This window comes from Hyaena hyaena, unplaced genomic scaffold (assembly GCF_003009895.1).
Source record: "Hyaena hyaena isolate Hyena2069 unplaced genomic scaffold, ASM300989v1 scaffold_83, whole genome shotgun sequence".
NCBI lineage: Eukaryota > Metazoa > Chordata > Mammalia > Carnivora > Hyaenidae > Hyaena > Hyaena hyaena.
In genome coordinates, this window is record NW_024080715.1 from 1,067,496 (window position 1) to 1,139,584 (window position 72,089).

General features: G+C 41.5%; 2 protein-coding genes and 1 pseudogene across 7 annotated transcripts in view; 2 read left to right on the forward strand and 1 right to left on the reverse strand.

Annotated features, from left to right (window-relative positions):
- Positions 1-9,266: 9,266 nt before the first annotated feature.
- ZNF131 (zinc finger protein 131) lies at positions 9,267-38,377 on the forward strand. 6 transcript variants are annotated; one of them, XM_039234176.1, is made up of 8 exons: positions 9,267-9,476; positions 9,955-10,093; positions 11,163-11,264; positions 17,656-17,800; positions 29,813-30,173; positions 30,276-30,498; positions 36,876-37,006; positions 37,669-38,377. In XM_039234176.1, the coding sequence occupies exons 2-8, from the start codon at positions 9,970-9,972 to the stop codon at positions 38,350-38,352; spliced, it is 1,770 nt and encodes a 589-aa protein (XP_039090107.1). In that variant the 5' UTR covers positions 9,267-9,476; positions 9,955-9,969; the 3' UTR covers positions 38,353-38,377. The 6 variants fall into 6 exon arrangements, with proteins under 6 accessions (XP_039090107.1, XP_039090103.1, XP_039090106.1 ...); XM_039234172.1 differs by having other exon boundaries at positions 29,813-30,498; XM_039234175.1 differs by having other exon boundaries at positions 9,267-9,436; positions 29,813-30,498.
- Positions 38,378-48,555: 10,178 nt separating this feature from the next.
- NIM1K (NIM1 serine/threonine protein kinase) overlaps positions 48,556-72,089 on the forward strand; it is a 63,636-nt gene continuing 40,102 nt past the window's right edge. The window contains exon 1 of the mRNA XM_039234182.1: positions 48,556-48,609. The gene's annotated coding sequence lies outside the window, so the exon portion shown is untranslated. The remainder of the gene's footprint in view (positions 48,610-72,089) is intronic.
- On the reverse strand, positions 53,709-61,368 carry LOC120233070 (annotated as a pseudogene).

The following is a 72,089-nucleotide window of genomic DNA, read 5'->3' on the forward strand; positions in this document are numbered from 1 at the left end:
TAAATGTCTGCTATGTCCTAGGCTTGAGAGTTGGTGCCAGAGGAGGCGGGAGGCCCCTCTGCAGTGAGGCTTCATCTACCTGAAAGGCCTCAACCACAGAGCTGCAGTGACAAGAATGAAATATGGTAATTCTATGACTTTACATCTTTGTGCCTGCTTGACACTATGAATTAATTTTTTTTTCTGAAAATCCTTTCATTTTACCTTTTGAAAAGTATAACTATATTGTATTATATTTTAGTTTGTGAAAGTAGAAATCTGTTAAATATTTTAAGCAGGTCACAGTTTTTAGAAAGTTGTTTTGAGATTTCTTTTTAAATATGCCTGGAACCTCCAAAGATGAAAATGGCCATGCCCTGTTGACTTCTGAGAGACCGCAGGTCAGCTGTATTATTAATCCTCAAGAAATTCCAATCCCGGAGAGAGGCATACTAATGGGCCATTTCAGTATTGTGTGAACCCTATACACAAACAAGGTTCTTTCTTAAGCCCTATGCACAACTCTTTCAAGAAACACCAATAGCAACGACGACAATGAATGGGTCAGAAACAGATCTTAAGTTGTAGTGCTGAGGGCTGGTCGCCACCTTCTACTAATCCTATTGATGCTACTGTGATATTATTATGTCCAAGATCCATTTCAAATATTTTCTGTTTTGTTCTGTGATAGGCAGCTTCTAACTTGCTCCCAATGATTATACCTCCCAGAATGTACCTTCTTTTGGCTATGGGCTGCACCTAGTGACTTGCTTCTAACAAAAAAGACACAGCAACAGTTGTGGAATGCCAATTTTTTTTTAATGTTTTTATTTTTTTCTGAGAGAGGGAGAGAGACAGCATGAGCTGTCAGAGAGGAGGGTCAGAGAGAGAGGGAGAGACAGAATCCAAAACAGTTTCCAGGTTCTGAGCTGGCAGTCAGCACAGAGCCCAATACGGGACTTGAACCCATGAACCACGAGATCATGACCTGAGCCAAAGTCGGACGCTTAACCGACTGAGCCACCCAGGCGCCCCAGTGGAATGCCACTTCTGAGATTAGGTTACCAAAAAGACTTTGGGTTCTGTCTTGCTCACTTTCCCTTGTTCTCTTTGATGGAAACTAGCTGTCAGTCCCTGTGGTGAGCCCCACATGGAGGGAGGCCTTGCAAAGAAAACTGAAGTCTTCAGTCTAATAGCCCAGGAGAAACTGAATTCTGTCAACAGCCACTTGTTGTTCCAAGTGACCTTGGAAGCAGATCCTCGCTCAGCCAACACTTGAGGCCACAGCAGCTGATATCTGACTGGAACCTTGTAAGAGACCCTGAAAACCCAGCTAAGTAACAGTCACACTCTTGACTCACAGAAATTGTGAAATAACAATGTTTTAAGCCACTACATTTGGGGGCAACTTGTTACACAGCCTTAAATAACTAAAACATCTTCCAGTCTCAAACTTCTCCTCCCCAGTGTGTGCACACACACTCACACACACATACACATACACACCCCTCCTAATCTTGGCTTTTAGTAGATAACCTGGCCACCACCTATTTCATGGAGAAAGTAAATGTTTTCAGTTACATAGGAATCTCAACCTCTTGAAAGCAAATCTACACTCCTAAGAGCAATCTATTAGTCTTTTCAGTGGTAAGACATGTCCTTCCTTCTAAGGCTGATTCATTCGCATATCGTCTCAACTTCATTTTCTCTAGTTGCTTCTTCTTTTACACAGTCGGCCCCTTTTCCTCCTGTATTTTCATCATCTTCCTCTACTGGATCCTTTCCCATCAGCATTTGATTTGCTTAAGTCTCTCCCATCCCCAAACACAAAACTGGCTTGACCCATAACCCTCTATAGGTACCCCTTTCTTTCTTCCCTCATTTTTTAATGAGAATTCTATCATTATCATCTCATTTTATTTTCCTAACTATTCCTTAACGTACTTGGATATAGACTTCTCACCACCACTGCCACCTTCCAGAGAATTTAACTAAAAACTGTTCTTGCTAAAGATCTTCTACCAAAGACATCCATGATGCCAAGTCTCATGGACCAACCCTTGCTAATTTTTATTTAGTTAGCTTGACCCCTTGGCAGCATCTGGCACTGCTGATCACAACCTCTCTTTTGAAACACTGACTTGTTTTTCCTCCTTTCTCTAGCTGCCATATTGTCGTCTGAGGTTCTTCCTTTGTACTCAACCCATAAGCATTGATACTTATCAAGGATAAAGTTCTACACCCTCTTCCATTCTGATCCTGTGCACCAAAAGTCCAAACTCAACTGCTCTAGGAAGAAGCAAGTAAAAATGAATGATGTGAGCTAGATTTAAGACATTAGAAAGTGATGAAGACTGTGAACTAGAATAACTTGAATCCCAAATAGAGAGAGCAGTCTCCATTTATCCTAACCCAATTGTTGTATAGGAAAGTAGTCCTATAGACTGGAATTTTCAAAAGCCTGTTTCTATGTGCAGTTTCTTCATCTTGGAAAACACCATGTGAATAATGATGATAATATTAAAACAACAGTCAAGAATACTCTTTCCAGCAAGGCTATTATTCAGAATAGGAGAGATAAGAGTTTTTCAGACAAACAAAAACTAAAGTTCATGACAGCTAAACTATCCCATAAGAAATATTAAAGTGGACTCTGTGGGTGAAGACTAAAGACCATACTTTGCAATATGAAAAGAGAGTATGAAAAGAAGGAAACACAAAAGCAGTAAAAATAAGCATTTCTGTAAAAACTCAAAGGATTGACAAAATAAAAGGATATAAAATATGAATACAAATTCATAAAATGGTGGGGAAAGAGGAGTAAAGAATGTGTTCAAACTTAAGTGACCATCAACTTAATATAGACTGCTATATGCAAAAGAGGTTATATACAAACCTAATGGTAACCACAATAAAAAATCAGATATGAAAAGAATAAAGAGAAAGGAATCAAAGTATATCACTGAAGAAAAAGAGCACACCAAAAGAATCAGAGAAAAATGACAAACAACCACAAAACAAGTAACAAAATAGCAATAAATACATATCTATCAACAATTACTTTGAATGTAAATAGACTGAATGTTCCAATCAAAAGACATAGGGTGACAGAGTGGATAAAAAAAATAAGACCCATCTATACACTGCCTACAAGACTCATTTCACACCTAAAGGCCCTTGCAGATTGAAAGCGAGGGGATGGAGAAATATTTATAATGCAAATGGATGTCAAAAGAAAGCCAGAGTAGCAATACTTACATCAGACAAAATAGATTTTAAAACAAAAATTGTAAAAAGAGACAAAGAAGGACTATATAATACTAAAGGTGACAATCCAATAAGAAGATATAACAATGGTAAAAATTTATTCACCCAATATGGGAGCACCCAACATAGAACAATTAATAACAAACATAAAGAGCCTAATTGATAGTAATACAATAATAGTAGGGGACTTTAACACCCCACTTACATCGATGCATAGATCATCCAAACAGAAAACCAACAAAGAAACTGGGGCTTTGAATGGCACACTGGACCAGATGGATTTAACAGATATATTCAGAACATTTGATCCTAAAATAGCACAATACACATTCTTTTCAAGTGCACGTGGAACATTCTCCAGAACAAATCACATATTAGGCCACAAAACAAGCCTCAACAGATTCAAAAAGATCAAAGCCATACCTGCATTTTTTTCTGACCACAATGCTATGAAACTAGAAATCAACCACAAGAAAAGGTCTGGAAAGGCCACAAATACATGGAGGTTAAGTAACATGTTACTAAATAATGAATGGGGTGACCAAGAAATCAAAAAATACATGTAAATAAATGAAAATGAAACAACAATGGTCTAAAACCTTTGAGATGCAGCAAAAGTTGTTCTGAGAGGGAAGTTCATAGCAATACAGGCCTACCTGAAGAAGCAAGAAAAATCTCAAATAAACACCTTAACTTTACACCTAAAGGAGCTAGAAAAAGAAAAACAAAGAAACCCAAAACCAGCAGAAGGAAGGAAATAATAAAGATTAGAACAGAAATAAGTGATACAGAAACTAAAAAAACAAACCAGAAGCTATTTCTTTCAAAAGATCAGCAAAACTGATAAACCTCTAGCCAGATTCAGAGAGAGAGAGAGAGAGAGAGAGAGAGAGAGAGAGAAAGGACTCAAACAAAATCACAAATGCAAGAGGAGAAGTAACAACCAACACCATATAAATACAAACAATTGCAAGAGAATAGTATGAATACCTATATGCCAACAAACTGGACAAGCTAGAAGAAATGAATAAATTCCTAGAAACATATAACCTATTGAAACTGAAATAGGAACAAACAGAAAATTTGAACAGACTGATTACCAGTAAGAATATTGAATCAGTAATCAAAAAACTCCCAACAAACAAAAGTCCAGGACCAGTTGGCTTCACAGGCAAATTCTACCAAACATTTAAAGAAGAGTTAATACCTATTCTCGAACTATTCCAAAAAGTCAAAGGAAAACTTCTAAATTCATTCTATGAGGTCAGTATCATCCTGACACCCAAACCAGATAAAGATATCACAAGAAAAAATAACTACAGGACAATATCTCTGATGAACATAGATGCAAAAATCCTCAACAAAATACTAGCAAACTGAATCCAACAATACATTTACAAAAAAAAAAAAAGTCATTCACCATGATCAAGTGGGATTTATTTCCAGATTGCAAGAGTAGTTTAATATTCCCAAATCAATCAACATAATACATCATCGCAGTAAGAAAAAGGATAAAAACCACAAGATCATTTCAATAGACACAGAAAAAGATTTGACAAAGTACAGCATCCATTTGTGATACATGCCTTCAATAAAGTAAGTTTAGAGGGAACATACCTCAACACAATAAAGGCCATCTGTGGAAACCCCACAACAAATATCATATTCAGTGGGGGCAAACTGAGAGCTCTGCCCCTAAGGTTAGGAAGGAACAAGACAGGGGCGCCTGGGTGGCTTAGTCGGTTAAGCGTCCGACTTTCGCTTGGGTCATGATCTCGCCGTTCGTGGGTTCGAGCCCCGCGTCGGGCTCTGTGCTGACTGCCAGCTCAGAGCCTGGAGCCTGTTTCAGTCTGTGACTCCCTCTCTCTCTGACCCTCCCCTGCTCACGCCGTCTCTCTCTCTCTCCTAGAAATAAATAAAACATTAAAAAAATAAAAAAAAAAAGGAAGGAACAAGACAAGGATGTCCGCTGTCACCACTTGTATTCAACATAGTGCTGGAAATCCTAGCCACAGCAATCAGACAAGAAAAAGAAATAAAAGACATTCAAATTGGTAAGGAAGAAGGAAAACTGCCTCTATTTGCAGATGACATGATACTCTATATACAGAAAATCTAAAAGACTCCACCAAAAAACTACTAGAACCGATAAGTGACTTCAGTAAACTTTCAGGATACTAAATCAGTGGGCAGAAATCTGTTGAATTTCTATACACTAATAATGAAGCAGCAGAAAGAGAGATTAAGAAAACAGTCCCATTTACAATTGCACCAAAAATAATAAGATCCCTAGAAATAAACTTACTGAAGGGGTGAAAGACTTATACTCTGAAAGTATAAAATATTGATAAAAGATACTGAAGATGAGACAAAGAAATGGAAAGACATTCCACGCTCATGGATTGGAGCAAAAAGTATTGTTAAAATGTCTATACTACCTGAGGCACCTGGGTGGCTCAGTCAGTTGAGTGTCCAGCTCTTGGTTTCAGCTCAGGTCATGATCTCATGCTTTGTGAGTTTAAGCCCCACATCAGGCTCTGTGCTGGCAGGGTGGAGACTGCTTGGAATTCTCTCTCTGCCCTTCCCAGCTGACACACACACACACACACACACACACACACTCTCTCTCTCTCTCTCTCTCTCTCTCTCTCTAAATAAATAAATAAATACAAACTTTTAAAAAATGTTTATACTACCCAAAGCAGTCTACAGATTAAATGCAATCTCTATCAAAATACCAACAGCATTTTTCACAGAAATATAACAAACAATCCTAAAATTTACATGGAACTACAAAACACCCCGATAGACAAAGTCATTTTGAAAAAGAAAAGTTGAAGCTTTCACATATCTGCACTTCAAGTTATATTACAAAACTGTAGTAATCCAAACAGTATAGTACTGGCACAAAAACAGACATACAGACCAATGGAACAGAATAGAAAACCCAATTATATGGTCACTTAATCTTTAACAAAGCAGGATAAGCAGGACAGAATATCCAATGGGAAAAATACAATCTCTTCAACAAATGGTGTTGGGAAAACTGGTCAGATACATGCAAAAGAATAACACTGGACCACTTTCCCACATCATAAACAAAAAGTAAACTCAAAATGGATTAAAGGCCTAAATGGGAGTCCTGAAGCCATAAAAATCCTGGAAGAGAGTACAGGCAGTATGGTCTCTGACATTGGCCATAGCAACATTTTTCTAGATATGTCTCTTGAAACAAGGGAAATAAAAGTAAAAATAAACTATTGGAACTACATCAAAACAAAAACTTCTACACAGTGAAGGAAACAATCAACAAAACTGAAAGGCAACTTACTGAATGGAAGAAGATAGTTGCAAATTGCATATCCCATAAAGGATTAGTACCTAAAATACATAAAGAACTTACACAAAACAGCACCAAAAACATCCAAGTAATCCAATTTAAACATGGGAAGAAGACATGAACAGACATTTCTCCGAAGACATATAGATTGTCAACAGACACATAAAAATATGCTCAACATTACCCATCATCCGGGAAATACAAAGTGAAACCACAGTGAGGTATCACCTCACACCTGTCAGGATAGCTAAACTCAAAAAGACAAGAAACAGCAAATGTTGGTGAGGATGTGGAGAAAAAGGAACCCTCTTGCACTATTGGTAGGAATGCAAACAGGTAACAGCCACTGTGGAAAATGGCATGAAGATTCCTCAAGAAGTTAAAAATAGAACTACCCCACAATCCAGTAATTGCACTAGTGAGTATTTACCCACAGAATACAAAAACACTAACTGAAAGGGATACATGCGGGACACCTGCGTGGCTCAGTCAGTTGGGCATCTGACTTCGGCTTGGGTCAAAATCTTATGGTTCTTGAGTTCAAGCCCCACATTGGGCTCTCTGCTGTCAGTGCAGAGTCTACCTCCCATCCTCTGTCCTCCCCCACTTGCATACTTGCTCTCCCAAAAATAAACATGAAACAAAAGGGGATACATGCACCTCTATGTTTATAGCAGCATTATTTACAATAGCCAAATTATAAAAGTGGCCCATGCATCCATTGATAGATAAATGGACAAGGAAGTCATGTATGTGTGTGTACATGGAATATTATTTAGCCCTAAGGAGAATGAAATCTCAACATTTGCAATGACATGGATAGAGCTAGAGTATAATGCTAAGTGAAATAAGTGAGAGAAAGAAGAATACCAGATGATTTCACTCATATAGAATTTAAGAAACAAATGAGCAAAGGAAGAGACAAACCAAAACACAGACTCTTAACTATGATTATAGAGAACAAACTGATGGTTACCAGGGGTAGGTGGGTGGAGGATCGAGTGAAATAGGTGATGGGTATTAAGGAGTCTGAAAAGCGCTGGGTGATGTATGAAATTATTGAATTACTATATTGTACACCTGAAACTAATAATACTGTATGTTAACTACATTGGAATTAAAGAATAAATAAATAAATAAACTTTGCATTTGAATAGATGAAAAAACTCATCTGTTTCCATGGCTTCAATATCCGCTTTAAGCTAAAGATTTCCAAATCCCTAAGGCTACCTCTCTCTCCCCTAAATTCTATACAGGTCCATATATATGATGAATCATTTAGCACCCATGATGTGTTTCCAGCCGATGTGGATTCTATTTCTAGATTCCATCCAATTCTCTAATCCCCATTTACCACCATGATTCAATCTCCTTTACTAACAGCTTCCCCCTGGCCTCTACTTGCATCTTCGCTCATTAGTCTATTCTCTATATTGGGGCTAGAACTATCTCTTTAAAAAGTAAATCTTCATGTGTTACTTTCCTGCTCAACCTTCAAGGTTTCCCTTTGCGATTATAAGAAAATCTATCATCTTTGACACTGTTTACCAGGCCCTTGTGGGTAGGCCCCGTGGGTCTGCCTGACCCACATTCTTTTAGTTCTCAGAATGCTAGAATCTCGGTGCCTCTGAATGTGCTGAGTACCCTTGGATAAGAATATTCAGACTTCATATTGCTTCTTCCAGGTCACTAGTTTTCCTTGACGACCCACACTCCCTGCCCCAGATTACTTTGTTCTTCACATCTCCTAGCACTCGGAAGTCTGCACCCAGACAATTGACTGTACAAAGTATCTATCTACTCTATCAGACTAAGATTAGAAAGAAACTACATACACCTTGTTCATCACTTAATTTCTCAGTCCCTACCACAGCGCTGGCTCTCAATAAATGTCTGTTGAAACAATGATTACACTCATCCTTGCATATAGCCAGGTATTTTGAGTCTTTCCCTAATCCCCACTCTTATTTTCTTCCGAGAGATTAAAGTAAATCTCTGTTACCCACCAAAAGCATTTTTTTTTTTTCTGGATGAATGAATGAATGACCCAGCGAAGAGAAGCTGATTGTAGGTCACTGGCTTCTTTAAGCGCAGGGGTTCGGAGTGGAGAGCTGTAGTAACAGCATCATGTGTAAATAATCCGAGCAGATCCAGGTCCCAAGCCTAGCAAGCACGTGCCGCCAGCGGAGCGCGGAGAGGGCGGGCACCCGGGAGGAAGGTCCCAGGCGGCCGGAACGTGCTCGCGCCCGTGGCCGCCGCCCGCGCCGCGGCCGCCCGGGTCTCGGAGCGAGCGCACGTGTGCCGGCCAGACCCAGCAGAGGCAGTGCCCGGGCAATCGTGAGGAAATGGAGGGCGAGGCGCTGTTTAGGGGTAGGGATCAGTGTGGGTCGAGTTTCGCCCGGAGAGGGGAAATCGGGGAAGAAGATCTGAGGGCCGGAGAGGAGAGAAGGAAGATCAAGAGCTAGATAAGGCGGGCCGACCTAGCGCTTGGGAGGAGAGGGGGCGGGGCGGGAGGAGCCGCGGAATAAAAGCGCACCGGGGACGAGTTGCGAGTTTACTCCGACGTCCGGGTCGGAAGCGCTCACACCTGGAGTCCTGCGAGGATGGGTGGAAGGGCAGGGTTTAGGATTTAGGATTTAGGATCCCCGCCCCGGGTACGGCCTGGCCCAGAACTGGCTCAACCCCAGCACAGCCGGACTTCCTCCTCCCAGCGTTCGCGGCCTCACTCTCGCCGAGCGCCAAATCCGCCACCAGCGGGGCGGGTGGAGGCGTGGCCTCTTCCCTCCGGGGTCGGCGCTTGGTCGGCGTCCGCGTCAGCTTAAGCCCAGCGCGGTGACGCAGTACGTCGACGTAAGTGACGCGCAGGCCCGGGCCGCTCCTCCTTCACTGAGTGAGTGCCGGCCCGGTCCGGGCGGGGGAGAAGAGGGAGGGCGGGGGAGGGAGAGGCGACCCGGGGAGTCGTTGTGGGCCGCGGGCCGGACCGGGTCCCGGGGCGGCAGGAGCCAGGGCCGGGCAGAGGGCTTGGCGGGCCGTTAGGACGCCGCCACGGCTGTCGGGTCCCTTCCCCTGCCGGACTTGCGCGCCCCGGCGCCCGGAGCCTCCGGCGCTCTGCCCACCCGCTTCAGCTCGCGTCTCCCGACTCCAATTAGGTCAGGCTCGGAGTCCCGCGGCCGTGGCTCCGGCCCCCAACGCGCGGCGGCCACCCGGCTCGCCTTTCTTTCTTTCCTCGCCTTCCTCTCCTCTTGCCTCCCCCTCCCCCCCCTTCTTTTCACGTAGCTGGGGTTTTGTTTTTTGTTGTTTTATGCTTTAGGGGTTTTGTGCCTCGGCCCGAGCTCATGGGTGTACGTTATCATGCTCCTCTTTTGTAGAGCAATCCGACGGCCATGGAGGCCGAAGAGACGATGGAATGCCTTCAGGAGTTCCCGGAACATCATAAAATGATCCTGGACCGATTGAATGAACAGCGAGAACAGGATCGGTTTACTGACATCACCCTGATTGTCGACGGTGGGTAGGGTGGTGGGCAGAGCAGTGAATTTGTGGCTACCGTTCTTATCTCCCCTTCCCCCACCCGCCTTTTATACCCACCCTCTGTGGACTGTGCCTATGGAGTGTGCGCTGGGACGCGGGGGGACTTGTCGCTGTCCACTCACAGACCGTATTGCAAAAGGCTAGTTGGCTGGTCATGCTTTCAACATAATCATCACATCTTAACTTCTTGCAGCCTTTTGAAGTTTTCCTGTTGCACACATTAGTGCAAGATGATGGCGTGGAGGTAGAGAGGATGTCTCTAAATGTTTGGCTAATAGCTTTCTGTTCGTATACTGCTTGGAGGAGCCTTTCACAACAATCATTTGAGAAGTGATGATTCTTCCTGCGTTCCCAGATGATCTTGGAGGGAGAATGTGAGAGATTCCTTTGCAGCATTGGTACCCTCTTTGGGAAGCCTCCAAATCAAATGGGGTCTTTACCAGTATTCCGTGCTTGGTAAAATGATCTGGATTTGTTAAGATTCCAGTTGTCATTATAATGGAGGCAAATATAGCTTGGGTCTCTTTTTTTTTTTAGTGAAAAGAGACTTCCCAAGGCAAGCGATTCTTTATTATAGACCTGCTTCTAAATATTAGGCATATTAACATTTTTCCATAGCAAATACATCCAGCATTATGTTTGTTCTGTGGCTTTTTCTTCTCTTTCCAAACGATATATAACTTTCTGGGTTGTTTATATTTTGCAGTTTCAACTAAATCCAATATACCTTTCACTCTTTAATAAGAAGCTTCTTACCTCTTTTAGTTTTGTAAACTAGCTTTTATAAAGTTGACTTCATAAGGTCTTTGAGATAAAGATTTGGGTTGTCTAATTGAAACTGGAATTTGTTAAGATAGCTACTTAGAATATTCTGACTTTAGTTCAGTAATTTGTATAGTCTTAGTGATTGTATTAGAAGAAAGATCTACTTTATATAATTTCCTACTTTGTTTTATGATTTTACTTTTGATTTTTGAATACATGTGATACTTTTTTTTCTTCTTTTCCTTTTCTTTTCTTTTCTTTTTTTTTTTTTTAAATCTAGGACACCATTTTAAGGCCCACAAAGCTGTTTTGGCTGCTTGCAGTAAGTTCTTCTACAAATTCTTTCAGGAGTTTACTCAGGAACCTTTGGTGGAGATAGAAGGTAAATGCTTGTTTTTTTAAAATTTTATTTATTTATTTTGAGAGAGAGTGTGCCCATGCGTGCGTACCCATGCATGTGTGCACATGCAAGCAGGGGAGGGAGAGGCAGAGAAAGGGGAGGGTGAGAATCCCAGTCAGGCTCCTTGCTGCAACACAAGCCCAACACAGGGGACAGGGGACAAGGGACGTGGTGCTTGGGGGTAGATCTCGCAAACCCATGAGGTTATGACCTGAAGACGCTTAACCAACTTGAGCTACCCAGGCACCCTGGTAAATGCTTGTTTTAGATACAATATTTAGCAAGCGTTATAATTGATGAAGTGTACTGTAGGAAATAGGCATCAGTGGTTCCTCTTAGGTGACTGGATAAATTGTTCTTTTGACACTTGAGAATTCTTACTTTCAGTAAAGTGCTTGGTAAAATGATCTGCCAGGGAAAACACTTACATTAGATGGTAGATGTTGATCTCTTAAAGGAGTCTTTTCCACTTCTAAAACCAGTGGTCACTCTTTTGAAAACATGTATTAGAAGTGATTCCCATCTATGTTTCAGACTGGTAGGGATGCTGCAGGGGATGCAGGGATGCAGTGGAGGCTTCTTAACCAGCAGAGGTGCATATGCTATGCACAAAATGAAGTGTGCTGCCATAATAAGGAAAAGGCTAGGAAAGATGAACTGAAGTAGTATTCAGAAGTTCTACTGGATATAGGGTCTGGGATAGAAGGACTCATTCAATAGATACTGCCTTGGAGTAGAAAGTGATTTTTGTACTTGCTGGTAATAGTTTCCCAAGTGGTAGCTATAGTGCTCTTTAGTTTATGTGCATTTTCTGAGGTTTACAGCAATCCACTGAAGTCAGCGGTATTATTTCCAATTTACACATCAGGGAACAGGCCCTAAATGGTTACTTGCTCAATGTTGCCCAGCTAGTAAGGGATTCACTTTGTGTATTACCATGCTTTCATCTTTTGCTACTACATTACTTACCACTCCCCACCATCCAAAACTGTAGAAAATACTTGTCTACGTAAATACAGAATTTCAGCTCTTTTGGTGTTCTTGAGTTTTGGTTTTGTGTCTTCACTGTGTGTATATATATTCTTTGTTACGAATGAGTTGCCTGGAAACACTCTTCCCTTGGGAAAATTTGGTGCCCTGGGGAGTAAAAGAAAATGTGAAAAGTTAAGCATTTTCCTCTTGGTGGGGTGAGGGTGGGGGTTTACATTCCAGTTTAGCTTTCTGGCTGATGTATCCATAGATAATCTTTTCATTATCTGTGATGGACAGCCACAGGCATAATAGAAATCCACGAAGCTTACTAGAGTGAGAATCTAGCTGCCTACACAGTGTTAATTTCTATTACAGGGCAAGATTTTATTCATTTATTTACCTCAGCTACTGTGTGACGCCAGGCAGGTTACTTTACTTGAGTTGCATATTTGTCTCCTCATCTGAAAATTCTTCAATTCTTTATAGGCTTGTAATGATTGGTTGAAGTAACATGTGCAGAGTGCTGAGCATAGTTTTGGTGCATTGTCAAAGCTTAATAAATTGGGGCTATTTGTCAGATTGAATGCTTGTTAAGGGTTTATGTACTGTGCCTGATCCAGGAAATGAAGAATTGATGAATAAGACAGACTGTAAAGAATTTGCAAATTTAATCACACAGCAGCAACAGATACAGAAAGGAGAGCAAAAAGTGTTGCAGAGACTTATTGTGGAATGGTGTCTCTGCGGAGTCTACCTTGAAGAGATAAGACAGATTTCAAAGAAGAGTCGACTTCTGCTTTTTAAGCAGATTAAGTGGCCCCTGTCTAGACTATACATTGCTTTTGGAGCAAGAAGTATACCTGGGGAAGTAGGGTCTTCTTTTCTGGAGACCAATCACCTTGAGATTGTCTCTTGTACTTTTTAGTACCTCTGACCTGCTACCTTCATTATAGTATAGCACATACAAGCCTTCAGTACTTAATATGACAGATGAGAAAATCTAAGAACGATACCTGTTTTTGTTATTTGCCAGGTTCAGGATTAAAGAATCAGTTTGGCTCTGTGTTTTTGTTTTTCTTTTGGTGTTTTCTTTTAATTAAAAAATTGTTTTAATGTTTTTTTACTCATTTTTGAAAGTGCACACACACAGGTGCATGTGAGCAGGAGAGGGGCAGAGAGAAAAGGAGAGAATCCCAAGCAGGCTCCGTACTTGTCAGTGAGGAGCCTGAAGCAGGGGTGAAACTTACGGGCTGCAAGATCACAAGCTGAAATCAAGATTTGGACACTTAACTGACTGAGCCACCAAGGCACCCCTTGGCTCAGTGTTTTCTTAAGCCCTTAACTTCGAGATCACTGTACAATCTGTCTAGGTCACCTGGCTATAAAGAAAGCCCTAGGCATGTAATTAGAAAACCTGCCTTGTTCTGGCTCTCCTGTTTTGGCAGTTGTATAACCTTGGACATGGTGTCTTCCTTTTCTTTTTCTAATATGTGAGATATGTCAAGTATGATTTTACCATGTCATGGACATTTTGATGTTATGACATTCTGTGCTGTTAAAATCCTCTGGAGAATGATGCTTTTGTTGTTGTTTTGATTTTTTTTTTTTTTTTTTTTTTTTTTTTAGCAGGCAGTCAACCTGGTATAGGCCCAGTCTGGGCTTATTTGGGCTGTGGATGCAATTCCAATTTGTTTTTCAAAACCCTTGCTGTGCTGCTCGGGCGCCAGGTGTGCCGACCTGGGTCCACATCATCATGCAGTGCTCAGGCCCTTGCCGAACTGCCTCATGTCAGCTCCACGCGGCGCTCGGGGGCTAGTGCTAGGCTGCACTCACTCCCAGGGACCTTTTTCTAGCTCCCTCTTCTGACTTCTGAACTTTAGCTCCCAGGTGCAACTTTTCCTGATCCTCTGGCTAGAAAACTAGGATTTTTAGCTTCCCTGTGTGGACATAAACTTCCCACAGTGGGATCCATTTCCTAGACTAAGTGGCGAGAGAGAAAAAATAACCAGTCTCTCCATGCTCTTGGAGATCATTCCTAGATTTCTTTCAGAAAGAAGAGCCTAAGAATCAGTGCCTTCTTGGTGGCCACCAGCCACAGCTGTGCAGCATAAGAACTGAGACTTGCCTTGAGGCAGGGGAGAGGAATAAAAACCAAGTATTTCCTCTCCCCCTCCCCCCACACACATACTCTCCATTCCCTTTCTTGGTTCTCTAGCCAGACTTTTCTTCTGTACCTGCTACATAGTTACAGGATTTAGGCTGTCTTCAAGTGTAAGCCGGGATATGTGAGAGGAAAACTAAAAACCAGGAAACTCACTGCTGCTCTTTTGAGTTTTGATTTCTGTCCCCAGCCTGCTTACTTCTGTTCATCTTTTCTGAGTCCTTATCTATTTGCTTTATGTATTCTGCCCAGGATTTTTAATTGAAATCAGTGGACAAGATAGGGTGGAGTGTGCTTTCTCCATCTTAGCTACAATTTTAACCTTCATCTGTAAAATATGAATAATGACCTCACTCTGTAGATCTAGAATGCTGTCCTGCCCTGCTTTGCTTCTTTCTAAGTGGAGGAAAAAGAAGATTTAGATTAAGGTGTTCATATTGACGGGTTCCTTAGATACTCAGAAAAATTATATTCTGCTGCACACTTCTGTTATGAAACGAGCAAGGGATTGATGAAAAGGTAGACAGATTTGGAAGTTACCAAACTAGTCCTGATAAAGAATAAAGTGTTTTCGCAACTCTGCATCATCTGTCACCACATCACCTACCTGGGCAGGTGTTAACAGTTTGGTCCATGTTAGCTATAGGTCAGTAGTTTATTCCTAGGACTAGTGCTGGACTGGTGACTTAAGCACCTAAGGTGCTTGAAGAAAAAAAAAAAGTATCCCAGTTTTGAGTCTAGGGATCAGAGACCCATGCTTTTGTTAAGTCTGCAATGATTCTAATTAACCGAACTTGGGAACTAAGTCTGTAATTCCTTATTCAAATCCTTGAAGGCCAGATGATTCCTGAAATTATAAATTTTCTAAAGATAATGCAGTCTGTGTATTACATTATAATCCCAGTGGGGTCTAGGGTGACATCCTGTAACCAAATAATAGTTCAGAGTAGCACGTAATATTTACTCTAAGTGGGATGAGGACTATACATAGCCTAATGTCTATTCAGAACAAATATTGCTGTCAAATTAACGGGAAAACTTCTGGTCTTATGAGATTTGGGGGACTTTGGAATTGTGAATAAGAGATTGTGGGCCTGTAATGAGTTAAGCTGTAGGTATTCAAACTCTTCCAAGCAGGAGTGTTTCCTGCCATCATCTTATTTAAAAATCTTTATGTTGGACTTAGGAGTTGAGGCATCTGGGTTTGATTCTAGTTTCATCTCTTCAGTAACTTGCCAAAGTCACAGTTACTGACTTTTCTGTGCCTCAGTTTTCCTATCTGTGAAATGGAGATTATTATAGTAAGTTCTCCATAGGATTGATATGAGGATAGAGTTAATACTTATGATGTGTTTAGAGTCATGCCTGGTATTTGTAGTATTATATGTCATTCCATTTCAAGAAAAATACACATTAAAAAAATTTTTTAGTGTGTATTTTTCAAAGAGAGAGAGCATGAATAGGGGAGGGATTGAGAGAGGGGTGACACAGAATCCAAAGCAGGCTCCAGGCTCTGACTGTCAGCACAGAGCCCAACACAGGACTGAACCCCCGAACCACAAGATCATGACATGAGCCAAAGTCGGATGTTTAACTGACAAAGCCACCCAGGCACCCCTACATATTGTTTTTTCCAAACGAGTGGGTTGGTTTTTTTTTTGTTTTTTTTTTAAGTTTGTTTATTTTGAGAGAGAGCAGGGAAGGGGCAGAGAGAGGGACAGACAAAATCCTAGGCAGACTCTAAGCTGTCAGTGTAGAGCCCAGTGTGGCACTCAAACCCGCAAACTGAGATCATGACCTGAGCTGAGATCAAGAGTCAGACACTTTAATGACTGAGCCACCCAAGCGCCCCAACAAAGGACTTTTATTAATAAACTTTTAAACATTTGATCAAAACTCCTTAAATTTAGTTATCTGTACCTCAGGCTACTTTCATATAATAACTTTCATATGGCAAAAAGACAACCAGGAAAACAAAGATTTAGGGGAGAACCAAATAAAGGTAACTTTCAAAGAATCTAGTTATTTTTACTTTGCTTATTCAGGTGTATAAAATGCATAGGAAGAACATAAAAGTATTTTTGAATTTGCAGTTATGCAAATTATGTGCATTTGGGACCTGGGCATTTCTTAGTTTAAAAATTCTATGTTAAAAGTAGTTTTTTCTTGGAGTCCCTGGCTGGCCCATTTGGTGGAGCATGTAGCTCTTGATCTTGGGGTTATATTTGAGCCCCACTTTGAGTGTAGAGATTACTTAACATCCTTGAAAATAAAAGTGGTTTTCTATTTGTTTCTTTCAATACATTTTTGTAGCCTTGCATCAGCAGACTGAAACAATAATATATAGCACTAAAGAGCAGAAAGAAATAGAGTATCCTTTTGGGCCAAAATTTAAACATAAAACTTATAAAGAAAAGTTGGAATCATTGAAATTTAATTTTGAAAGTAACTTTAGCCCTTACTCATTCCTACTTTGTGTGTCTGCATTTTAGGGATCATTGTTTAGGTACTGTGAGGTGAGTGTAGAGACAAAAATCATTTCCCTCATGTAACTTAGAGTCCGGGGATGCCCATGGGTTTTAATTATCAGAACAGGTTCAGCCTGGGGGAAGTACTAGAAAGTTTCATTAAGGGTGCGGCATTAGAATTGGGCCTTCAAGGACAGTAGGACTTAGATAGATATAAAGTGATTAAGCATTCATTAAGGAGGGTTAAGTGTTAAGGCAAGGAAGCTTTTAGAAGTGAAGCCTTTGTTTAAGGTTCAGTATATAGTATGGGATTGATGCAGTTTAAAATTTGGAAGGGAAAATAGTGGAAATAGAAAAATAATGTGAAGTACCTTGAAATAAAGGCAAAGTGGTATGCAGCTTTATTTGCTGAGCTGTGGAAAGCCTTTGAAGATTTGGAGCTGAGTTGATACAGTGATCTCTGGCAAGGAACATAGCATGTCTGACATGTAATAGTTAGCCAATTTATATATTCAAGTGATAGATTTTACTGTTCATAAGAATGTTAGGAAATCTTTGGGAAAGATCTTAAAGCAGTTTGGTAGTTAGTGCTAGAACTTGGCTACAGGATTACTGTACTGTTAATGAGAATTCCACCAGAAAGTAATTTTCCAAAATTCAGATACTAATCAGGTTTTAACATTGAGCTTTTTTTTCCTTTACTAAATGTTAGAAGATTTGAATCAGTGGGCAAACATGCTAATGCACATCTTTTTTTTTTCTTTTTTTACAGGTGTTAGTAAAATGGCCTTCCGTCATTTAATTGAGTTCACATATACAGCAAAATTAATGATACAAGGAGAAGAAGAAGCCAATGATGTATGGAAAGCAGCAGAGTTTCTACAAATGCTAGAAGCTATCAAAGCCCTTGAAGTCAGGTAATTACTTATTTTCATAGTGATGCACAGATGGTTCTCTTCAGTCATGTACGCCCTGTTAGTCAAGAATTTATTGTACGTGTCATGCCATAAAGGACTGACATTTTGAAATTAAGAATATTTAAGGATCTATAAAATTCTGGATAGTGATCTTTCTCTCACACTTGATTTCTTGTCCTTTTGTAAAAACTTCTAAGTTTAATTAAAGTAACATCTTTTGTATCTAATAAAGTCAAGAGGACTCAGCAGCTTTTAAAGAGTTGTTTTGTTAGGTTTGAGTTGTTAACTGCACCAAGCTTTATTTAAAAAGAATTTGACTTAGAAAAATTAACACAGTCCTGTTTAAGAATAAGTGAGGAAATGGATGAAGATAAATAGGCCACATGGGGCAACAATCAGTGAAGTTAGAAATTTGGTAGTCATTATGAATGCCGTTCAGGTCTATATACTTGCTAGGTGCGCTAAATCTAGCTCTGAATTCTGAAGTACCTAATGCATAGAGAAAGGAAAGAAAAATCTTAAGTTACATTATTCATGGTTACGAGAACAAATCAGTTGTTTCGGAGCCATTCCTGGTATTAAGACACATAATTTCTCATAGAAAGTGTTAAGAAAACATTAAATGACATAACAAAGACTTCAACATCTTGCATAATGAACAGTGGCAGTATAACATAGTGACTGAGAACAGGGTGCCTGGGTGGCTCAGACAGTTATCTGAGCATCTGACTCTTTTTTTTTTTTTTTTTACAAATAGTTTATTGTCAAATAACTCTTTTAGTTGAGAGCGCTGCTATGAACATTGGGGTACATGTGCTCCTATGCCTCAGCATTTCTGTATCCCTTGGGTAAATTCCTAGCAGTGCTATTGCTGGGTCATAAGGGAATTCTATTGTTAGTTTCCTGAGGAACCTCCACACTGTTTTCCAGAGGGGCTGTACCAGTTTCCATTCCCACCAACAGTGTAGGAGGGTGCCAGTTTCTCCACATCCTCGCCAGCATCTAGAGTCCTCTGATTTGCTCATTTTAGCCACTCTGACTGGCATGAGGTGGTATCTCAGTGTGGTTTTGATTTGTATTTCCCTGATGAGGAGGGATGCTGAGCATCGTTTCATGTGTCTGTTGGCCATCTGGATGTCCTCTTTGGAGAAGTGTCTGTTCATATCTTCTGCCCATTTCTTCACTGGGTTGTTTGTTTTTCGGGTGTGGAGTTTGGTGAGTTCCTTATAGATTTTGGATATTAACCCTTTATCTGATATGTCATTTGCAACTATCTTTTCCCATTCCGTCGGTTGCCTATTAGTTTTGTGGGTTGTTTCCTTTGCTGTGCAGGCATCCGACTCTTGATACTGGGTCAGGTAATGATCTCACATTTGTGAGATCAAACTCCTCTTGGGACTCCATGCTGAGCGTGGAACCTGCTTGGGATTCTCTCTCTCCCTCTCTCTGCCCCATCCCTGCTCACACCCATATATACACACACTCTGTTTTTAAAATTAAAAAAATATATATATATACGTATATATATATGAAAAATTTAGTGACTAAGAGCTCTGGAGTCAAGCTGCCTAGGTAATAGCCTAGTTCTCTACCACATAATGAAGTTACCCAACCTGTCAACACCTCAGTTTCTTCATCTGTCAAAAGGGGGTAATAATCTTACTTTCAACACAGGATTATTTATGGGCGTTAAATGAATTAATGCATGTAAAGTGCTCAGCGTGGTGACTGGTATATAGTACTCTATTTGTGACCTGGTATTATTATTAATATCTCCTGGCTGTGTTTCTTATGATGTTATCGGCATAACACTAAAGTGCAGTTTGGTAAAATCCATTTGCACGTGGGGCAAAATAATTTAGTCCAACTCACTGATAAGGTTTAATCAAAAGATACAAATTAGAAAAATTTTAAGAAATAATTGAACTATAATCATCCCTAAGTACCATTTCTCCTAATGAGCTTTTAATTAGTTTGATGACAGTTCAAGACCAAACCAAGAGCTTGGTATGTATGTATTCTCTAATGCCTAGTGCCTGGCACATAGTGTGTGTGTAGTTCCCATTTGTGAATGGATGGATGGGTGCATGCCAATTAAAACCAGATCAACACTCCTGCAGAGAGAGCTGAGACCTGGGTAGCAGAATAGAGGTATGTTGAGGATATGTACCTGATGTCGTACCTTTTCAGAATGGAAGTAGACTAAAGGGAATATAATATGGATAGGGCAACATCAGATGTGTGGTTAAATCCTGGATGAGAACCTTCTGAAAAAAATGTTCTCTATGTGTAGTTCTCCTTGCTGCTCATAGTAGTAAGTTAGTATCCAGCTGTGGGGAAAGTCCTTGGCAGCAGAACAGTGGAACATACTCTGACAGTAGCCTAGGTTGGATTCAGGAGAATTAGGAATTGGGTTTATTGTGTATAGTCACTGTGAGAGGAAGGTAAGAACAACTGGGCACAGTTCTTTTCACAGGCTTATTTAGAAACTTTGGGAAGATTTATTATTGTAAGAGTGGGATCCTTATAGTAATTATAACCATCAGTGAATGCTATGTTTCATTGTCAACATAGTAACGTATTGAATTGTTTCTTGAACCAGTTAGGCATGCAGTATCCTCTGAAGAGTTCTTTACAAACAAAAAGACAGCAGCATTACATATTGGCTGTTACAATAATTCAATTAAGGAATAAAAATTAATTTAGTTGTGGTTAAATGGACTGGGTAAGGTAATTCTATACTGAGGAGATTATCATATAATTGTTTTGCAGATACAGGTGAATTAAGTGATCTTTTCACATTCACATTATGCAAGTATTTTTGGCATATGGTGTCAACTTTTTGAATGACACTGAGGAAAATGACACTAGAGCCTTATTTTGCTTTGCTGGAATTGCATTATTGTGCATTTAAAGCTGTGTATGAGTGGGTTCCTGATTCTTGTTAGGGAGCAGCAGTTGCCTTATAGATTTTTCCTCTCCAGCCTGTTGAAGTATGATTTATGTGTAAAACAATTCACCCAATTAGTATAGAGTTTGAATTTTGGTGTTTGTATACAGTGGTGTAATCACCACCATAATCAAGACACAGGAACGTTTCCATCATTCTAAGTTTCTCATGACTCTCTAGTCAGCCCTAATCCCTGGCCTCAGTTATCCACTGATTTGATTTTTATCACTGTAGTTTTATCTGGAATGTCATATAAATGGATTCCTACAGTGTAGGATTGACTACACTGATTGTAGTTCTGATTGACTTTTTTCACTTAGCATTATGTGTTAGAGATTTGTCCATGTTGTCATGGGTATTACTATCTTGTTCCTTTTTATTGCTGCGTAGTGTTCTGTTGTATGGCTGTACCACCTGTTGATGGACATTTAGATTTCCACCTCTTACAGATAAAGTGGCTGTGCTTTCATTTCTCAGTAAATACCTAAGAATGGAATAGCTGGGTTGTATAATAGATGTGTTTAATCTTTTTTTAAGAAACCGCTAAACTGCTTTCCAAATTGCTGTGCTGCCATTTTTTATTCCAGCTTGAAGGATATGAGAGCTTCAGTTGCTCCACAGCCTTGCTAATACTTGATATGATCAGGCCTTTTATTTTAGCTGTGCTGGTATAGGTGTGCAATCATTTTAATTGGCATTTCCCTTACAACTAATGATGAACATTATTTCGTGTGCTTTTTTGACATGTACTTATCTTCTTTGGCAAGGTGTCTGTTCACATCTTTTGCCCATTTTTAAGTTGGCTTTATCATTAAGAACTGTGAAGGGTCTGAGATTGTATTCTATTTGCAAGCTAATAAATTGGCCTGCCACTGTTTTTTGGATGCTGGCAGAAGACGGGTGACTCCTGAGTCAGAGAAAAAAGGACTTCATTTCTCTTGCAACATAAGGAGCAGCATGAACTCCATGTTCATATAAATTTTTCTTGTCCCCCTCAGCCCCCACGCAAGTCCCATGGGGGTGATACGGTGGCCTAGGCGTGAGCTGTACTCACAGTGGTATGCATCACATTTGAGGAACACTGAGCTGTCGGAAACCCAAATCTTTTATAATGAGCTATAGATGAACCTGTTCCCCACCTGGGGGAAGACAAGCTCTCTCCTCGAAGGCTATTTGCTATACAGACAGTGTTGAAAAGAGCCAGAGCAAAAGGCTATCAGTGTCTGTCTACAGAACATGCAGAAACATGGAGAGCTATCTTCCAACAATATCCTTGTTTCTGTATTAATTTAGCTTCTGGTAAACTTTTCCATGAGTACACTACTCTGTGACTCCTCTGATTAATCTGACCAATAGGGACTGGGTCCTAATCCATTCAGTTTTTTTCACACCGGATTTAATGAAGGCAACTACCAACAGAACTTGAAGCAGCAGGAATTGGCCACCCTGCACCGCTGGGCTTAACCATCCACCCGTTCTCTAAGGCCTTAGACTCGGCCACTGAGCAAATCCCTAGAAAGCCAGGTAGCTTTTTTCTTTAGTGTCTGTGTTGACCTTTCCACTTAGCCCTAAGCATTGATCCAAGTATACCAAGATCTTTTTAGCACTTGGCACAGTCTCCTTATTGGCCCACAGGGAGGAGGTCGAGGGCAGGTCTACCCATAATAACCCTGGCCAGTGATTTGAGGCTGACATGAATGCCTTCCAGGGCCCAAGTGGTGTCCTTGATTACATAGGCTTAAATCAGGCACAAATTTTGGGCAACCTTTTTATTTAGATGATTCGCATTGTGCGGAAAACTATGCATGGAGCACACATAAATGACAAGTCAATTATTCCTCCAGGAAGCTCCCCCAAGACAACCAAAAGTTGCCTCGTTTGGGGGAGATCTCTGTAGTCACCTGAGAACCAAACTCCTCTACTAGTGGTGTTTGCTTAAACACGGGATGATCTCTTCTACCCGCTTCTGAAGTGCAAGTCAGCGTACTTAAGAGAGGGGAAAAAAGTTAGTAACTGGCTCGAACGTGAGAAGTATGGTCCCAAGGGATTATAGTTGGGTTGGAAAGAAACTGTTGTTTACAATTGTTTGTACCCTAGAGTAGGACCTTCATCAGTCAGGAGCACAGGCCTCAAATGTGGCTTTTCCCTTTCCCTGACTGAATCTCGTCCTTGTTTTTTGGAGGGATTGTCTGAAGGCAGTCAGCATCTGAATTAATTACCTGAGTGGTAATTAATTATCCACTTCATGAACTGAGCCTCAGCTTTGGGAGTGATAGTGGGGCAAGTATTTATTTTTGCATGGGACATGCAGGAACGTGGCATCCCCTGCTGTTCCCAGAAGACTTCTTGGTAAAGTTAGGGGAAATGATCATCAAATCATGGTCAGAGTCATCTGGCAGGGGAGGGCACATCTAGCAGTCAGTTTAAACTTTGCTTGCAACAGTTGGGGAGAGCTGCAGCAGAGCATGTTCCTACCCGAGGAATGCTGTGGGGGCAGTTCTGAAGGACAAAGACCATTAATCCCTTCTTCCCCCATACCTCTTGAGTCTGAGATTTTCTCTCCTCGAAAATCCACCAGGATTGTTCCTCTCCCTTCACCTCCACAGAATCGTTGTGTTCCGTTCTGATAACTATAGCTTCACTCTTTTCCAGTCATCCCCTCCTCTTACCCAGACTTTTCATCCAGAAAGGTCAAGGACACAAGGCATCTTCATAAAACTTGCAGACACATTGTATCTCTCACTTTGGCTCACAAAGGCACTCTTAAGTGTACTTGGCAAGCAGTATATTTAGCTAAGTGGTCATTATTTTTAGGATCTAAGATGATGTCCGTTCAAAAAGAGAATCCAGATGGCTGAACTAGAATTAAGTTTGAATCTCCTAAGCCCACTTTTGACTGGGCTGTCACCTGGAAGAAATACCAGCCAGGCTGTGCCAGGGTTGCCGTTGCGGTGGGAAAGAAAAGGATTTTGTCTAAGAATGGTCAGGGTGGAATTCAAATTTCCAGTTAGGCTCCTGTAACTTCCAACCCATTTTGTCTTGATCATCCCCAGAAAGCAGCTGAGAAGAGATAATCCCTTTCTGGGGACTGTTGAGTCTAATATCCAAAGCGCCTTACTCAGATTTTTGGACAAAGGAAAGGAGGGAAGTAGAGTTAGAAATCTTACTGAGTCAGTGTTCAAGCAGGCTTTGCAATGCTCTATTATTACTTGTGTCTGTGGATAGTGGGGAGCTTAAAGGGTTCCTCAGTACCTTGACTGTCAGCCAGTTATTGAGTAGCTTTTGGCACAGAGTTATTAGACTGCAAATGATCTAGAAAGCTAAACACAACACAGATTAGTCTCAAGGGCCACAGTGATGTGGCCAGAACCAACAGATCAGTCTGGAACAGCAGCACTGTGACCTTAAAAAAGTATCAGCAGTGGTGAGACAGTATGGATGGCCCTGAAATGGGGTCAGAGGTCCACTGGCCTCCTTCATTATGAGACAAACAGGCCAGCTTTTGGTGGGTGTCACAAGTCTGGCATCCAGTGGCAACTTCTACATCAGAAACAAAGGGTCCTTTACTTTATGCTCAGTCTGTGCTGGTGTATATGTCACCATGTTCAGATTAACATTGGATCCTAGGGGTCGGTGATGGAAGTCTAGGCAGTGCAGCCTTGATCAGCCTCTTCCTTCTGGTTGGTATCATTAGAAAACAGGCCCTTACCACATGTGTCTGAATTAGTGCTCCAGATAGTTTTGATCAACAGCTGCTATTCATTTCCATAGTTGTGGTCCTGAAGATAGGGGTCCTTAATCTGCCAAGATTTCTAGCTCTTCCAAACAGCTAGGCCACTGGCAGTGGCCCAGCAGTCAATACAGTATAACATGGTTCATTGTGGAGAGTGTTGTCTAGAGCTGTGAAGAAAGCTTTTGAGTTCTTCCTTCTGAGCACAGCAACCACATCCACTTTTGGTTTTGTGTAGTCCATGCTAAAGCTGAGCATTCATAGCAGCCCAGGGAGTACTATCAGTCTTGAGTTTAGCCAAACTGTTAGTGAATCAAAGACCCCTTCGATCTAGTGGCTTTCCTTGGGCATCCTAGTGAGGGAGCTACCTTTTTTTTTTTCCTCCATATAGAGCCAAGAGGTCAGTTGCTTTCTTGAGTATCTCCTTTCTGTTTGAGAAATGAGACTTAGTGGGCTCATTTTACCTTGCTAGTCGTAAAGTCCTAGTTGACGAGCTCCCAAATGGCAGTATCATGCTAGAGAGCCTCAAAGCCTCACTGAATCAGGCATCAGTTTCAACAAGAGCCCAACAGCAAGCTAATCCTTTCTTTTAAAAGGGAATGTGCCTTGCAGATGTGTCAGGGAATTGACAAGTACAAAACCACAAGGTATACCTTGTGGGTGGAGTCTGCCTCCCTCTGTCAGAAGCTCTACTCTGCATCCCTCTCAGATACTTGTAGTTCAGAGGGGTTGTTAAGAGTTGTAGGACCTTTGAAGCAGAGAGTGTGCCACAGCTTGATGGACAGCTTCCAGGGCAGCCTTTTGATAAGAACCCCACTTAAAAGATGCTCATTTTCAGATTAGCTAATATAAAGTAGAAAGTAGGATGCCCAAATGAGGTACATGCTGTCTCCGGTAACCCGAAAACCTACAGTAAGATGCTGATCCTCATTTTTGGTAGGGAGAGGGATGAGGTGAAGAAACCTAGTTTTTCTTTTACTGCTGGAGGAGTTGGGTATTGTGAATCCACCCACTTAGTCCCAAGAAACTTCACTTGGTGAGCAGACCCCTGAATTTTGTTGGAGGTTTATCAGCAGCACCTACTGGTGGAGGTGTGCTAACACTGAAATTGGGGTCTTTTGAGACAGACCTCTAGTTTGTAAGTCAACAGGACATCCATACAGTGTAAACTTTAGGCATCACAAAATAGAGACACTTGTGCTAAACTCTGACCAGCTGTCGGTGGCATCTGTCACGGGAGTTTCTTCCAGTAGCTCTTCACTACCTGTGGCTCTTTCCATTTGGGACAGTCCATCTCTGGTACTTAAAGAATAGAGCAACATAAATCGCAGACCAATTCCGGCTGTACATTCAGATGTCAAGGTAACACCAGTATGTAGGGTCAGCTCCACCTACAGGGTTAAGACAGCCTCCCATTCCTGCTGTGAACCTTGCCTAAACCCCTAAACCTTGACTGTAAGCGCCTCCTTTCCCTGTGGTAGGATGCTTACCTGGATACCTGACTAACAGAGCCATGAAAGTTTGAGTCTCCCACTCCTGAGTTTCCCTCAACATACTTGGATGGGTATATGGGGTCTTCACTATACCTTCGGGAACAGGGAGACCTTGACTCCACCTCTAATTACCTTCCTGTAAGCAGGTGAAGTCAGGGCATCAGGGGAGGGGAGGTAGAAGAGAAAGAGAAATGGAGGGAGAAAATAACTCCATGCCAGTGAGCAAGGCACATTTACTTTTGGTTTCAGGCAGCATAGAAGCTGTGTGCAGCTTGACTAAACAAATAAGTGTTAGCCCATTCAAAGCTCTCTATCAGGCAGCAAGGTCATCATTACTGACATCATCTATTTCAGTTTTGGCGACCCCTTGATTCAACAGCCTTGTCCACATTGCTTTTCAGTTGGGGTGGATTTTTAAATTGTGCACGTTTGGGAAGCCTGGCTGGCTCAGTCGGTTGAGCGTTGGACTCTTGACTTCAGCTCAGGTCATGGGATCAAGCCTCATGTCAAGCTTTGTACCAAGCATGGAGCCTGCTTAGGATTCCCTTCTTTTCTCTCTCCCCCACTTGTACTCTCTCTCTCTTTAAAAAAAAAAAAAAAAAAAAAAAAAAAAGTATACCTTAATCCTAGACATTTGCTGCCCTGTTGTTACAAAAACATCTCTTATGTTTTTACCTAGTTTAACACACAAAGGTTAACAACCTGACCACAGGAGTTTATGTTGTTTTGGATTCTTATTCCCTAGTGACTCATCTTCATCAGCATTGTAAAATCCAGTTGGCAGAAGACTTACTAGACAGTGGCTCATCCCAGGAGTTTGTCTTGAAGAGCTCCCAAAGAGCACTGTGGCACCTTTATGGCAGCCAGGACACATTGCAGGAAAAAACCTGAGACCTTTTGCTGTCCTCTCCAAATGGATCTGAGGTGGAGATGACACTGCAGTAGCGTGAGCCCTGACCAGGTGTTGCCGTTCTTCCTTGGCAAGCTTCGTGTCCCCCTCACCTCTCATGTGGACTAGCCAAAGTTCTAATGACTCAACTTGTTTTTGTTAGTAGCAGTGGCAGATTTCCCTCTTGTCACCCTTGGTTTAGATAACTTGTCTGTAAGGGGGTGAGACCTTCTGTCTCCACCCCTGCTCCCACTTGGGAATCTTCGTTGTTCTGATGGATTGGACTTAAGACTGACCACTAGGTTGGCAGAGAGGTTCTCTTCCAATCCTGGGAGAGTTTGCAACAACCAGGGATCCATTCTAGCAGCTGTCCTTGAACTTACTGCCCAGTACTCATCCTGCAACCACCCTCCTAGTTTTTCCTTACTCATGGATGTTTTAGTTTTCTGAGGCTGACATAACAAAGTACCACCAACAGGGTACAACAGAAATTTAGTGTCTCATGGTTCTGGAGGCTGGAAATCCTAAACAACGGAATTGGCAGGGCCATGCTTCTCCTTCTCCTTTTTTAAAAAAAAAAAATTTTTTTTTAATGTTTTGTTTATTTCTGAGAGAGAGACAGCATGAGCAGGGGAGGGTCAGAGAGAGAGAGAGGAAGACACAGAATTTGAAGCAGGCTCCAGGCTCTGAACTAGCTGTCAGCACAGAGCCCGATGCGGGGCTCGAACCCACGAACCATGAGATCATGACCTGCACCGAAGTCGGACGCTTTACCGACTGAGCCACCCAGGCGCCCCAGGGCCATGCTCCTTCAAAAGCCTCTAGGGGAGGATACTTCTTTGCCTCTTCTAGCTTCTGCAAGCCCCAGGTGTTCTTGGCTTGTGGCAGTATGACTCCAGTCTTTGCCTACATCTTGATTCACGTTGCTATCTTCTCTTTGTATGGCTTTCTTTTGCGTGTGTCCATTGTACCTCTCCTTACAAGGACAGAGTTGTATTAGAGGAGGCCCACTCTAATGACCTCACCCTTGATTAAATCAACAAAGACTGATTCCCAAATAAGGTTCCATTTACAGGTATGAGGGGTCAGGACGTTTTGAGGGACACAGTTGAACTCAAAGCAGTAGGCAACTAAACAGAAGATCGTGCATTGCCCAGTTGATCATACAGTTTGGTCAGCATGTTTACTGCCAGCCCCAGTGGACTTCCTCAAATCCCATTAATTGCTCTGTGAGTCCTTATCCTTTGTCTTTTTCAGCATCCTCTTCTTTTTGCCAAAACCTGGTAAGAACTGTGGCAGATCTGAGATTTTACCGTATTTGCAAGCCAACAGTTTATCCTGCACAGTTTCATGGATACTGATAGAGGATATGAGACTGTTAGGTTAGAAAGATTTTCATTTTTGCGCAGCAAGCAGCATGAGTTTTGTATTTGTGCCGGTTTTTCCTTCTCCCCCACAGGGGTGACATAGAGTGGCCCAGGTGAAAGCTGTGCCTATGGTTGGTTTACAGCCAAAGAAACCCCAGCTTGGGAAGCCCAATCTTAGATAATGGGCTGCAAGCAGATCTGACTGACCATCGCCGAAGAGGGATATTATTATATGGACAGTAAGCAAAGCTGCCCTCCGCTCTAGAGGGAGCCACACACTCTGTCTTTCCATATTGCTGGCTCTACTGCAGACATCTTGAAGAGAGTCCAGAACAAAAGTTGTCAGTTCAGAAGATATGCAGAAACATGAGACTCATGGATAATTGTCACCTACTAGTTTTCACTGTGTTTATTGGATTGTGAGATTTCTTTTTAAACTGACTATACAAGACGTTTGGCAGATATATGTGTGCACATGTTTTGTTCTGGTCTGTGGTTTGCCATTTTATTTGGTTTGTGGCTTGCCTTTTTGTTGTTAACTATTTCAAAGGACAAAAGTTTTTAATTTTGATGAAATCTCTTTAGTTAATTTTTGCTATTAAAGTTTCTGCTTCTGTGTGCTATTTAAGAAATCTTTTAGTATGGGGCGCCTGGGTGGCTTAGTCGGTTAAGCGTCCGACTTTCGCTTAGGTCATGATCTCGCGGTTCGTGGGTTCGAGCCCCGCGTTGGGCTCTGTGCTGACTGCCGGCTCAGAGCCTGGAGCCTGTTTCTGAGTCTGTGTCTCCCTCTCTCTCTGACCCTCCCCTGCTCACGCTGTCTCTCTCTCTCCTAGAAATAAATAAAAATATTTAAAAAAAAAAAAAATCTTTTAGTAGCCCAGTGTTATAAACTTTCTCCTATTTTTTCTAGAAGTTTACTTGTTTTAGTTCTTCCATTAAAGTTTGTGATCCATTGGGGTGCCTGGGTGGCTCAGTCAGTTGAGCGTCCGACTTCGGCTCAGGTCATGATCTCACAGTTCGTGGGTTCGAGCCCCGTGTCGGGTTCTGTGCTGACAGCTAGCTCAGAGCCTGGAGCCTGCTTCAGATTCTGTATCTCCCTCTCTGACCCTTCCCTGCTCACGCTCTCTCTCTCTCTCTCTTTCTCAGAAATAAATTAAAAAAAATTTTTTTTTCAAAAGTCTGTGATCCATTTTAATTTTTGTGTGTATGATTTGAAAGTGATGGTTGAGATTTGTTTTTTCCAATTAAAGACTAGTTGTCCCAGCACCAATGTTTAAAGATTCTTTCCACCATAAAATTATCTTGGAACCTTTTATCAAAAATCAGTTAACTGAATGAATGTGAGTCTACTGATGGACTTTAGTCTGTCCCATGAATCTTCATGTCTGTCCTTTCACCATTATCGCATCTTAATTCAGTGCATCTCTATAGTAAGTCTTGAAATCAGGTAGCGTAAGTCTTCCAAGCTGGTTTTTCGCCTTTCCATGTAAATTGTACTTTGAGCTCACCAGTTTTTTCCCAAAAGCCTGCTAGGATTTTGATTGACCTTAGAGATTTTTAAATCCGTACATTCTATATTTCAGGAACAAAGAAAACTCGGCTCCACTAGAGGAAAATACCACAGGAAAAAGTGAAGCAAAAAAAAGAAAGATTGCAGAAACTTCAAATGTTATCACGGAGTCATTGCCATCTGCAGAGTCGGAACCTGTTGAAATTGAGGTGGAGATTGCCGAAGGCACGATCGAAGTAGAAGATGAAGGCATCGAAACATTGGAGGAGGTGGCTTCTGCCAAGCAGTCCATAAAGTACATTCAGAGCACAGGTTCCTCTGATGATTCTGCCCTCGCACTGTTGGCAGATATTACCAGCAAGTACCGACAAGGTGATAGGAAAGGGCAGATCAAAGAAGAAGATGGTTGTGCCTCTGACCCCACAAGCAAACAGGTAGAAAGTATTGAAATTGTGGAACTTCAGCTGTCACATGTGAAGGACTTGTTCCATTGTGAGAAATGTAACCGTTCATTTAAATTGTTTTACCATTTTAAGGAACACATGAAATCACACTCCACTGAGAGTTTCAAGTGTGAAATATGCAATAAAAGGTATCTTCGGGAGAGCGCATGGAAACAGCACCTCAACTGTTACCACCTCGAAGAAGGTGGAGTCAGTAAGAAGCAAAGAACTGGGAAAAAAATTCACATATGTCAATACTGTGAAAAACAGTTTGACCACTTTGGACATTTTAAAGAGCATCTTCGAAAACATACAGGTAATTAGCAAATACTTTATGTTAAAAGTATATTTTTCCACATTCACTTCAGGTCTAAATGTCTAAATCCTTTTTTATTTTTTTTTATTAGTACTACAGACATCATCTGTTTTTTCTAATATGCAGGCTGAGTTCACATTGTTCTTTTGGTATTAGTTTGTTGAGATATTGATACTCTACAAGCAAAATCGGTATCCACTTTGAAAGTAGTTGTCACTCTTGTACCTTGCCAATTTTTATATTTTTAAAAGAAATACATATAACACAGCTTGTGGTTACTTATCAAGGGTGATAAGTTACAAAATCCTAATTATAGGGAAACTTCACTGTTCATAGATAAGTACGTTTACAAAAATCCCTGGAATGTTTATACATTTGTGTACACTTGGTCATCCGTTGTGACCTGGTGGCTAAGTAGGCAGTATATGTTCCTCTCCCCACACCTCTCCGAGGGCACACGGTGTCAGGACTGATGGAAGGCAGAGGAGATGGGGAAGGTATAAAGTCCTTACTGCCATCCTCCTGGGAGCCATCGCAGGGAGTCTCACTTTGGGCCTCTGGTCCTTCTGACTCTGCACCCGTCTCCCATGCCTGTTTTTCCCTGTCAGATTCCCTGGCCTTCCGCCTCTCAAGCTTTCTTTGCTAAGTCTCTTGTGCCACACATAGGAGCTTCTGCTGATGATTTGAATTGTGGGTGTGGAGAGAGCAGTGGATAAGGTGTGCCAAGAGTCAGACTCTGGACACTTGTTCCCAGGTTCTTCTCTGTGGTGGCTAAGGCTGTTTAGATTGTTTAATACAGTGAAGACAACGGAGGTATTCCATACTATTCAGCATCTTTCTATTTGCTGGAATTTGGAGAATTTTTTTTTTTTAACATTTATTTATTTTTGAGAGATCATGAGCAGGGGAGCGACAGAGAGAGAGGCAGTCACAGAGTTCGAAGCAGGCTCCATGCTCTGAGCTATCGGCACAGAGTGCATTGTGGGTCTCGAACCCATGAACTGCAAGATCATGACCTGAGCTAAATGAAGCCGGCTCCTTAACCAACTGAGCCACCCAGGTGGCCCTGGAGTTTCAAGAATTTTAAAGAAATTTTTTCGTAGATTCCTTGCTGTCTTGAGTTGCTTGCTGTATACTACTTGAAATTGAGGAAACAGATTCAGATAAATGTGGTATCCCTCACTTTTAAATGTTTAGAATCCATACTCAGGGACTGAATAAATGCCTAGGATCAATACTTAGTGGTTACATGAGTAGCAAGAGAATCTCCTACTTTAATTTCGTCTCAGTACAGATTTTAAAAGCTTTAGGGTACTAGTTTGGGTAACTAATAGGTGTTTATGAAATCTTTTGGGAAAATGCTTTCTGATTTTTCAAACATAGAGGTATATTGTGTGTTTAGAACCTGCCTGTAGTAATAGTTTTTAGTGCTTAAAACAGATATTCGTCTATTTTAATGTAGTTTTGCCAAAACGATTCCTATACCAGCAGCACATTAAACTAGTAAATAAATGTTAATTGGTAACTAGTGTGTTTTAATAAGTGTTTTCCATATCCCAACAGATAATCAGTCACTTTTATATTATTTTCTAACATTGTAAAAGTAGAAGCAATTGTTTCTTTTACCCAAACCACAACCTGGTGACTTGCCTGTTGAAAACGGGCAACACAAACTATTTTGGAACTTAAAATGTGCTTTCCAAGTCCTATACGTTGTATTTTGGATTAAACACAGAATACAGAGCTAAAGTATATTATGTTCTATGTTTTTATCTTTAAAATTATGTGAGATAATTAAGTTGTTACAAATTATAGGACTTGGGGTGCCTGGGTGGCTCAGTTGGTTAAGCGTCTGACTTCTGCTCAGGTCATGATCTCAGTTTGTGGGTTCTAGCCCTGCCTCAGGCTCTGTGCTGACAGCTCAAAGCCTGGAACCTACTTCGGATTCTGTGTCTTCCTCTCTCTCTGCCCCTCCGCTGCTCACACTCGGTCTCTCTCTCTCAAAACTAAAAATAAACATTTAAAAAAAAAACAAAAAAAAAAACACATAGGACTATATGTCGATTTGAAGAACAGTTTAATACATAAAGCAAACTGAACTTTTGTTGGCATTTAACCTCAATTAACTGTATTGGTAATTGGTAACAGGATAGTTGCAGATGTGATCAGTGACTTGGTGAATTCAAGAGGAGCATAAGTAAACAGTCTTAAATTGTGCTTATGTTATTAATAAAGGATATTTATTAATAATGTTTTTTGCTTATAACAAAGTGTAAAGATATGGAACAATCCTGTTCCTGTTTTCCTGCCCTCAAAATATACATAAATCTCCTTCAGTCTCACATTTTGCATACTTTTATTAGTTTAGTGGTTTGGTTTCTTCAATGTTCTTAATGCATGCACTGTAATCAGTGACTTGATCTGCACAGTTTTGTCTGTTACTTGTCTTCTGAATTACTTTGTTTCCATTTGGAAAATAATAATGGTAATGCCAACCTGCTAGGTCATGGAGGTAAAGGAATTTTAGAATCTCTGCCTTCAAGGAGCTCACAGTTATCCTGGGGGGGACCAGCAGGCACAGTCACATGGGACGGGCTAAGTGCTAAAAGAGGTAAGCACACAGTCTTATGGGAATGCCTGCCTGGACTGTTTGTTTATGATGGAAGAGACCAGGATAGTTTCCTGGAGCTTTCACCCTATAATGATGCCCAAAGGAAAAGGAGTTAGCCAGGGGATTGGCATTCCAGGCAAAAGAAATGAAGCATGCACAGCCATAGAGGAAAGAGAGGAAGCAACTTGTTTGGAATGTTGCTGGTGGGTTGAGGCTGGGGGATTGGGTCCAAGTAGAGGAATGCCAGCATGTGTGGCTGAAGAGTTAGGAAGGGCTGACCATGTGGCATGTACTTAGGCATCATGGACAGTCTACCAGTGGGTCAGAGATGAGAAAGTGATGGGAGATAGAGCCAAGATCATATATTTTCGTAAGTGCTGTAAATGAATTTGGATTTTATTTTGGAAAACTGAGTCATTTTAAAGAAGTTTAAACCAGGGTCAGATTTTTGTTTTAGAGTGATGACTGGAGGATAGAGTGGAGTGAGATGAAACCTATGAGGTCTAATTAGGAAGCTGTTGGAGCAGTCTAAGCAAGAATTAGGGGCTGAGCAAAGGCAGTGATAGTGAAAGAGGGTTGGAGATGTGAATAATATTAAGAAGGCAGAATCATGGAAACTAATTTGACAATAAACTATTTGTAAAAAAAATAAAAAAAAATTTAAAACATTAAAAAAAAAAAAAAAGGCAGAATCAACAGGATTTGGTGACCAGTGAGATATGGGAGTAAATCCTAGCTCTTTGGTTTGGATGGCTACACAGTTGGAGGTTTATGAACTTAGAAAAATATAGAAGGGTAAGCACTTTAGGGGAGGGAGGAGATACCAGAACTATTGATAGATTTACCTGTGGGACACCTCATGTGAAAGAGAACCTAAATGGTTGTACCTGGTTTCCCAGAGAGGTAATGTGGAATTATAGAAACAGTATAAGTCTGGAAATCTGATCAGATTCCAGCTCCGGTTCTAACATTTGACTGTATGATGACTTAAATGGTCGCTTTATCTCTGGCCTTTTTTCCTTGTCTGTGTAAATAAGGGTAAAAACCTACTTTACAGGGAAAAGCACTTTGAAGACTTTACTCTCCACACATCTAAAGTATAATTAATCTGTTGCTATTTCTAGATTTTATTGGACTTACTAAGCTAAGTTTTTAAAAAGCAAAAGCTCAAATGACATAAAAGCTGAAATGACATACAATGAAAAATGAATCTCGTTCCTACTTCAAATCTCTCCAAAAGCAGTTACTGCCATCGTTTTCTTATTTATCCTTCCATATCTATTCTTCGCGTTTTTGAGTAACCATACACAGGCGCACACACAGAGTTTTGGGGGGGAAACAATAGAGGCATGTAGTACAGTGTAATGGCATTTATGCTGAACTCTAAAATTTTTTAATGTTTATTTTTGAAAGAGAGAGATGGAAGGAAGGAGAGCGAGAAGGGCAGAGTGAGAGAGAGAGAGGGAGGGAGAGAGAGAATCCCAAGCAGTCTCCACACCCAGTACAGAATCTGACCCGGGCCTCGAACCCACGAGCTGTGAGATCATGACCTGATTTAACCTACTGAACCACCCAGGTCCCCCTGAACTCTTTTAATATATGAAAATTCAGGAATCTACATTTTTTTCCCCACTGTGGCCGCATGGTGTTTCAGTGTATGGGTATGCCATAATTTATTTATAATGACACACATTTAGGTTGTTGCTAATCTTTTACTGTTACAGACTATGCCTCAGCAAGCATGCTTGTGCATATCTTTGTATACATGTTCGAGAGCAGAATTGCCAAGTCAAAGAATATGTACATTTTAAATCTTGTTGTATGTTCTGAAATTGCTATTTAAAGGAGCTATACCAATTTATGTTTATATGTTTCATTTATAGTGAAAAATTATATACTAAAACCATAAAACTTAACCATTTTATTTAGTAATATCTCCCAATATTGGGGGAGTTGAAAAGGAGTTTCTGTACCAGCACTAATTCTAGGTGATGAGATCTTTCTAATTTTTCCACCTCATGAACATTATACAAAAAATAAACTATGGTTTTTTGTCAGGGAAAAAACACAGCTCAAAGTAACTTGACTAGTATGAGGGTCACAGCTAGGATCTCCTCACTGGAGCCTGTTTCTCTGCAGGCCTCATGTGGTCCGTTAAACCCTCTCTCTCCTTCCTTTATTCTAACTGCTGGACTCGACCTGTTAGCCTCCCAGTCCTTCCAGATCCCTTTCCACGTAGCTTATTGCCCATCTTACCTTGTCCTCCTTGTTGAGCTTGAATCACTTTTTCTTATACTCTAAGCACATTCCCTGGGCTTTTGAACGCACTTGCTCTAAAAAGCCCTCTAAAAAATACTGGAATTATTGCAGTCAGTTACCCCTACTCCCTGCTGAGCACTGTTGGAAAAAATTCATATCAAACCTTAAATTAGGCCTTTTGGTGTCTGATTTATAGCTTTCTTTGCCGGATTGCTATTCTGGGCCTTCAGTCTAGTACTCAAGACCCTGCCCACACCTCATTCCAGCAGGTGACATATCTTGTCATCTTTCAAAACCCTCCATCCTAGAATTTCTGTACTGTTTTCATGGACTTGCCTCTCATCCCACCATGGTCTGACTTCTAGCCCCACCATCTCACTTACACTATTCTCACCAGAGTTAATACAGTCCCCTGTTGTTATTCTACCTGACATCTCTCTTCAGTTTAGCACTGTTTACTGCCCTCATCTTCCTGAAATGTCATAATTTCCACACTGTTCTTTCCTTCTGCTTCTGGCTGTTCTGTTTCTGTTCTCTTTGCTGCTTCATTTACCTGCTGTTCTAACTTGGTGTTTCACTAAGTTCTGTCCTTAATTCTGTTACCACACAACATACTTAGAGTTTTAACCACATCAAAGGTTTTTATTACCACTTAAAGTAACTCCTAATCTGTACATCAGTCCACCGACTATTTGACTTCAGAGGAGTCTGTTCAACTATTTACCAGACTTTTCCACTGTGGGTACCTTCAAATCAATGGATAAAAAGTTAAATTTATAATCTTTTTCAACATACTGCATTCCAGACCTACTTGGATTTCTGTGTTCTTGATTCTGATTGGTATTCTAAGTTAGAGATCTGAGAGTCCTTATGGATACCTTCCCCCCTTATTCCTCACCCACCATGTGGTTCTATACTTCTGTGCCTCTGCCTGGAATAAACTTCCTTCTTTCCTTCTCTTCTTCCATTCCAGGCAGAATCAATCCCTCTCCTCCTTTTGTGCTGCTGCCTTACATTTTCCATTACGCTTTATTCTGTAATAGGCCTTCCACAGTACATATTTGTATATATTTCACATTCACAAAATACTGTGGCCTGTGATATGAAGTTTTTAAAGAAGGACGATTTATCACAAAGCACATGGTCTGGCACATAGTAAGTGCTCAAAGAATACTTGTGGAATGGATAGTGATGCATCTCCCCAAAGTGGAGATTGATCTTGATTTTTACCAAGGGAAAATATGTACTTTTTAAAGAAATGCAGAAACATAGAACTCAGCTCCAATTTTTATTTCTTCCTCAAAGTACAGGTTCAGTTATAATAATCACTGAAAACTTATTATTTTCACCTCTAGAAGAGTCTTCTGGATGTTATGGAAAACATCTGAATTATAAGTTCAGATCTTCCTTTCAAGAAAGTGCTATTAGAATTAACCAAAAAGAAAAAAACTTTATTTGCTTTTTGTTTTTCTTGATTTGCAAATAGAATTTGTTTCTACTCTAATAGGTGAAAAACCTTTTGAATGTCCAAATTGTCATGAAAGATTTGCTAGAAATAGCACCCTCAAATGTCACCTGACTGCGTGCCAAACTGGAGTGGGGGCAAAAAAGGGAAGAAAGAAGCTTTATGAATGTCAGGTATGTGCGGGTGTGTTCTGTCCTTAGGAAAGGACTTGGTGTTTGAAATCATTAAAAGTGAAGGGTAGCAGAGTCTAGAGTAAAAGTATAGAGCTGGCATTTGGAAAGAATGAGAGTAAAGAACATCATCCAGTATCTTGGATGGGAGATTAGAATAGGGTTTTTTGGGGGGTTGCCTTTTTTTTTTTTTTGTTAACCCCAATGTCAGTAAAATTATGTCCCAAATAATAGGTAATTTGAAACTGTTCTTAACTATCAAGTGAACATTAGCATTTGGGAGCAGGGCAGTGGAAAGCTCATTAGCTGTGATTGGCTCTTCTTCCGTGATTAGTGTGTATTTATCCCAAATAATGTAATGGTTCTAAATGCTAATGATATTATGTGGGAAATTCTAATATCGGTAGTTTATATTTCCTTGAATTTAGATGACATTTAAGTAATGAAGGCAATATTCTTTTTCCTAAAATGCACTTAAGTTGTTAGCTACATCAACTAAAAGACCAAATTAAAGAATTATGAAATCTCTTAGGTTACATTATAAATGTCCTATTCATAAACCTTTTTTAGAAAAATCTTCAAATTTTTCCTTACAGAGAATAAATGCATTCACGCTTTGGTTTGAGTATTAGTAATGTTAAAACAGTATGTTTGGTTAATTTCAGGTCTGTAACAGTGTGTTTAACAGCTGGGACCAGTTTAAAGATCATTTGGTAATACACACTGGAGATAAACCCAACCATTGTACTTTATGTGACTTGTGGTTTATGCAAGGAAATGAATTAAGGAGGCATCTCAGTGATACTCACAATATTTCAGAGCGTCTGGTAACCGAAGAAGTTCTTTCAGTAGAAACACGTGTGCAAACTGAACCTGTAACCTCAATGACTATTATAGAACAAGTGGGGAAGGTGCATGTGTTACCATTGCTTCAAGTACAAGTGGATTCAGCACAAGTGACTGTGGAACAGGTCCATCCAGATCTGCTCCAGGACAGCCAAGTACATGATTCACATATGAGTGAGCTTCCAGAGCAGGTCCAGGTGAGTTATCTGGAAGTGGGTCGAATTCAGACTGAAGAAGGCACTGAAGTACATGTGGAGGAGCTGCATGTTGAACGGGTAAATCAGATGCCAGTGGAAGTACAAACTGAACTTCTAGAAGCCGACTTGGAACAAGTGACCCCTGAAATCCTAAACCAGGAGGAGAGAGAGCCCACCCAAGCAGATGCTGCTGACGCTGCCAGAGAAGATCACGAAGATGCTAGTTTAGAGACCAGAACAGCAGTGGATTCCCAGGCTGAAAGGGCAGGGAATGAAAACAGAACACCTATGCCTGTTTTAGAATGAAATAACGAATATATTTTTAAATTAATGTGTTGGGTGTTTGATGATGGGGCAGTGTGACTGTCCTTAAGGTAACAGACAAGTGGACCAAAGTTAAAGTCTTTCTGTTGTGCCGAACTGTTTCTATTGAAACAAACTGATTCCCCGCTCACCCCCCGTCCCCCCACCCCCCCACACACACATAATGCTAAATAGGAGGGCTCTTTCCCATAAGTGAATGGGAAGCTTTGAGAAGTATTATTTCTGGAAACTTAAATGGATTATATTCTTCTTATATAGTTGGGTACGAATGTATCTATTTTCATTGTGATGATAAGGGTTCTCCTCTCTTTCCCAGGTCATGTCGTTTCTCAGATTTTTTTCCATGTTGTAAAATCAAACGTAAAATCATTAGAATACAAATTTGTGTATTCTAATGCATGTTAGAACATTGAATATATAGGAAACACAAGGCTGCATGAAGAAGAGTACATTGTTACTGTGCAGTTAAATTTTGGCTTCTGGCTTTCTTTAGTTTGAACAAACTTCTTGTCTATACTGATAGTCACAAATGTCATCTCTGCAACAGAAACGGTGGTGGCAAAATTTTGAGAATGTAAAAAACAAGAACAAAAACAAACAAAACCACACCCATGTGCCTTTTCAAAACCAACTAAACTTCTATAAAACGTCTCCGGTTCTTTCAAAGTTTGTGTTGTAAGGAGCAATGTAGGTGATGCTGTAGTAGTTTGTTTTTGCTTATAATGGCAACTAGCAATTCTTTTTCTTGGTAACTTAAGTTAAGGTGACAAATTTCATTTAATGGTATCTGAAGGGCCATTTCTGATTGGAAAAATTCATTTATATCTGTGGTAAACTTTTTTTTTTTTTAAATGAAAAGTTGCACTAGTATTTTACCACCAGATGAAAAAAAGGAGCATCGTTTAAAAATTAATGTATTTAAAATAAAGTACAGAGAAAAACATGTATATAATATATCAGGCTTCGTTTTGAATGAATCTTTTTCCCTGATCCTTAATGTAAAGATCTTGTGCTATAACTTTTAAAGCCATACAAATAAGAGTGCTAAACTGTGGACTTAAAAGTAGGTGTGTAAATATTTTTAATCAGTATTACTTGGAAAATAAAATATAACAACCACAGAAAATAAATCAATATGCTATTTTCTTTACCTGTTAAATATAGGGAGATATTTACATTTTTAAAGTAAAGTTTAAAATTATGTGTTCAAGACTCTCTTTTTTTCTTTTTAATTACTAGCGTAGAAGTTGTTTCGTGGTCAGAGATCTTTACTCATTCGGATTAACATGACTGATACATGAATTAAGATACACAGTTCTCAGTATTCACCTCTAATCCCCAAAAATCAGTTCAGAAGAACTGATTAAGAGGTTGGCATTTGTGGTTTTTCCGTGGTGGGGCATAATGGCCAACGGAATTTTTTAAGTAGAGCCTAATTTTTAATATACTTTGTCCACTTACTAGTGTGTGCAATTTAAAAGATCAGTCCAGCTTCTCATTTGGTAATCCTAATGGTTAAGTGGTATCACATTTATGAACTGTTTCAAAGGGAATGGCTTCCCACAAGTGGAGAGGACACAGATTTAGAGATAACACGAATAGGAGGTTGAGCTTTTATTTTAAGATAAAAAAAAGTACAGGAACATTTCCAAATCTGCTCCGTTCAGCACTTGCATACTTATACAAAGCTTACAGAGGTGTTTTCTTTAAAGTCAGGATATATGATAGAATTAAATTATATTACCTGGAATTTTCAGTTTGCCGTAAGATGTCCATGTTCCTGAGTTACTTGTAACTTGAAAAAAAAAATCCCTGACGGATAGTGGTTTCAAGTAGGTAAATTACTAGTTAGTATCTAGTGAATTTTGAATGCTGAAAATAGCTCATGATGTCCCCATTAAGCCAAGATATGAAGCAAGGTTTATTTTTAAACATAATCTTTAAAAAGCTCTGACAAGAAGGTAGAGATCAGGGACAAAAGCACAACAAAGTATTAAAAATTAACATTTGAGCGTTCAGGTTTGGCAAGGCCTTTCAAAACAGGTTTAAGGGGCAGATAGAGTTCATTTTACTTTTCCCAAAAGGTATAAAGGCTTTATCAGTGTACCCTGAATGCCGGTAAATGTGATTGCAGAAGGAGAGGAAAACCACCCACTGGTGATAAACCGTATGTTGATTAGAACTTTGCAGTTTGCAAAGCATTTTACATATAATAAAACAACTATGAAAAAGCATGATGTATATTTACGTTTAAGTACTGAACTGAACATTTTGTTCTTCCCATTTTACTCCTGGGGGGTTTTTAGGTCTACAGTGGCAGCTGGGCCTTGGAGTGCCTGACACTGGTCATCACAGGACTCCCAACGTGCACTGCAGAATGATAGGAGAGCCTCTTCTGTCACCTACTCCACTAGTTCTCTAACCCCAACTGGGTGTCCAACAAGTCACCTCCGACACCAGCCAGAGTTAGCACAGCCTCCATAAGTTAAGTGATCAGTAGTAGCACAAGACTGCCCTTGCTTCAGACAGTAGCTAAAAATGGGGTACCCAGGATGCCTGCACTTCTGCCCTGCCGACCACAAATCGGGTTCCCACCCTTGTCAGGCTCAGTACACTAGAACAAGTCAGTACTGAGGAAAGCACCACACTTCTGAGTATGGTTTTATTATAAAGGGTACAACCGAGGTGCACCTGGCTGGTTCGGCTGATTAAGAGTATGCGTGCGACTCTTGGTCTCTTGAGTTGTAAGTTCGAGTTCCACGCTGGGTGTAGAGATTACTTAAAATCTCTTTTAAAAAAATCCAGAAACAGCCAAATGGATGCATAGGGCATTGGGGGTTGTGGGGGGTGGGGGGTGAGTGAGTAGAGCTTCCCGGCCCTACTGGTGCTGCACTCTCCCACACATGGATGTGTTCACCAACCTGGGAGCTTTCTTAACCCCTTAGCCTTTTTTTTTTTTTTTTTTAAACTAAAGTTTCATTACCTAGATGTGATTGATTAAATCATGAGCCATTGTCTGTTGAATTTCCTGTCCAGCCCCTCCTTCCTAGGTATCTTGGGGTGTCACTGATAGTTCTAGCCCTCTAATCATGTGGTTCCTCTCATGACCACTGCCAAGATCACCTCATTAACATAAACTCTGGGATGAGTGAAAGGGAGCTTACGATAAAAGATCTCACTCAGGAAATTGTGAGGGTTTTAAGAGCTTTGTGCCAAGAACCGGGGTCAAAGACTGAATACGTATTTTTTATTATACCACACCTACAATCTGAGATTCAAAGGAACACTAAACTGAACCTTAATAATACATTTAAAACCCAGAAGTCTTTTGAATATGTGCAAAAACAGAAGATTCTTACAGTCTTACTAGTTCAGAAATGCTACCATCCTCATGCACTGTTGAAAGTTAGGAATATTTTTGTGGAAATGTAAATGCTTCCATTTCTGCTTCAACTTGGAATTAAAGATTTCAAGATTGAAAGGATCTTTGAGGGTCTAGACTACACACTTTATAATTGGAATAAACCAACAGTACTGAGGCCTAAATGTAGATTAAAAGTACACCAGAATATCAAGTACGTCTTAATGGACATCTTCAATTTAACATAGGTTGTTTCAAACACATGATCAGATGGCCATTAAGGTGTTCACGTGGAAATCCTGTTTTAGAACTATGTCATGCAAAATTAAAAGAAAATGCCTGACGTTAAAAGTTTAGCCTCATTCTGTTGGAGAAAATAGCTTTGCTTTCATTAGGTTAACACTGTTGGCTGCATCAGGAGACGGGGGACCTGAGCTCAATGTTTGTGAGATACAATGTGCTGAGCTGTGCTATGGCTCTTACAGAATTTGTCATAAAAGATTTAAATGAGAAGCAACAGGAATTAAAACTATTAAACCCTCACCATCACCACTGATCAATAGGTCCTTTGTAGTTAGCTGGAGGCCTAGAAGTATATTTCTTTAAAATGGTAAATGCAGAGGCTGTCATTATAAATGTATTCTGACCTTATGGGGATATCTTAAAACTACTCTGTGTTGTATAAACATTTGCTTCATTAATCCTGTTGACGTAAATAGGAAAGCAGGCTGTGAATGTAGTATTTTCTTCTCACCTTTCCTAAAACCTATGTCATACATAATTATTCACACGCCTTGTTGGGCATTGCATCAAAATATAGGCTAGATAGAAAAATCTCGTAACATAATAGCATCATTTATGAATCACTTGCTATATGCCAGACACCATTTAATCATTTCAGTGACCTCATGAGATAAATATAAATGGAGGAATTAAAAGAAGGAGATGAGAAACAGCTGGTAAAGAATGGAGCCAGTATTTGAAACCAAGGAACTTGACTCCATAGACTAGTCTTGATCACTAAAATACAGTTACCTTTGTATGAGATCTCTTTGTGGTTGACAACATTGGCCTGCACAGAGCAAAAGCTAAATATCCATCTTCTTTTTGTAATCCACATTAGCCCCTGATAGGGCTTGGGGTGGAGGGAACAGGAGATCAGAAAAGCTGGCAAGATACATGCAGTCAATTGTCTTTTGGTGTCCCCTTGCCCTGAGACCATACCATCTAGGCAATCGTTTTCTAACTTAGTGTGCATCAGAATCTTGCACATCGCGAGGCCCCACGCCCGGAGTTGCTGATTCAGATGGTCTGGGTTAGGGCCCAAGAAAGTGCATGTCTAACAAGTTCTTGGGTACTACTCATACCCTCAGTCCTGGACCATTATCAGTTGAACAACAGACATAGGGCACTTCAAGGAAGCACAGATGAGTAGCCATTGGAATGCGCCTTTTTGACAGTCTCTTTTTTATACTGCAGCCAGGTGCTACTCTAAAAATATCCTGTTAACTATTGTTCATGTTTATCGTTCATGTAATGGACTGGACTAAGGCAGTTGTCTTAGGTTTTGCAATTTCAAGCAAGTACATTCTGCTTATTTTCAGTTAATAATTTCTTTTCTGTTTCTAAAGTGAAAATGCCACAAAGATAAGAAATGTTAGAGAATTATAAGAAATTAAAGGCGAGATAATCAGAATAATGGACCAGGAATACTTTGTTTCTTCTGGATAACCCAAATATATCTTAGACACAAAATGTTAGCTAATATCTGCTGAGAAGTAAATGCCAATATATGAATTCACTTAAGAGAATAGCTGATCATTAGATGTGGGTTTTGTGGTCTCATAGATTGCCTATATTAGGGCAGAAACTGTCCTGTGAAACAATAGTTATCTATTAGATACAGCTAGGAAATACTATGGGGGGAATACTAGGGGTTCAGGACCCTAGCCCAATTAAAACAGGCCTTATTTAAAACTAAAGACTCAAACAAAGGTAATGGTTCAAAATTGAATTTTATAAATTTTCATAAAAAATAATTTTGCTAAAGTATCAATGGGCCTAGGGCTCTTAAGCTCTTCTTCATTGCCCAATTGTAAGTAATACTCAAGTGCCAATTATAGGAACATATTACACTAATTGTTCTATGTGGTCACACAGTCAAGAAAAGTTTGGGATATAATCGCTACCATAGTGAGAATCTCAGGGACTCAAATTTTATGGTGGAAATTACATTTTAATGAAAAATTTTCAAGATTGCTATTTGTTTTTTCTTTCTTTTTCTTCTTTATTTGTTGTATTTTACCTATAAGGAAGAAAGTTCAATATTGAACATGAGACTAAATGATGAGGCAGGAAGAGCTCAAGTGAATTAAATGAAGTACCAAGAATATTGATAGAATTTAAGATGACTGGCAGAGGGAGAGGCAGTGGCCCCTCACTCAGCCACTGAAATTTGCAACCTCTTTCTTTTTTCATTTCATTATTAATATTAAATTACACCTACACAAGTAAAAGATTCACATATTTTAGGAAATAAGAAAGTAAAAAAACAACTATTCTAAGACCCATTAACCTGAAATAACTGTTGTTAACATTACATGAATATATGAATATCTCTACACTCTCACACACACATGCGCGCGCGCGCGCACACACACACACACACACACACACACACACACACAAGAAACAGAGATAAAAGAAGAGGAGAAGAAAGAAAAGGAGGGAGGGAAATGCAGAGGGGACTTTTTAAAACAGGATTGCCATGCTAGTTTTCTCTCAGTTTAATTTTGCTTAATTTAACAAATAAGAGAAGCAGAATAAAAGGGTAAGGCTCAGACAAATCTTTATCTACTGCAAGAAATATCAGCTCTTACAAGATTCTTACAAAGTTAAAGGATTTCAATAAATACTAATTGTGATTCATTTTTAAACTGTCAATTGACCCCCTGCTGTGAAAGGATAAAATTGGCGTTCTCATACTTCCACCTCGTTGATCTCATTGTATTTGTACTGACAAGGCTTATAAAGTCAGTGTGCAGGTTAAACAGCCAATTAATTACAGCTCAAGAGAGAACTCATGAAATATCAGCTAGATCTGACGAAATTACCAGAGTGTAAAAGAAGTTAAACAGAAGGTAAAAATCTGGAAAACATGAAAACAGACATGAGACAGAATGAGGTCTGACATACATAATGTCCCCTTGGAATTCCTGGAAGGTAGACATGGGAGAAGGGTCATATTCAAAGAGATTGTCTGAGAATTATCTTAAATTGTTGAAAGACATGAATTATCAGATTTAGGTAGCACACAGATTCTAAACAGGATAAAGACAAATTTTTTTCTGGAACAAGATATGCAGATCCAACTCTACAGCACTATGCAATCTTAGAAAAGTTTTGCTCTCTCTCTTCTCCCAAGATTTGTCAAATATCCCCATCAGAGGAAAGGAGGAAGGAGAGTAGGAATATTCCAATCTCAGGGACAGCCCAGGTTCACATTCAGTAGGGACGCAATGTACCAGGTAACAATGTCCAAAAAATGAGTAGAATGTCCCTATATGCCCTAGAATAGTACCGAATGTGGAACGATCTCTCAGAACTTGAAATAGCAAAAGTAGCCACCACTTATTAAGCACTTATTAGAGGAAGTACTGACCTGCTTAGGTCCCCAACTACTTAGAGACTGTAATGAAAGGAGCGTACTTTCACACACATTTTCAGTGGGGGAATCCTCCCGCCAACCTCTCCAAGCCCATGGACTCCGGGTTAAGACAACCTAGTTAAACCAGTTGCCAGAAACGTTATCTCATTAATTGTCACAATTCCCAGAGGACAGATGAAGAAACCGAGGTTAGAAGATGGTTGAAACCAAAGAGTTCATACTAATAAGTGGCAGGGCTAGGAGTCAAGGTGTAACTTTATGACTCAAAGGTCTAAAGGTTGAGCGACTGCCCAGGGGCTCTCAAAGCACACAACAAGTACCTCCTGTGTTAGAATCATCCAGGGCTACTTTCTGCCCACACAATGGAGTAGGGTTTAGAAAACCGAGACTCGGTTGACTTTATAGGTTTTTTTCTTTTGAAAAGTATTTTTCTGACATTAAAATATTTTTTTTCTGACACATATGTCCATTGTAGAAAAAAGAAAAAATGCTGGAAAATATTAAGAAGGCCATTTAAACCACCTGTGATTCCACCAGTTCACAAAAAAAACATTACTAGTATCTAGCATATTTTCTTCTACTCAAACATATCAGATTTGTATCATTCCGCTTTGTAACTTTTGCTTTCACTTAATATGTTGAAAATATTTCCTCATACTCTTCAAAGCAATTTTTAACTTCTATATACTGTTACATTGTAGTCAATCTACTGAATGGCCCTTTCTAGGAGAAAGACAACACTTGTCAAGTGGAGGGGACCGAATGAGCAGTTAGTCCTACGTGACCAGGGGTCCCAGGGCTTTCAATGGAAAGGAGGCATGAAGGAACAGCTCTGGTTTGAAAGGAAGTAGGTCCCAGGAGAATAGCTGCAAGAGATAGAGAAGTGCAGGCGGCTTCTGAAATGGAGTCTTGCCAGTGGGCTTGAGAAGGAGTCTTTGATGCTGAAGTTTTTCTTTTCTGTGATAGCCTCAAGTCTTCAGTAACCTTCTGAGCCATGAGAAACTAGCATCTAAGGGTCCTTCGAGGGCCTATGAGACAGTCTATGTCCGGTTGTGAGTTTGAGGCTCTTGGCTTCCAGGCAGTTTCCTTATGAACTCCTATCCTTTGTATTGTAGTGTTATAGGATTCAAGGAGTAGATTATATGATATTTTTGAACATGTAAACTCTTACCCTGGACTTTGTTGCTTTAGAAAGAAAACAAAGGGCACCTGGCTGGCTAATTCGGTGGAGCATGTGACTTTTGATCTCCAAGTTCTGGGTTCCAGACCACGTTGGGTGTAGAGATTGCTTAAAAATAATATCTTTAAAAAATATATATATAGAAAGAAAACATACCGATGGCATGTACTATTTTAGAGACTGCTTTTTTTAAAGTTTATTTCTGAGAGAGAATGAGAGTGTGCATGCATACAGTGGGGGAGGGGCAGAGAGAAAGGAAGAGAGAGAATCAGAAGCAGGCTCCACAGTGTCAGCACAGAGCCTGATGCCAGGCTGGAACTCACAAATGGCGAGATCAAGACCTGAGCCAAAATCAGGAGTTGGATGCTTAACCAACCAAGCCATCCAGGCGCCCCTAAGGACTGCTCTTAAAAGAAAAAAATGCCTCTTGTCTTTTAAGGAAAGGGCCTCCCTTTAAAGACAAACCTTTCTCACAGAGAACTTTTATCCTGTACAAGTAAATGGCCAGTCTGATCAAACAAGGAAGCAGACATTCCAGGTTGTTTCGGTTACTTGCCAATCCCAGTCGTCAGTCCCTGGAGCTGTCCAAGGTTTTATTTCTTCCTCTTCCTGTTCTTGGCCCCTTCAATCACACAAAGAGGCATCAGCGTAAGAAAGAAAAGCACCAACTCTGGAGTCAGACTGGCTAGGTTTGAATTCCAGCACCAGCATTGGACAGCTGTGTGACCCTGAGCAAATAACCTTCCTGAGCTTGCTTCCTCATCTGTCAAAAGGGATGGTAATAACAATACCTAACATAAGGTTATTGTGAGGATTTAATCAGTTACGCTTTTGAAAGTATTTATAATAATGCCTGGCCCCCCCCAAAAAAAAATCCTTGGGTTCCCTAATTTCTATTCATAAATAGATTTTAAATCATTCATCTACACTTTTGCTTTTGTAAACATTGCCCTAGCAAACAGGAATACAGAATCCGGGAGCATTAAGAGATGGAAAGAGTGCTTGCTGAGCTGTGACTAAGGGTGCCTGGTCTTGGCTTTGCCATTAACCAAGCTGTGTGATCCTTGTTAAGTTAACTGACTTCTCTGATCTCACTTTCCTTCTCTGTAAAGTGAAGGACTTGAACTTAGGTGAATAACCTCTAGTTATCCTAGGGATTTTACTAGTCTGTGAATCGCATCCTCTGCTCAACACTCAATTCAGTGCCTTGGCTTCCTTGTTTGTAAACTAAAAATATTTGGCACCTACCATTAGCCAGCCGGTTATAGCTGGGGAGTAGGCAGGAGATTAGGGATATACTGCCTAAGTGACACCATAGGAACTGGATATAATGTATGGGAGGGATCCGGGCAGAGGGTGGCATCAGCACTTCTTTCTGAAGAACCTAAACCCTGCCAGACTCACCCGAAGGAGCTGTCACGGTAGTTTGCTGGAAACCTCGTTCAGTTGGGAAGATTACTGGGTCACGGTCTCCCAAGGACACGGAAACCTTTGATCAAGAGGCTCGAGAGGTTCAGTACGAGGCGTGAGCTGATGAGAGCCATGCCAAACCTCTTTTGACTGTGTCGCCGCTTCTCATCCATCCTGTAGGACTGACTCTCCTCTCTGCGAGAGGGCCAACCCCCCCCCCCCCGGTGTCTGCGATGGGTGTCCCCGCGCCGCGCCACCCCCCTTCTCCCTCCAGCCCCTCCTTCTTGGCTGCCATAGAAACCGGCCTACGAGGTCCGGGCCCGAGTCCCGGCGCCTGACCGGCCCCTGGCCCCCTCCCCCGGGCCAGCCCCCCGTTTCCGATTGGTCCTCCGGGAAACGCTGCGGGGCGCCTCTGTCCCCGGGCTGCAGAGCCCGGGCCGGGGCCAGCGGGCGGGGTTGGCCGGGGCCGCCGTCGGTCGCGTCCGCGGTCCCTGACAGCTCGGGGAGCCTCCCGCGCGGCCGCGGGGCCCGCCACCCACGCACCGCCCGCACCGCGCCGGCTTCTGCGCCCACCGCCCCGAGTGCCTGGCGCCGGGCCGGTGCGCCGGGCTCGCCACGAAGGTAAGCGAGGGCCGCGGGCTCGCCGCCAGCACCTCCGTCCCGCCCGCCCCGTCCTCCGCCAGGCTGCCGACCTGGCGCCGCGGATGGGGCGACGGTGCTGCGAGCGGCGCCCGTGCCTTGCGAGCCGCGGGGGAGAAGGGGGCGCGACTCGCGGCGGGGCGAGGGGACGAGCGGGGCGTGGGGGAGGGGCAGGAGAAGAGTCGGCGCTCCCGGGGGCGAGAGCGAGCAGAGAGCGCTGCGGCCGGAGGCGCCGGCTGGCCGGTGCCCGAGCGGGGTGCGGCGCCCCGGGGTGCGCGCGCGTGTCCCCGCGTCCCGGCACCGTGCGGGCCCCCGCGTCGGAGTGCGCGCCCGCACGGCAGCCCGGGACGGCGGCTTCGCGCCCGGCCCCGCGCGCACCTGGCGCGGGGGCTGGAGCCCCGGGGCGTGAGCCAGGTGAGGACCCGCGTGGCCCCACTGGCAGCGAGGGCACTGACGGCGAATGGCTGTGCCCCCCCGCCCCCAACACACACACACCATGACGCTCCCTAAAGAATCGTGCTTCTCTTGAAGACTGTACAAGTACGGAAGAACCTCTCCCCTCTTCCCGGAGTCCCTTCGGGAATATTCGGAGCTCCAGGATGACCGGGAAAGAATGGCAACGGGGTCTTTAAAATGCCATTTCTGATCAGCTTTTGCGTGCCCGACACAACATCTGGGCAGATGGAGAGGTCAGAGTAACAGATAAAGGTGCTCTTAGGGCAGCAAAGATTCAGCCTTCCGCATTTTTTTCTTCCCTTCCTTCCCTCCCTCTTCTTTCCTCCCTCCTTGCCTCTCCTCCCCCTCCCCCTGCCCGTTTCACCCTCCCCACCCGCGTTTTCGTCCTCCAGAGTTTAGTAGACAAGAGAGCTCTCTGTTAGACCCACCCTCCCCCACCCCTCTCCTCATCCCGTTTCAAAATGGGAGCAAATGAACCACATTCTAAGCTCTTACCCGTGCAATTCAGACAAGTTTGGAAATTAAACAAATCGCGTTTGCACCCGAGGCCGCGGGAATCCAAAAGGGAAACAAACAAAACCAGACCGAAAAATCTATTCCAAGTCAAATCAAGATTTCAAGGTGGTGGGTGTGTGGGTGTGTCTAAAAGGAGTATTTGTTTGTGGCAATACGCTGTGTGTGTGTGTTTTTTAATGTTTGAGAAATATGTATCACTCAAGCTTGCATCATCAGTATTCCATGTGATTCACAGAAGCGCTTCAAAAGATGGTTTCTGTTAGTGTTGCAAAAAAGCACTTCTAATTTTGGTTGCCATGGTAACCGGAGAAGTCGCCCGGCACCGTTGATACGCAGCCTGGCTGGAACCTTGAGATCTCAGGTCCCCTCATGTCACCATGGTAATAATAAGCGAGCTTATAAGATACTTGTTTCTTTTCCTTAAAATACGAAAGCCCAAGCATGTTGTTTTAAAATTTTATCTTTTCGGAGTTTGCAATTTGTGGAACAGATCTTCCTTCTTGACAACTGAGTGTAAACACTGCCCTCCAGCCAATCATCCCTGCTGGCCCCGATCTCTTCCCACAGCGGCTGCAATACCGGGAGAAGCACGAAGGAGGAGAGTGTTCGGTGTTAAAGGAATCCTGGCCTGGCACCACATCTCCCTCCCCATTTAGCATTTTATATTTTGGAGTCCCAATTAGCTTTCTAATTAGGAGATGGGGGAATGTGGGTGGGGGTCCCAGAAAGAGGCGAATGGAGGAAAAGCTAAGTCCTGCTCTCCATGGACTCCTGTTTTGTGTGCTGTTGAATTTGCCTCATGGGTTTATTTTTGGCTTGACCACTGTTAAGTGGTAAGCCTGGCAAAACCTTTAGAGAGGCCTTCTTCTGTGTTAGGAAAAATGTGGATTGGATATGTAGTTTGAGGTGTGTGTTTTTTTCTAATAACTAAGCTGCATTTAAAATAAAGGCAGGTTTGTATGAAATCTAAATTTCCTGGTGTAGGCCCTAGAGCCCTCTATGCTCTTGAGTTAGCCTGAGGTTTTCAATTAAGATGGATTAATTTTGGGGCGCCTGGGTGGCTTAGTCGGTTAAGCGTCCGACTTTCGCTTAGGTCATGATCTCGCGGTTCGTGGGTTCGAGCCCCTCGTCGGGCTCTGTGCTGACTGCCAGCTCAGAGCCTGGAGCCTGTTTCAGTCTGTGACTCCCTCTCTCTCTGACCCTCCCCTGCTCACGCTGTCTCTCTCTCTCTCCTAGAAATAAATAAAACATTTTAAAAAAAATTTAAAAAAAAAAGATGAATTTCGGAGGGAGCAGTAGCATCATTCAGATACTTTCAGTAGCAAATGTTGGTTCTTTAAAGAACCATATTCCCTTATACAGTACATCCACAATTCCCAAGCAATGAATCCAATAAAATCAGGCTTGTACATTGATGGCACATGATTGGGAAATTGGAAAGCCCCTAGGCTTACAGTTTTAAAAGAAGAATTAAAAAATATTTTCGTCTTAGTAGGTTAATGTTTTCAGCCAAATATATAATTTCATTTTGAGGAATTTAAAAATTAAAATAGAATGTGAAATCCAACTTCATTTTTTGAATCTCTCATTTACAGTATTTCTCTAAGGACTAAAACCCCTCAATTCATTGGCTGATTTTCTTTCAGTTGTTGAAAGGACCAGTTGTTTATAAAAATTAGTCTCGTTCTATTTTTGTGATTTCCTATTATCATTCTAGGAAAAGTTCTTTTGGAGAAAATAATTATTTTTTATTTGCTTAATTTTTAGGAACCCTTTTGCTCTTTCTTCTCAAATATTCTAATGGCTCTATGAAACACCTCTCCTTAGTATTTTCTATACAATGAAATTTATCAGATAGTCATTGGTTCTTTCTGGGCCCCCCAACCCCCACCCAGCCCTCTTAAATGGAGCCCCAGTCTGAAGCAGCTCTTCCCTAGCCCTGACACACCAGAAGTCAGAGATTTCCATTCACTTCCCTTCTGTGCCCATTTTCTGTTCTCTGGTTCTCCCCTTTGTTGGTTTACTCCTTCATTTTCTGAAGCACCCACTTTGGTAGCTTCTTAAGAAAGAGTTATGGAAAATGAAGTTTGAGACCTTGCATGTCTTAAAATGTCTTTTTAAAATTTTTTTAAAATTTAATTTATTTCTTAATTTAAATCCAAGTTAGTTAGCAAATAGTGCAACAGTGATTTCAGGAGTAGATTCCTTACTGCCCCTCCCCCGTGTAGCCCATTCCCCCTTCCACAACCCCTCCAGTAACGCTCTGTTTGTTCTCCATATTTAAGAGCCTCTTATGCTTTGTCCTCCTCCCTGTTTTTACATTATTTTTGCTTCCCTTCCCTTATGTTCATCTGTTCTGTGTCTTAAAGTCCTCATATGAGTGAAGTCATATGATATTTGTCTTTCTCTGACTAATTTCGCTTAGCATAATATCCTCTAGTTCCATCCACGTAGTTGCAAATGGCAAGATTTCATTCTTTTTGATTGCCAGGTAATGAATGCTCCACTGTGTGTGTGTGTATCACATCTTCTTTATCCATTCATCCATCAAAGGACATTTGGGCTCTTTCCATACTTTGGCTATTGTTGAAAGTGCTTGCTGTAAACATTGGGGTGCATGTGCCCCTTCAAAACAGCACACCTGTACCTCTTGGATAAATACCTAGTAGTGCAATGCTGGGAGGTAGGGTAGTTCTGTTTTTGATTTTTGGAGGCACCTCCATACTGTTCTCCAGAGTGGCTGCACCAGTTTGCATTCCTACCAGCCGTGCAAAAGAGATCCTCTTTTTCTGCATCCTTGCCAACACCTGTTGTTGCCTGAGTTGTTAATGTTAGCTGTTCTGACAGGTGTGAGGTGGCATCTCATTGTGGTTTTGATTTGTATTTCCCTGATGATGAGTCATGTTGAGCATTTGAAAATGTCTTTATTTTACTCTTGCACTTTACTGATGGTTTGCTTGGGCATAGGATTCTAGACTGGAAATTAATTCCTGCCAGTTTCTGAAGGTATCATGGTTAGCTTCCAGTGTTGCTGAAAATTTGGTGCCAATCTGATTCTTGATTCTTGGCATGAAATCTATGGGTTTTTCTTCTGGAACATTGTAGGATTATCTAATAGTTTTACGAGATGTCACTAAGTATGAACTTGCTTTCTATAGATTATGTTCATCTACCTACTGGGCCTGAGTAACTTGTATCCTGCTCTTCTGGGGAATTAATGATATAGGCATACTTGCCTATTCATTTTACAGGTTACTTTTCTTGTCACATATTGATTATTTTTGATGGCATTAATTCAAGATATTTGGTCTTGAATACTTGGTTGCTGCTCATGCATGCTGCCGGACCATCCTGCATTCCATTTCTGTTTTCTTACCACTTTTTGTCTTTTAACAATGATCAGCACTCTCATTCATATAGGGCCATACCCTTAGCTCTACTAATAGTTTTTATATTCTTTGTCCCATTCTTATGGGACATGTTGGCTTTAAAAGTAAATTAAAGCACAAGACAACACATTTGCTGTGGACTAATCAGTGATGTCATGGCCATGTCTAAAATGATGAGGTATCGTTCATAGCAACTATTGGTAACCTGCAAGGTAAATATTTCTCTAGAATGTAGTCTTGTTCACCCTCTTGTTTTGCATGTGAGGCAACAAATCCAGAGATGTTAAGGGTGCAGTCATTTCTCCTGACTCCTATTTATTCATTTATTTATTTAGGGTCAACAATGCATTTTATTATACATCTTAGATTTATACATTTCATATATGCTTTTAAAGCTTCGATTAACAGATAATATAAAATAAAAAATATATATGCAGCAGTGGTTCTCAGGCACAGAATGTAGAAGGAGACATGAGCAAGTTTTTTGCCTTAACACATAGTGAATATTACGAACCAAGATAGTGAAGTGTTTCCATCTGACGTAGCTGCCTTTTTGATTGAATTTTATTGCAGTGCACTGCTTTAGTAGGTGGGATGTTGCTAACTGGAAACAATGAGACTCAAATTTGTAACCTGTATTCTCTTGAAGTCTGTAAGACCTAAATGATAACTTTTCTCCTGATAGAGCTCCAGGATCATCCAATGAAAATAATATTGTCCCTAAAATATCTGGAGCATCAGCCCAAGAACCACTGCCCATGGCCATTCAACGTCTTCAGGCCTCACAGGGTAAGGTAATGGTGTGATGGATTTCTTCTCAGTGTCTCTGGAAGGTGCTTTCCTCAGATCATAAGCACCTCATCAGGCTCCCCCTTGCTGGCTGGATAGGACTCTACGACTGTCCTGTACAGGCTGTCACCCGACCACTTGTACATGTTGACTGCAACTTGGTTAGATAGTCTTACAAAGAGATCAACAAAAAAACCTACCCTTACTTTCTGAAATCTCCTCTAATAACTCCATAAGTGTAGCAGCCAAATCAAGGCGTCTAAATTCTGGGGCGCCAGAAAGAGCTGTGACATGCCTGTGCCATTCTCCCCTAGCTATGGAAGCCTCTGCTTTCCCCACCAGCTAACCCAGTACCTCTCCACCAGGTGTCTCTGCAAAGATGAAGTACTGTGGCCAGTGGGCGAGGTCCTGTACGTAAAAAGGAATCCCGTAAGTTTCTGTAGTGGATCCAAGTTAATGTTGTTGAAGCTGAACAGGTCCTTGCATGTGAAGGCCTGGAGTGTGGGCCACCGCCACCGAGGCCGGCTTGCTGGGGTCCCCCCCGCCCTCCTTGCGGAAGTCGCTCTGCCCAGATTCCCTTTTGAACACGCATTCTTTTACCCAACCTCCTCTTCTTTCTCCGTGGCTACTTTGTCATATATTCTTTTTAATTTTTAAAGTTTATTTATTTATCACGAGAGAGACAGAGAAAGAGAGGGCGGGGCAGAGAGAAAAGGAGAGAGAAAGAATCCAAGCAGGCTGTGCTGTGAGCATGGAGCCCTATGTGGGGCTCAAACTCACCAACCATGAGATCATGACCGGAGCAGAAATCAAGAGTCAGAGGCTTAGCCCACTGAGCTAACCAAGCTCCCTTCATTTTCTTTTTTAAAACCTTTTTTCTTTATTGTAAAGAAATATTCTACTTCTTTATTATAAACTATGTATTATAGAACAATACATATTCCACAGGTAGCAAGAAGTAGTGGTTAAGTCTTATTTACTTAAAAACATTTTATAGTTAATGTACAGTGTAATATTAGTTTCAGGGGTACAGTACAGTAATTCAGTAATTCTGTATGTTGCCTAGTGCTCATCATGGCAAGTGTCCTCCTTAATCCCCAGCACTTATTTCACCCATCTCCCTGCCAGCCTCCCCTCTGGTAACCATCGGTTTGTTCTCTATAGTTGAGGCTGTTTCTTGGTTTCTCTCTCTCTTCTCCCCTCTGCTCCTTTGTTTTGTTTCCCAAATTCCAAAGATGAGTGAAATCATACGGTATTTGTCTTTCTCTAACTTATGTCACTTAGCAGTATACTATCTAGCTCTATCCATGTCATCGCAAATGGCAAGATTTCATTCTTTTTTATGGCTGAATAATATTCCATTATATGTACATATACCACTTCTTTATCCATTCATCTATTGATGGACACTTGAGCTGCTTCCATAATTTGGCTATTGTAAATAATGCTGCTATAAACATGCAGGTGCATGTATCCCATTGAATTAATGTTTTTGTATTTTGGGGGTAAATAACCAGTAATGTGATTTCTGGATTGTAGAGTAGTTCTATTTTTAACTTCTTGAAGAACCTTCATACTGTTTTCCACAGTAGCTGTACTGGTTTCCATTCCCACCAGCAGTGCATGAAAGTTCCTTTTTCACCATATCCTCGCCAACACTTGTTCCTTGTGTTTAAAAAAATTTTTTTAATGTTTATTTTTGAGAGAGAGAGAGCTGGGAAGGAGCAGAGAGGGAGACAGAATCAAAAGCAGGCTCCAGGCTCTGAGCTGTCAGCACAGAGCCCGATGCAGAGCTCCAACCTATGAACCGAACCAATGATATCATGATCTGAGCCGAAGTAGATTGCTTAACTGACTAAGCCACCCAGGTGCCCCTCTTGTGTTTTATTTTAGCCATTCGGACAGGTGTGAGGTGATATCTCATTGTAGTTTTGATTTGCATTTCCCTGGTGATAAGGGACGTTGAGCATCTTTTCATGTGTTTGTTGGCCATCTGGATGTCTTCTTTGGAGAAATGCCTATTCATGTCTTCTGTCCATTTTTTAATTGGAATTTGGTTTTTTTCTTTTTTTTTGGTGTTGAGTTGTGTAAGTGCTTTATATATTTTGGGTATTAATCCCTTTTATTGGACATGTCATATGCAGATATCTTTTCCCATTCAGTGGGTTGCCTTTTAGTTTTGCTCACTGTTTCCTTCACTGTGCAGAAGTTCTTTATTTTGATGTCGTCCTAATAGTTTACTTTTGCATAGGAGTTAAGTCTTAATTCTGGAAATGGCTTGCTGCATTTGAATCCTGGCTCTGTGACTTACTATAAATATGACCTTGGTCACATAGTTTGATCTCTTTGTGCCTCACCTGTCTTGGGCATAATAACAGAAGATACATTCTAGGATTATTGTAAGACTTAAATGAGTTGGTTCATGGAAAGCTCTTAGAATGGTACCTGGCACAAAATAAATGTCATTGTTGCTAGTATTATTGTCAAAAATACAGAAATAAATGTTAAAATGAAAGAAATTATCATGTATAATTCTATCTCTAATCCTCTCTATAATCCCAGCTAGAGAGATTACCATGGTTAACATTTCAGAGGGTTGTTTTTTGGTAGTTAAAAACAAAGCAAAGAAAAATTGAGATACTGTACATACAACTTCATTTGTTGCTCTTTCCATTTATCTTTATGTTTTGAGCTTTCTTCCTTGTTGTTGGAGAGTCAGTATTCTTCTGTATGACGTATTTGTTTTCTGTATTGATCCTAACACAGAACATTACAAATTAGCCTCTCAATAGGTACTAAGTGTCTGGGAAGCCAACCCTTTCTTCTGGACCTTTTGGGCTTGGGACAGGTGTAATGAGCTGTCCTTCCGTCGTGAATTTGAGAAGTCCCCTTGCAACTAGGACAGGTCTTATCTTTTCCTATGCAATAAAAGCATTCCGGAGACGGCACCAGAAAAGTGTGGATTCAGCAGAGTTAGGGATACTCATGTGAAAATATGATGGAGGCGTGGCGGGGGGTGTGGCATGGACAAGAACCCAAATGAAGTAGCAAGGCATGACTCAGTAGAGCCACCAAAGTAGGAGGCGTGGGTCCTGGCACATGCACAGCAAAGGCCTAGAGAAATGTGGGTCTGATGGTTGGCTTTTCCTTGCAACCGCAGAGATCAGGTGAGCCTAGGAAGCCGGTGAGAAAGCTTCTGTGTAGAGACACCTGCCAAAGGCTGGCCTGCTTTGATCTCCCCAATCTCCTCCTGAGAGATCTGACCCAATTTGGCTCTTCCACAGTACATGACAGTCAGCTGCCTGCTTTCCTCACACAGCACATGTGTGGCCAGAAACAACCACTTAGCAATACTTTCAGGGTTTGGGAATTAAGCCTTGCGCCACCCCACTGCAGATTCGTGCCTCCTCAGAGCACTGCATGTAGCGCAGAGGCAACTTTGTGTTGGTGGTTTTGGGTTCTTTCATGTTGCACATGCCAGAGAGTTACTATCTCCAGGAAGCAGAGATGTTCTTCAGAAGAGTGTGGGCTGGGTGGCTGGCTTTGGCTGGAGACATTTGGTAGGTAATTTAGAAGGTGAAGAGTACTTCTGTCTTGCCTAAACTCAGGCTTCCTTAAGAGTCACTCTCTCTATGTAGCACATCACATCCACGTGAGAGCCACTCTGTGTGGTTTGGTGGCTACCATCTGCCAAGGAAAGTAAAAAAGATTTACCAAAGCTCTAAAACAAATGCATTGGTTAATATCTGTAGAAAACAGGGCATAACACTTTTAAAGGTTACTATATAGCAATGCTAAGTAAGGATGCTGTTGGCTTAAACCTGTTTGTCACACTGCTAGAATATTCAGTGAATTGCAAATCAGTGACTTAAAATTCTCTTGTTCAAGATTTTGTTCAAAATGCTAGATTGTTTTGTGAAAGTTGCCCACAAAGATTCAAATATAGAATATTAATTCCATTCTTGGCTAACAAAATACATTCTGATCATATTTATTGAATCATGCAGATTTCTTTTAAAACGTTTTAAACCTGGGATGCCTAGGTGGCTCAGTCGGTTAAGCGTCTGACTCATGATTTCAGCTCAGGTCATGATCTCACGGTTTGTGAAATTGAGCCCCACGTCGGGCTCTATGGTGACAGTGTGGAGCCTGCTTGGGGTTCTTTACCCCCTCTCTGCCCCATCCCCCCATCCCTGCTCACAAGCTCACTCTCTCTCTCAAAATAAATAAATGTCTAAAAAATAATAAAGCTTTTTAAACTTTTCTGAGCTTCTAGTTTAGACAAATACTCCTTGAACATAATCAACAACACCAGTTCTTGAGCGGGTATAGAAAGCAATGAAGTACAGACTTACTCACCCTTTATATTCTGTTCAGACACACAGAATCCGAAGCAGATTCCAGGCTCTGAGCTGCCAGCACAGAGCCTGATGCGGGGCTCAAACTCACAAACTGTGAGATCATGACCTGAGTTGAAGTCGGTCAGTTAACCGACTGAGCCACCCAGGCACCCCAACAATACATTTTAAAATGCTGCCATTTCCCTTTCTGTTTTCCTCACCTATGTTTCCTTACCTTAGTCTTTGCTTACCCCTAGGGGCAAATTCCTTCCGGCCTCATCTGCTTCAGGAAGTTTTCCCTATACATTCACAACACTCTAGATGTTCTCTGGGCACCCACGCTCCTGTGCATATCTCTAGCCAAGTGCTTTGTGGATTATATTTAACTGGTTTGTTTCTGTATCTACTTTGTCCCGCCCACCAGCTGGTGACTTATTCACATACACAGGGCTCTTGGTGAGCACTGTGGACCGTTGGCATAAAGTAGGCAGGCGCTTAAAAATAGTGTTTGCTCAACGGGACACTTCATTGATATTGACAGAATCTTCCCTAGTAGGGTGTGAGGGTAGCGACCTCACAGCGCTTAGGGTGGCAGTCAGGGCAAGAAAGTCAGGGAGAATCATCTCTTTTTCATTCTTCTTCTTTCTAGCAACATCTGTTCAGTGGGATTGCCTGAGACACGCACAGCTCCTGCTCATGAGAGCACGTAAAGCAGCAGCGGTCCGTTGTGTGCGAGGCACAGGCCCTGAGGTCATAGAGGCCTGAGCTGGGAATCCAACAGATATTTATTGCCTGTACAACTTTGAACAAGTCACCAAGTCCTTCTTAAGTTTAATTTCTTCATCTAAAAAATGAGGGTAAATTGCAGGCACGTTTCAGGGCTGTTGTAAGGATTAAAGAAAATATGTATCAACTAATTAGAACAAAATAGTAATAGCTATTCTAAGTTAAGAATGCCTTTGGCTACAAGGAATAAAAGAATTTTTCTGCTTAGCTAAAAGAGTTTTATTTTCATAGAAAAAGAGATCTAGATAGATCTAGATAGGTGTCTTAGTCTATTCAGGCTGCCGTAACAAAACACCATAAAATGGGAGTCTCACACAACAGAAACTGACATTTTCACAGTCTGGAGGCTGGAAGCCTGATATCAGGGTGCCAGCATGCTCAGGTTCTGATGAGCACTGCCTTCCTGGCGTTCAGATGGCCATGTTCTTTCTGTGTCCTCACATGACAGAGAGAGGGAACTCTTTGGTCTCCTAAGGACACCAATCCCTTTGTGGGGGCCCTACACTTGTGACCTTAGCTAAACCTAAACCCTGTCTCCAAATACCAACACACTGGGGATTAGGGCATCAACATATGAATTCTGGGGAAGACACATCTCATACATAGCAAGAAGCTATTGATAGCTTTGTTTTAGCTGCCGTCAGACACCTCGCTTATTGCTGTCTTTCTGCTCTGCCATTCTTCCTCTTGCTCTCATGTTTATCATTTCAGTGTCTTTAGCTGACCACTAAACCTCCAGACAAGGTCCACACAGGAAGAAAAGGGAAGGAGCCAGGCTACTTACAACTATGACATTTTATCAGGAAGCACAAGTTATCAGAAACCCCTTACTAAGGTCCCATTTGTCAGAACTGTGTCTCCTGGCCAACGCTTGCTGTTGGGGAAGAAAGAGAAAGTGGGCCTTCCAGCTCCTATAGCAGAAGTCAAGGAAGGGAGAAAAGAGTTAGTAAAGATGTTGAGTGAGCCAGCTTGCAATGTTTGCCACACTTGTCACTTATTGATAGGGTGCTCATATGTCCCAGTTTGCCAGCGACAGCCCTGGTTTACACCTGTTGTCCTAGTGTGATTATTAATAGCAACCCCTTCTATTCTCAAACGTGTCTTGGTTTGAATGACAAATTTTATGCTCACTCCACTTATTGAGCATTTGCAATTTATTGTAGGCTCTCATTAAATAGTAGTTATTAATAAAGAAGATAGAAGGCAACCGTAAGATAAATAATAAGCCAAGATTACATGTGGTGAATGTCTGTGCGGTATAAACAGCAGATGGGCTGGGTTTACAGGAAAGAGAAATGAATGAATTGATAAATGAGTTGGGGTGAGCTGATTGGGATGGAGATGAAGTATAGGGAGAGAGAGAACACCATGGCATGAGAAGTAAATGGATTGGGCACAGTTTGAAAGATAGAAAAGTTTGTGTGCCAGGGTTTGCTTTGAAAAGACTAACGATAAATAAGTGTTAATGCTGCCTTTGTTTGAGTGATGACCACTTTGTAATATGGGACACAGTACTATGATACTGATTTGGCCTAGGAGTGTTTTGAGGACTTGTGACATAGAGTAGAAAGCCACTTATATATTAAGGCACATATACTTTTCTGCCATCACAAAATTTATCAGAGAAATTTTGCATATGGGAAGAAACATTATTTTATTTTCTAGATTATTCTCAGTGGAGAATGTGGTAGACTGTGACCTTGAGCTATTTAGTAATAAAGCCCTCCCTAATCAAGAGAAAAATTTATATCTTCCAAATATTCTTTTGAGTTGATTTAAAATAAAAATGTTTACTTAGCTGTTTATTTTCCCCCCTTAGCTTGGTTTTAAAACCCTAACAGTTTGCTTTACAAATTCATATATTCTGTTGGGCTGACACAGTGGAAACAAACTAATTAAAGAAATTTGGTTCTTGTTTTGTCCCTGGCCACCAACTAGTGGATCTGTTTCTCAAATACAAAGCGAGAGAGTAAATAATCCTGGGAGTCCTCAACTTTGTGTCCCTAAGAGTCCATGAGTGTGTTTGGGTCATCAAGGGAAACCATGCTACAGTGAATCTGCCTGCGGCCTCAGGTCACTTTGGTCTAAGGAAGTGTTAAGATGTAAGACTGCAGAGGAAAACTGACATGAGGCCACGAAGTGCCTAAATATCCATCCAGCGAAGCAACTTGCTGTCCATTTTTGGCAGAAAGAAGGCTTTTCCTAAACAGCATGAAAGATCAGTGGTACCCAATGGGTTGGAGGGAAGAAAGACAAGAAAAGAAAAGACTGGTTTTAATCGAAGTTCTGGACTCGTTACAGTGTTCAGTGACCTAACAACATATCTGATCCAGGGAGCAGAGTGGCCATGAGCCTTAGCTTACCTGTCCCTGGCTTTGTGTCCCGAGAAGTTCCAGCGGCACATCACAGAGTAGTCAGTACCCAGGGTACTGTTGCTGGTCCAGCTCCAGCACCCCCACTCCCATTCTGCCGTTACAGGGACCCCCCACTTTTCTGAGTTCACGTTACACCACCCCCTTTTACAAAAGACCTACACTGGGGGGCGCCTGGGTGGCTTAGTCGATTAAGCGTCCGACTTTCACTTAGGTCATGATCTCGCAGTTTGTGGGTTCGAGCCCCGCTTCGGGCTCTGTGCTGACTGCCAGCTCAGAGCCTGGAGCCTGTTTCAGTCTGTGACTCCCTCTCTCTCTGACCCTCCCCTGCTCACACTGTCTCTCTCTCTCTCTCCCTCCTAGAAATAAATAAAACATTAAAAAAAAAAAAAAAAAGACCTACACTGGTACCTGTTTTCACGAACCAAGAGAAATCTGAAGAAGATTTTGGCTTTTATGAAAAAAGGCAAAAAGTGAACATGCGTTCAGCATTGGTTTTGCCACGAGCCTGTGTAGAGGCAGTATTCCCGGAGCAGTGACGGAGCCAGAGCTTTGAGCTGTTGTTTGAGCATCTGGGCTTCATCGCTATGTATTTTAAGCATCCACTACCAAAACATATCCCAAAGTATTAGAAAAGCCCAAGAAGGGTATTTTGGGGGTCTGGGAATGCTTAAAAAATCCCATAAATATTCATGGTAATTTCTCCATCACTTTCTGCCATTTCAGCTCGGGAAAGTTTCGTAGGAACCCTCTACTTTCGGAAAGTGGGTGAAACCTGTATCTCCTTCCTAAATGACATCGCCAATGTTCTACCACCTTATTACCTTATTACTTTTTTTTTTTTGAAATGAAAGATTTAGAATCTAGATAATTTGCCTGCTCAGTCATCCCAACCAATTTTTGTGTAGATTTTCTCTTGGGAAATAATATTATCAAATAGCTGAAGACATTAGCATTCTAATGTCCTGCTACCACTTTCAGGAGCAACTGCTCTGTACAGATTTTGATATCTAGGTTGCTTGTTGAAATGGCGATGCCTGATTGATATCTTCAAGGTTCAAAGGACTGCTGTTCCTGGGCCATTCCACAGCCCCTCCCTGACCACCTTCAATGTGGTCGGCAATTATTTTGAAATTTTTTTCCTCCTTATCAGTCCTCATCGGCACCTCCTTTCCTACCTTATCTTCCCCGTTCCTAAAAACTCTTTTACTTTTATGAAATCTTCCTTAGGTATATTTTGATTTTCTCAACTCTTCTTTTTTTAATTAATTTTTTATTTTTTAAAAGGTTTATTTATTTAAAAAAATTTTGTTTTAATGTCTATTTTATTTTGAGAGACAGAGAGCAAGCAGGGGAGGGGCAGAGAGAGGGAGACACAGAATCTGAAGCAGGCCCCAGGCTCTGAGCTGTCAGCGCAGAGCCCGACACAGGGGTCGAACCCACGGACTGTGAGATCATGTCCTGAGCCGAGTCGGACACTTAACCGACTGAGCCACCCAGACGCTCCATCTCAACTTTTCAACTTGTCAGATTTACAGTCATCTGCTGAGCACTTCCTGCTTCAGTTAATTGATGGAAATGTTGAAAAAGATTCCTTCTGGTTCCATGCCCAGGACAACTCATTGCCTTGTCCAAAACTGATCAGAACTCTGGGTTTCTGTGGCTATCCTGAACCACCCGTATGTAACAGTTTTGCTCATAGCTCTTTTAGAAGGTTTAGATGTTTGCAGTACCAATCTGTGCTATGATATTCAAACAGGTCTGTTTGTACGTGGGTGGCATGGGATACAAGACTAAATATACCATTTTAAGCATACCCCCATGCAAAAACAGAGAACAGTTGAGATTTCAGTTGAAATCCATTAAGTTTAGAGATTCGTTTGGGAGAGAGTTTACATGTTTATGATATTGAGCATTCCTTTATTAAACATGGTATGTCTTTCCATTTATTAGAACTTCTTTTATGTTCTCCCATAAGCTTTCATAATTTTCATAATTTATGGGGTGCCGGGGTGACTCAGTCGGTTGAGTGTCCGAATTCAGCTCAGGTCATGATCTCACGGTTTGTGGGTTTGAGCCCCACATTGGGCTCTGTGCTGAGGGCTGGCTCAGAGCCTAGAGGCTGCTTCGGATTCTATATCTCCCCCTCTCTCTGACCCTCCCCTGCTCACGCTGTCTGTCTCTCTCTCTCTTTCAGAAACACAGAAACAGACACTATGTGTCTCCAAATAAGAACAATTTTAATTCTTTCTTTTCAATATTTAGTTATTTTCTTCTTTCATTGGCTAGAGGTTCCAATAAACATTGAATAAAAGCAGTATGAACAAGCATCCTTGTTTTCTTCTTGACTTTGTAGGAAGAGACTGCTTTTTTTTTTTTAAGTTTATTTATTTATTTTGAGAGAGACAGAGACAGCACAAGTGGGGGAAGGGCAGGAAGAGAGGGAGAGAGAGAGAGCATCTCACGAAGATTCCATGCTGCCAGCGCAGGACCTGGTATGGGGCTTGAGCCCACATAGCCAAGATCATGACCTGAGCCAAAACCAAGGGTTGGACGCTCAACCAACTGAGCCATCCGGGGGGCCCCAAGACTGCTTCTAATATTGAGCCTCTTAAAATGATATTTGCTATAGGTCTTTGGTAGGTAGGCTTACCTTGCTTGTGCAAATTCCCCTTTACACCTAGTTTGCAGATATTTTTTATTAATAATGAGTGTACAGTTTTACAAATGCTTTTTCTGTATCTGCTGACATATGCTTTTGCTTTTCTCCTTTAATTGATTTATGTGCCTAATTAAATCCAGACATCTATTGTTAACCCAGGCTTATATTCTTGGGAAACATTTTATTCAGATATGCCTTTATAAATATATTGCTGGATTTGATTTAATACTACTATTTTATTTTACATTTTTGGTATCTATGTTAGGGAGTGAAATTGGCTTATCATTTTACTTTCTTGTAGAGTCTGCCAAACTTTCAATGGGTATTCTATTCCAAAATGACCTCAGTTGTGGTTGTAGCTAAAGTATAGCTTGTTTTTTCCATGGTGTGTACATGTACAGCGAGCATTGCTCTTATTTATTTATAGCCTCCTTTGAGGTATTTGGACTCATATAGCAATAATGATAATAATCATGACCCATTTTGGACTTTCTCTCTCTATGTTGTCATTCAAAAGCACAGAGTTATCTAGAGTTTCATCAAATCAGTTTGGCTACTTTGCAATGGTGATAACAAGTCCATTACAAAGTAGGGAATAAAGAAGACTTTGTGTATTAACTATTACCAATACTGATCAGGCCCAATGGTTTATCCAAAAACAAAGAATGCTCCTTCCTGATTCTCCTGCCTGCCCTTGCTACCATCGTTAATTCATGTCATGCAAGTCTGGAATTCGTGGTGGTTGCTGGTTCCTTAGAGAATTAAGTCCACAGGAATATACACCACATAGAGGCAGCAAGTGGGGTCAGGTAGGCTTGGATCCCAGGCTCTCCCTGCTACTTCCCAGCTCTTTGAGTTTGGATAAATTCTTTAACCTTTCTGAAATTTTAGTTAGTCCATTAGTGCCATGAGAATTTTAATATCATCTTACAGAGTTTTGTTATAATAATTAAATCTGTAAGAAAGTACAGTGTCTGGTATATTTTAAATGCTTAATAGAATTACCTTTTAGTATTTTTTTCACTGTTATGATGAATAAAATGCTAACAATACTATACTAACACCAACTGAAAGTGTGGCTTCTTTAAAATGTCCTTCAAAAGGTGCTATTAGTTTGCAGTTTATTAGTTTCTGTTACAGTGCCTTTCATATATTATGTCTCAATCTTTTTTTCTTTTAACAAATATTGATTTGGTGCCTCCCATATTCCTAGGACTAGATGATGGGGAATATTGAAGATATAAGATAAATAAGCAGCAGAGATCAGTCTAGAGAGATCAGATGAAATTAGAATATGAACTGATAGAACATAAGATGTGAACTAACAAGATGGAATATAAGATAAGATATGGGAATATCTCAGTGGGAGTCCTGAGGAAGAAGCCACTAACTGTCTAGGTAAGTAGAGTGAAGAAAACATGAAGAAGGTGATGTTTCAGTAGGGTCTTAAAGGCTGAAAAAGGTAAAGAGCAAATGTGTTCCAGTGTGAGCAAGCTGGGTAGGTAAAACTACCCGGGCAAGAAGAGCTATTTTATGATAGGAAAGGTAAAACTTTAGGAATAAATTGCATAATTGATTCTGATCTCAGAACTTCCCTTCAGGGCTGGGTATTTAACTATGAGTCTTTGAGCTTGTGAAGAGAGCTGGGTAAACACTGACCCTCTAGTGTCCTGGAGGTAGGATTTAATTCACTGCTAATGAGTGTTGGCTTTGGCTCCCTTAGGGAAGTGTCAACATAAAGAAGGAAAGGAGAGGGGAGAAGGGCACAGGCAAGTGCATGGATGTGTATTTTGCAGAACTGTTCTGGAGGAATTCAGAAGTGCAGAGAAGGTCTTGAAAATAGAGCAGGGATTATTTCGCATACTTTAAAATAAAGCATGGGGCACCTGGGTGCCTCAATTGGTTAAGTGTCCGACTTCGGCTCAGGTCATGATCCCATGGTTCGTGGGTTTGAGCCCCGTGTCAGGCTCTGTGCTGACAGCCAGCTCAGAGCCTGGAGCCTGTTTCAGATTCTGTGTCTCCCTCTCTCTCTGACCCTCCCCTGCTCACGCTGTCTCTCTCTCAGAAATAAATAAAAAACATTAAAACAAAAAATTTAAAAAAATAAAGCATATTCTGCTAGGAGCCGCTAACATATCACCTCTTTTACTCTTCCTGTGATCATTTAACCTTGTTAACCTTCCAAAGGGAAGCCATAATTGGGCTGTTTTTATTGTCTGTGGGCTGGAGCAAATGCTAGGTTGTAAACATTCTGAGGCTTCCAACTCAAATAGGCTTCTGAGGAATGTCTGCCCACATTGGATGGAGGTGTGCTTCACTGGGAATCTGAGGATGTTGTAGAAAAAGCAATGGGGCATCTCACCAAACCCACAATGTTTCAGAAATTTTCCAGCCAGAGGTGTTTCGGCCAGGGGCACTTGTAACAAATGTGCCTTTGTTTCAGGAGAGGACGCTTCAAAGAGTTCTGGGGTTTTGTTCGGTTGTTTTCAATATTTTTTTGCCTTTATTTTTTCTTTACCATAGAACAGTTGTTTTAGTGGTTGTTGTTTCTGTTGCTATTGTTTTTCTACCAGAGAAGTATATGAAAGAAATATCTATGTCTGTATCTGTACCTGTATCTTCTGGAATCCACACTACCCTTTAAAATATCTGCACAACTCAGATAAATCCAGACGGCATTTATAAACACCCCCTGGCTACTTGGTGTCCAGAATCCTGAAGTTGATAAGATTGAGGACCTGCCCCATGGAATCCCACATTCCAGTAGGAAGGACAAATATGTACACAAGTAGCACAACCACTAGAAAGAATGTGAAGATATTCAAGGAAAACACAGAGTTCATGTGGGAAATACCAGAGGAAGAGCTGTGTTCTGCTTGAAGTATCAGGAAGAGAAGGGAAGGGAAGGGAAGGGAAGGGAAGGGAAGGGAAGGGAAGGGAAGGGAAGGGAAGAGAAAAGTTGAATAATAAGAATTTTAACCATTAGGTGATTGAAATAAGAAAAAGAATGGAATTAATCTTTTGTAAAACAAGAATTTAAAATAATTGTTGTGCTTACCAACAAAATACGTCTGTTTTAATTTGTTTACTCATTCATCTATTCCATAAACAAGTATTGAGTACCTGTGATATGCCAGGCAGTACTTAGAGAGGTGAATAGAACATCCTCCCTGCTCTCCATACCCTTATTAGACAGAGATGTTCACACAAGAGACAGATGTGCACAGACAGGTGCATAGAATACTCTGAGAGTACTACGGACCTAAAGGAGTTGAGGCAGACTGCACATCGGGGTAGAGTTTGGAAGGTTCAAGGAGGAACAGGTTGAAGAAAACAGTCCATGTAGAAGAGATGTCATGTCAAAGGCGTGGAGGAGTGAAGCAGAATGGGGTGTTTGTGGACCCTCAAGTATTTTGATCTGTCCCAAATATAGGGCTGTAGGGAAGGAAAAGTGCTTCTTAGAGTCCTTGGCTCGGTCTGAAAACTAAACTGACAAAGATTAACAGGAGGAAAATGTACACATTTATTTAACCTGTTTAATGTGACATGGCAGCCTTTATAAGGAAATGAAGACCCATGGAAACAGACCTGAATATTTTATGCTAGGTTCATGAGGAGTGGACTGTCATGAGGAATAATATGATAAGTTAAGGAGTACAGTGGTTCCCCCCATCCGTGGGTTTGCTTTCTATGGTTTCTGTTACCTGAGGTCAAGTGGGGTCCAGAAGCAGATGCTTTTTTTTCTGACTTAATGACAGAAGGTCAATAGTAGCCTAACGCTGGGTTGCCATGCCTACGTCATTCACCTCATCTCACATCATCACAAGAAGGGTGAGTACAGTCCAGTAAGATATTTTGGCAGACCACATTCACATAACTTTTATGACAGTGTGTTGTTGTAATTGTTCTATTTTATTATGAGCTATTGCTATTAATCTCTTACTGTGCCTAGCTTATAAATTAAACTTTTTCATAGTTATATGTACATATAAGAAATATCATAGTATACACAGGGTTTAGTATTCTGTGGTTTCAGACATCCACTCAAGGTCTTGGGACATTCCCCCAAAGATGAGGGAGGATCACTGTATGAGGTAAGTGTAGTAAGTTGGGGAAAGCTTAACAAGGCTTATTTGTTAGATTCTAACTGGTGCCCCTTGTCTTCAGAGATAAGGATGCTCCTTTCCTCCAGGTATAGGGATGGTACCCCTCACCTGAAGATTTTATGACATGTTTCAGGGGAGAAGGAAGTCAGACTGACTCTCCTGCTTAAAATATTCAGTATACCAAAGTGCCATATTTGGGGTAGCAAGCCCTGAATCCTTTCAGGGCATATGGAAAGGGCAAGTGGGAGTAGGCGAGATGAGAAATGAAACCAGAAATAAAATCAAAAGCCAGATCTTGAAGAGCTTTCTAGACCATGCAGTCCACCTTGAATTCTATCCAATATTCATTAAAATCTCTTTTTAAGTTTATTTACTTATGTTGAGAGAGACCAAGTCAGAAGGAGTGGGGGAGGGGCAAGGGAGACAGAGAATCCCAAGCAGGCTCTGCACTGCCAGCACAGATCCCAATGTGGGGCTCAAACCCACAAAGCCATGAGATCATAACCTGAGCTGAAACCAAGAGTTGGACGCTTAATCGACAGAGCCACCCAGGCGCCCCTCTCCAATATTCATTTTAATGAAGTTTGTTTAAGCAGAGCAGTAATGCCTGCATTTTAGAAAGATGCTGCAGGTGATTTCCTGGAGGATAAAGCGGAGCTGGGAAAGAGCCAGCAGGGAAGGCGGTTGGGGGCTGTTTCAGCCAACTAGGTCCAGGGCAGGATTTAGACCCTTAGGGGGCAATTGCCCCTCATCAGCCCAACGTGCAATTTAGAATGTAAGCAAAGATGACTGTACAATGTCTAATAAAATGCATGTTCTGATTTTTCTTATGATGATGGTTGAGATGCCTTAAAAAAGATATATCAAGTATCAAAATAGTTTTAAAATTTTTATTGGCTCGTCCCTGCCTGTGCATGCCCATCTGCTGTGGGAGCCAGTGGGAGCCAGTGGTGCCAGGAGAGGCAGCAGTCAGGCTGACCGGGGGAAGGACTGGGGTGCTGTTGAAGTGGGGGGAGGGTTGCAGGACTAGGTGAAGGGAGGAGAGGAGCCTGGGCTGGAGCCTCGATTCTGACCTGGCTCACAGGGTCCTGGCCAAGCGCTACGTTTGCAGTGCTACTGCGCCCCACTTTGGACAGAGCCCCCCCACCCCCCCGAGGCAGGAACGCCGCCAAAATCTCTTCCCCTTGCAGAGTCGCTCTATTTTTTGTGCTTAGTCCAGGCTCCAAAGGGTATTTTAAAATACCTTCTTCCAAGGGCCCTCACAGACTTTAAAAATCCTCAGGACCAGATCCAGACTCCGACAAAACCACCATTTCAGCACAGTTCTGTCATGAGGCTCCCGACTCAAGCTTGGCTCAGGAGAGGGGGGCTCAGCAGGGCCTCCCAGTCCTCTCCGCCATCTCTTGTCCTCCCCTGGCACGTGCTCCTCCATGCAGAGGGAACCTGTCCCTTTACTCCCTCTGTGACTGTGGCTCAGTGGCACAAGAGAGACGACAGAGCAGCCTGGTGGAGGCACGTCTTTTCTCCCAGCGTCATGTGTCGCCCACTCCCAGCCCCCAAATCTTTCTGGGAACAAAGCCCCAGGCAGCAGCTAAATATATCTCTGGGATTGTTCCTGAATATTCCGAAGCGTCAAGGACTGAGAAGAGAATTTTCCCCATGATCCCGGGCCCAGGGCTCATTGCACTGTTCAGGATTCCCAAAGCCCCAGCTTCAAGAGAAACAAACAAAAGAAATATTTACAGATACATTCTTGAATAGAGGGTTAGCTCCCTCTCCATGGTCTTCCAGAGCCCGTGCAGGATACCGGCTCCGTTAAGTGCTGTTTGCGTTCATCACCGCTGTTTGAGGGTCTACTTCTGCTTGGGAATATATTCTGTACATACTTGGTAACTATGTTATACTAATTTAGTGTGGTGCCAGGTTTCATTTCTTTCTAAGTCATCTTCTTTCTGGATTTAAAACTTTTAAAAATCTTGACTTTGGAGTACTGGACTAGGCCATCTCAGTTGGGCTGGGGTGTAGTTTATCATATCAGGGAGGAGTCCCTTTTATATCCATGGTCATCAGGGACAGGCCATAACCCCCAGATATTTGTGGAGATAACTGTATATTTTTAGCCCTTAAGGCAAGAAAATCTCTGTGGTGATCATAGTAAGAAAGGCACACGCAGAAGTATACAGAGTAACATATGATCAAGTTCCTCGGATTCTCTACGTGCACCCCAATTTCATTTCGTTGTCAACAGTTGGGAACTCCAGAACTTTCCTGCACTTGGCAGATATTTTCCTTATACATGACTAGATCCCTGCTTCAGTGAATAGTGACTATTTTCATGAAGCTCTCAGAAATGTGCCCATTTCGTGGACCTTATGGTCGTTCCCTATACACACCTTATCTATTCAATGATAAATAATTCATAACATTATTCGAACGGAAGTGGCACAGGGCCGGGAGAGGGGAGTGTGGGCTGAGAATCACAGCGGAAACCTTGAGGCATACTACTGAATCTTTTCATGCTCAGTCCGTGATCATCTTGCCACCTTATGCACCGAAATAATATCCAGTCTCTAGAGCTCAGATTTTGCTGCTGAACTGCTCTGTGAGCTGAGAGATCCTCATTATCTACTTTGACTCCCCTCCTTGGGGAAATTTTTTCATCCAGAAATACCGGGTCAATTAGCAAGCACTACGGATCAGCATGTAATTCTCAGAACTGGCTTCCAAAGCCTCCCGGCTCCCTGGTGGGCAGCACTTAACCCGCCTCTTCAGCATCGGGTAATCACTCCTTCAATCAGCCCCAAGACGTGCCCGCTCTGGGGATCGAGTGTCTTTAATTACACTTGCCTTTCTCCTCCTCAGTCGCGAAGGTCCTCTGCGCGGACGCCTGTGCCAAGCAGTTCTTGGTTCAGGAGAGGCACAGCCAGACACGCCAAGGCCCTGCCTCTCCTTTTAGAGAGCAGCTTATTTTGCTCTTCCCAGCCAGGTAGGCCTGCGTGATCTTTGACTCCACAGCTCCTGTTCTTTAATGGATTTACATCATTATATACCAGGCTCCCTTCAGATGAAAGGCCAGTGTGGTTTTGATGTATTTTCTCTTCGCGTAAGGTTCTGAATGACTGCATGATTTATGAATTTCCTGCCCCCCTAGAGGTTTTTCTGCTTCCCATCAAGATGAATACTTATTTGTTTTTTAAAAAGCGACTTAGTCTTTCATCCTGGTATACTTCTAGGTGTACCAGGTTTATACTTCTAGGTGTAAACCGATAAAGAAATGTAAATGCCCTTTGTTACCGTTTTCTTTCCTGAGAGCATTTAAAAATGTAGAGATGCTATATTTTATATGAAGACCTTAGGAATGGTTTTCTGTGAGGTGAGTTGAGGGGGTGTCCTTTATGGAAACCAGGCAGGGAGTTTGTCCCTATGTCGTTCTTCTGGTTGTCTCTGAGCCAGCCTCCTTTGAATTTTGAATTGTTCTTCTTAACAACACACAAAAAGGTGCAGCAGCTGAGATCAGATGTAGTGACCATGGAGATTAAAGAATTGCTTTTATCCTCTGGTATGTAAGATTTGAGTTTAAATGTGAATGATTGGGGCACCTGGGTGCCTCAGTCTGTTAAGCATCCAACTTTGGCTCAGGTCATGATCCCACGGTTCGTGGGTTTGAGCCCCGCATCCGGCTCTGTGCTGACAGCTAGCTCAGAGCCTGGAGCCTGTTTCAGATTCTGTGTCTCTCTCTCCCTCTCTCTGACCCTCCCCTGCTCACACTGTCTCTCTCTGAGAAATAAATAAAAAACATTAAAAAAATCTAAATGTGAATGATGTACTGTGATCAATGGATTTGATACCTTGAAGTACTGCAGTAAAGAAAGGTATCAGAGATTGGGTAGAAAAATAAGGGAACATCTGCTTAATGAATGAAGGCTTTTTGGGGAAAGTGAGCAAGGACAGAGTATTTTGGGGACCATGGACAAGTCATATAACCTTTCTGGGCCTTTGTCCCCTCATGAAGAGGTGGGAGAGAGGAGCACTGAGGTGTCTTCCAT

Excerpts from the sequence above, each read along its gene's own strand:
- ZNF131 (XM_039234172.1), top strand. The coding sequence starts at position 9,970 with ATGGAGGCCGAAGAGACGATGGAATGCCTTCAGGAGTTCCCGGAACAT. Across the intron at positions 11,265-17,655 it reads ACCTTTGGTGGAGATAGAAG|GTGTTAGTAAAATGGCCTTC; the intron begins GTAAATGCTTGT and ends CTTTTTTTACAG. Across the intron at positions 17,801-29,812 it reads ATCAAAGCCCTTGAAGTCAG|GAACAAAGAAAACTCGGCTC; the intron begins GTAATTACTTAT and ends TCTATATTTCAG.